Below are 72,089 nucleotides of genomic sequence, written 5' to 3' on the forward strand. Positions count from 1 at the left end.
GGAATGTGTTAGAACAAAAGAGGGTATCTATTAGGCACATACAAGTATTGAAAGATATGTATGAAGGAGCAACTACTATTGTGCGCACAGTGGGAGGGGACATAAGAGATTTTCCGATCTCAATTGGATTACACCAAGGATCAGCCATAAGCCCTTACCTTTTTACATTAGTTTTAGATAAACTGACGAAACATGTACAAGAGAGTATTTCTTGGTGCATGATATTTGCGGATGATATTGTTCTGATAGATGAGACACGAGAAGGAGTCAATAGAAAACTAGAACTTTGAAGAAGTACTCTAGAGTCAAAGGGTTTTAAGTTAAATAGAACGAATACAGAATACATGCATTGCAAGTTCAATGAAGGCCAAACTGGTGATGGGGAAGGAGTTAGTTTGAATGGAGTGATACTGCCCCAAAGTAATCACTTTAAATATCTAGGCTCAGTCCTTCAAGTAGATGGAGGATGTGAGGAGGATGTTAGTCATACGATTAAAGCCGGATGGTTGAAGTGGAGACGTGCCGCGGGAGTTTTATGTGATCGTAAGATTCCCAATAAATTGAAAGGAAAATTTTACCGCATGACCATACGGCTATGTTATATGGTAGTGAGTGTTGGGCACTGAAAGAGTCGTATGCATATAAGATAAGAGTTGCAGAGATGAGAATGTTAAGGTAGATGAGTGGCCATATTAGACTAGATAAAGTCCGTAATGAGAGTATTAGAGAAAAGGTAGGAGTGGTGCCAATTGAAGATAAGTTGAGAGAAGGGAGATTGAGGTAATTTGGTCATGTGAAGCGTAGACATACGGAGGCTCCAGTTAGACAAGTAGAGCACATTAGGTTAGAGTATAGAAAGAAAAAAAGGGGTAGACCTAAATTGACTTGGAGGAGAGTAGTACAACATGACCTAGAAGCATTACACATTTTTTAGGATTTAACCCAAAATTGTTTAGAGTGGAGAAAGCGAATCCATATAGCCGACCCTAAATTTTTGGGATAAAGGCTTAGTTGAGTTAAGTTGAGTATTTTATTTGATAATTATTAATTCTTATTTAAATTCGAATTATGTGTCATACTCGTGGATAAAATTTTTCTTACAAGATAAAGTGCTACAGGTTCACAGCATTTCCCTTATAATAGATTTTCTCTAAAAGCATGGTCATCAGGACATAAAAAGGTAAAAGCATGTACTTTCAGCTGAAATGCTTCCAAAAGATCCAAAGAAATTATCATCAAAATCTGCCTCCATCACTACATTTTTAACATAAATATTATCAGACCCAAAGTCAAAAGGCAGATAGCGGCAGTCCACAATACAAAACCATCGAAAGCAATTGATAGTCTGTGTCCTAGTTTATAACTAAGCATCTATTAGTACTGTAGACTATGGCAACATCACGCAGCAACGCCTGTTTATTCTCCATCCTCTGCTATTGGATGTTGCATCCATCATAGCTTTTTTCCTGTTTATGTGAAGTTTCAGACAACTGTCCTACCAAAATTGCTTTCGTATCAATGGATATACTAAGATTCTGTAGGTGGAATTGCATCCGATATACTAAGATTCTGTAGGTGGAATTGCATCCTTCAAGTTACAATCCACATCACTGGCTGCACCCGAAGAGCTGCAGAACAGAGGTTCAGTTATTCTTGGAAGAACAGGTCCATCAATAACCAGTTCAGGCTCAGATGGAATAGCCTCTCTCTCAAACAGAGTTACTGGTAAGCTGGTCACTGGTGTAGAATCAGAGTCTGCCTTCATGATGCTGGTGACACCAGAAGGATTACATAGCTGGGCTTCAATCAACCTTTGAGGAGATCCTTCAGTGGCAAGCTTGTATGCAGATGGAATACCTTCTCTCTCAAACAGGGTTACTGGAAGGCCACCCATTGGTGCGGACTGTGAGCCTGTCTCTGTAATGTTAACAGCATGACATACAGGCCTCCCATTTAGGTGGGGTGCATCATTCATAGCAAGCTCTGGTACTGCAGCTTTATTAGGAGAAGCTGGTTTTTCAATCTGAATTTTTATTCCAATTGATTCAGCAGACATGATTCCAGGTCCAGTGGTAACAGGACCTTGGTTGTGCTCAAGGTTTGGGCTTCTAACACCATCACGACTCGATTGATTTGAATTAAACTCATCACTTACAGCCTGATGTTGAATTTGAAGCTCAAGATTAACAGTTCCACTGCCAGGAAAATTATCAACAGAAGATGCCGACTGTGGTAATGATTTTGATTGCTTAGTTGCCCCCACATTTCCACAAGGAACTTTTGTTATGGAACCTTCTAATTCTTTCAGTACCTCATATTGTTCAGCAACTTTATCATGCCCCATCTCTTGCATAACACAGGTAGATTGGCTTCCAAGTCCTGATTCCAGAATTTGTTGTGGTGCAACTCTGTCTCCCAAGGAAGATCCTGTGTTACTCATTGGCAGGTTATCAGTCAAAGGAAGGATATCAGAGACAGGCTGGTTTTGCTGTGGAATTGGAACACTGGAACTGGATTGAAGTTCAGATGGTAGCCTTTGAACTTGTACTAGTGGTGCAAGGTTCTGAACATTGACAGGTTGCTTATCACTTTGCTCTGATGAAGGAACAGGGCCAGGGACCAGAGCTTGAGGATTTGCAACTGATATGGGTATCTCTGTCCTATTATACTTTTTTGCTTGTGGAGCCACATCATTTGAGGCTGTGATGGGAGTGAAACTGCCTGGTAAAAACACAACACCCCTCAGATGAGTTTCAGTATCACCTACCTTTACTTTAAGAAGATACCCAGCATCAAATGAGCCCTCAATGACACCAGAAACCACTTGACCCACCATTTCGTCATCAACAGCACCGGTTGTATGTGCAAACAGTTTTGTTTTCTTCATACTATCAGCTGCAGTCATCGCAGGAATGTTCTCCCCTTGTGCCAGGCTCTCATCCTTGCGAGGACGGCCTCGTTTGCGCTTCAAAGGGGGGTCTGCTAGAGAAGAGCCAGTCCCTTGGCTCTGTGGGTGCATCTTGAAAGTTGATGGAAGATGGCTGATTTTATACAAAACACAATTTTCTGTTTCAAAAAAAAAAAAATTCACTTTACTTTTTGTTATTGAAATCGAGCAAGCAGTTGAAGAGCATAAAAGGAAAAAAAGGTATGATCATTGCAAACAATAGCTGATATATAATGAATCAACAGTAATATCATACACATCAAACTGCCTCTATTTGCCTTTTTCAAGTAGGCTTCAGCTCATGGTTCCCAAACTCTCATCTTTCATGTAATCAAAGAGATCCCTTCTTTTCTTTTTCCAAAGTATTTAATCAAAAACCATGTTGAAAGGACACAGCCTCATGTTTGCAACTAAGACAAGGACATATGCAGCAAACTCAAATATGCATTTGAGTAGCAATAAAAATCTGGTAGTTATATTTTTTCAGTATATGTGATAAACTTCAAAAATGTGATGTAAGATGGGTTTCCATATAGTGTAATGTGGCCATTTCCGAAGACAATCACTGGTGCTCTTGCTGAAGAACATCATAAAAAACAGCACCAAACAGCTAAATATATTACTCCCTTCAAAACTTCGGGTGTAAGAAACTAGATCCTATCTTTCTTTAATGCCATAGTGCATTGGATAAGCACAATTTTCAATGTCTACCTTGCAGCCATGGTGTGCCATATCTGAACAAAGAGGCAATTCATAAAAAATTTAAGTATTATTTAACCTGGCTACTGAAGTTCATTGAACTTCCTTGTGGATTCAAAATACACATCAACAAGAAAAACAATTCATCCAGATGAATGTATAGGACTATAAGTAATTTCAAATCAACCTTATCAAATTTTAATCCCAAATCTGAATTTGGATTACAGGTCATGTTCTGCCCCATACAGGAAGGAGCATTGAAGAGCAAACAAATTAAGCAAGAAACCAAAAGAAAAAAAAAATCAGGTACATGTGGTGAGATGTAATATTGTAACACCCCCGTTGCATAGCCTGGTATATTTCACTGTTCCGGTGACCGGTGTCGGTCCGGACAATTAATGGGATTAGGGCCACACTTAAGACAATTTGAGAAGCCATAAACACAAATAATTAGTAATGTTTAATTAGTTAACTATAAATAAGAAAAACAGAACATAAGAGGTTAAACGAGCCGAGAGTCACAGCGATGAGTGACCTCCTCGGGAACGACTGCGAAGTCGTTTTAAACTCAAATTTCGAACCGTAAAAAGTGACGCTGCGGTCCTTAGGACCCTTATGAACACAGTGGAAAAGAGAAAATCATGAAAAAGAACTGTTAAGTCAGTCAAATAATTAGGTCAGGGAGCCGGAAGAAATATTGGATTATTTGCAAACCGGGATGAACCGGCGAGGGGCGATTTGGTCAATTGACCCCGAGAGCTGACTCCTGACCTAACTGTCAAATAAAATTTGAGAAAAGAAAGTTTCGGAATCGAGAATTGAACTAAAGAACTAATAGAAAAATAAAAGAAAAAGAAAAAGAAATAAAACATGACTTATAACATCATCTAAATGACATCATACATGATGTCAAAAATATAATTTACTTTATTAAAGTTGACTAAGTCAAAATTTAAGATAATTAGAGTTAAAAACAAATAAAAAAGGAATTGTAAGGTTGTCTTCCTTACTTGGCCGAAATCCCCTCTCTCTTTCCTCTCACTTATTTCATCTTCCACCATGGATAAGTCTCACCAAGCTTTTGAAAACCCTAAATTAAACATGCTTTCCCTAAAATTCTCCATATAAACTTCATTCTTACATCTTGAAGAGTATAGAGGAAGCATAAGAAAGCAAGAAGAAGAAGAAAGAAGAAGAACAAAAAGTGAAAATCAAAGGTTTCACCTAAGGTTGGTATTCTAACATTCAAATTCTATTTTAAGTGCATGTTTGTGACTTAAATGAGCTTAGAATCCATTAAATGAAATGAAAATATGGGGGAAGAACCTATACTAAAATTTAGGCCAGCCATGGATGTAGGGAAGTTTGATGTATTTTGAATAAATTAAAGGTGTTAGTAAGTTTGTAGGAGTATGGTAGTAGGATAGGGATGCATAAATGTAGTTAAATACAATAATTTAGTAAATTAGGGTTGAATGTTAGGGTTGAATGTTAGGGTTTGTGAACCAAATTTTGGAGAAATGCATAATTGATATCTTTGACCTATTGTGAAGTGAAATAATGGTCAATTATGACCAAATAAGTTGTGTGGGAATGATAGGAAATTAAGTCAAATTCGGAGGTAAATGGTCATGCTGCTAGCAGCATGACCAAACCCACTTTGAAGGACCAAAACTCAAATTTTACAAGTCCAATTGATATGCTACAAATTGGGGATGAAAATAGACATAAAAGAGCACAATTTTCATTAAGGAACCATGCCCAAAAACTGACCAAAACTGGGTGAAACAATTGACCAAAGTGAAATGAGAGCAGGCTGCCACTGCACCAAACTGACCAAATGAACAGTTCATAACTCGAGTTAGACAGGTCAAATTGACCTGAAATTTGGCCAGGGGTTAGAGGAGATATAGATCTAAAACTTTCATGAAGAACATCACCCCAAATTATGCCATTAACCCATTCAAATTATTGAGCAAAGTTGAGTTACCAAACCTGCAACTCTGCAGATTTTCATTTGAGCAGTAATGTTTGGATGGCTATAACTCTCTCTAGGAAACTCGGATTTAGGCGATTCTTGAACCGATGGAAACCTAAGACATAGTAGAACATTTCATATGAAGAAAGTTAGACCAAATTATGAACTTAACTTGATCAAATTACTGACCAAAGTTGGATCAAAATCTGCCAGAACCCAAGATACCAGTATGAACAGTGCACGTGAACAGTAAACTTATTTTGGCCATAACTTGAGCTACAAAACTCCGATTGAGGTGATCCAAAAATGAGAATACACTTAAGACAATAAGGAACATTTTCTATGAAGGAAGTTTTGTCAAATTCCAACAGTAGATCGACCAATGGAACAGTGCAACTTCGGAGCACCAAAACCGAAAATTGGCAATTTTGCCAAAATGACCTACGCTTTGAAAAAATGACCAAAACCAACAAGTTTGGTGACCAAAATGTGGTATGTGGGTGAAGTTGGAGTTCCCATACCTATTAATCCTTAAAAAGTCAACAATTTGACTTGAATAGTGTAGTGAATAGTAACCCGAAACACAAAAACTTTGAGAACGTCGAATTTAACGCAATAGAGCTAGTTAAAGTGAAGTTAAATTTATTTTTGGACTTATGTTAAGTTATGGTACTGAAACACTATGAAATTGTGTGTTTCAGCTGAAAAAGACTTGGAAGCTCGGAGAGACTGAGTCAAGGCCTAGAGGCGACTCCAGTCAGGTTTGTGCACAATAAACCCTATTTAAGCATTTTATCCTTGAAAAATTGATTTAGTACGTATTATGAATTTATGAACTTTTGTGTTGCCACCTTGTGATCAAATTGTAACTTTGAAAATTGATTTGATTTTTGTATGCAATATTTGAATGAAATGTTTGAAATGGATTTTTGATTCACACTTAGCATGACAGTATCACATTTCCTCCTCCATATATGGGGTTGAGATCGTTTATTTTCCTCCCTCTCTGGCTTGCCAGTTGAGGTTGTAGATCGGATGAGTACTTATTAGCTAGCTAGCCACCTCCCTCATTGATTTCGATTAATGGGGTTGTAGATTGTTTTGTCGTGGTGTACAACACGGCATTGATCGGAAATTTTGTGTCATGGCTTAAGCTGTGTATGATTTTGGCAATACTGTGTTTATGAAATTGTTTGACTAAACTGTGTTTAATATATTATTTGACAAAATGAGTTGTTATGAGCTTTGATATTTGTGAAATGTGATTGTGAAGTATTCAAATTATGTTTCATCAATAAATGATTTATGTATCGCATTTTAAATTTTTATTGTGTACCACTGAGTATTTTTATACTCAGCGATAGCTTATTTTGCTGTCGCAGATAAGAGTAAGGAAAAAGCAGCAGAGTGAGCTGCTACTGAGTTGAAGATCACATCAAGCTTTTGTACGGGTATTATTTTATACCTTTATAGATAATTTTGATGTAAATATGGAAATGTTGTATGTATCATTGTAGTTGAGCAGTTGAAAATAAATTGTAATAATATTATTTTGGATTTTCTACGGTAATTTAATATTTGTACATATGAATTTCCTACTTTATGTTTTGTTAATGAAGATATTAAATATTTTGAGATGAGAAATCTTGATTTGTATTGTGAAATTATTTGAAGTGCCTTGAATTGAGTTGATTTGAGAATTATTGAAGGTTGGGAGTTGTGAAATATTTTTGGAAGTGCTTTTTACAGGTCTTTGAAGAACTGGTTTCTCAAAATACAGAGGGAACTCTGTCAAAATTTTTATAAAATTTGCGGCAAAATTTAAAATGGACAAAATTTTTACTAGTATTTAAGCTTTGGATAAATGGTTTTTAATTCTCACTAAAATGCTCACCACTTCCAAAATGTAAGAAAATTGTTTTAAAATCCCTTGTAGGGTACTTAATGAGTTATCGGTAGGTGAAGTTCGGTAGTTCATTAAGTATTCTACGGGATCATGTTATGCCTTACGGAAGGGTAAGGTGTGACATGTTTTAGTGGTATTAGAGCATGATTTTGCAATAAATTTTGACTATGTATGTGAATATTTCTTTGATAAGTACAACTGCTCAAGTGTCTTTAATTGATACATATGACATATTTACATCATGAATATGCACTAACGGAGGTCAACCTCCTTGTGTTTGATCTCAGTAAGTAGAAAATTTGGGAAAACGGAATGGAAGGAGGAGATCATTCCGAAGAACAATCTGTTGAGGCTGAGGTTCAAGAGGAAGCCCCAGCACTCCAGAATGTGAGTGGGTCAGCCACTCCAGCTCCTGCTCCAGCGCCGCAATTTCCTGCTCAATTTATGCAGCAGATGGCTGCATTCTTTCAGCAAATGGCGGGTAATGTGCCACCCCAAGCTCAGATGCCAATACCTGTAGCACAACCACAGCCCTCAGCTCGGCAGTATGAAAAATTGATGAAATTTGGGGCCACTGAGTTTAAAGGCACTGTGGATCCACTAGAGGCAGAACAGTGGTTGAAAAGAATGGAACGAGTTTTCAGAAAGCTGCAATGTACGGAAGAGCTGAAGTTTGAGTATTCTGTTTCCTTGTTGCAAGGGGATGCATTTGAATGGTGGAAGACCATCCCCCACAGCCTGGTTGAGCCACCTGTGCTGACATGGACAGACTTTTTGAGGGAGTTCCGACAGAAATGGGTTCCCGATGCATATGTGGACATGAAGTTGCAAGAATTCTTGAGTTTGAAACAAGGGAACCGAATCAGAGGTAATATGAGAGAGATTTTTCGAGGCTAAGCCACTATGCTGGAAGCTTAGTCTCCACCCCCAGAGACAGATGCAAGAGGTTTGAGTTTGGGCTAAGGCAGAGTTTGAGAATGCAAGTTATGGGTTTCAGACATCAGAATTTTGCTGAATTGATCTCACAAGCCTTGGAATTAGAAAGGATAGAATCCAAAGGGGCAGTGAAGAAGGGTTCACAAGAGAAAGAGAAACCTGAAAAGACTACTGAACAAGCATCTGGAAGTGGTTCTGGGAAGAGGAAACAGTTTGGGGGATCTAGCTTCCGTAGAGGCAGAGGCAGATTTTCTGGCCAAAGACCACCTCGGTCTGGTCAGCCGACCCAACAAGCTTCTCGAGGATCTCTATCGGTCCGGCAGTGTGAAACGTGTGGTAGAACTCATGGTGGGGTTTGTTTCAAGGCTACTGGTGCATGCTTTAATTGTGGAGGAAGCGAACATTTCGCTAAGGATTGCACTAGTACGCGCCGGTCTGGATCTTTTGCTACATCAGAAGGATCAGCCCAAGTTTCTGCACCTAGAGGTTCACCGTCAGTTGCTAGAGGTAGAGGCAGAGGTAGGGGTCCTGGTAACACCCCTGGAAGTCAGAGCACTGTTAACCAGCCAGCATCCAATGGCGTACCAGTTAGAGTGTATAGCATGCGTCAGAGGGAAGAGGCTGAAACATCAGATGTTGTAGTTGGTATTTTCTCCATCCTTGACCAAGATGTGTATGTGTTATTTGATCCTGGCTCCACACATTCGTATGTTAGTGCTAGTGTGATGTGTCCTACTGCTATTCAGTGTGTACCAATGGACTATGATGTGCTAGTAACTAGTCCATTAGGCCAGGAGGTCCGAGTAAATAAGCTATATAGAGATTGTCCTTTGGTGATCCAAGGACACACTTTTCTGTCTGATTTAATTGAAATGCCCTTCAGAGATTATGACATTATCTTGGGCATGGATTGGTTAGCCAGGCATCACGCCATGATTGATCAGAGATCAAGACAGTCACTTTTGGTCTCCCTCAGTATGATGATGTAGTAATACATGGGGAGAGGCAGTTATTGCCTTCAAACATCATTTCAGCTGCACTGGCCAGAAAAATGATTAGAAAAGAGTGTGAGGCGTACTTGGCACATGTGATAGACACCCAAATGGGGAGTCCAACATTGGAGGACATTCCTACTGTATGTGACTTTCCGGATGTATTTCCTGAAGAATTGCCAGGATTACCTCCAGAAAGAGAAGTACAGTTTGAAATTGATGTTATGCCTGGTGTGGACCCAATCTCCATAACACCATACAGAATGGCACCTGCAGAATTGAAAGAGTTGAAAGTGCAGTTGCAAGAACTGCTTGACAAGGGCTTTATCCGCCCTAGTGTGTCACCTTGGGGAGCGCCAGTGTTGTTTGTAAAGAAGAAAGATGGCACTCTCCGTTTGTGTATTGACTATCGGCAGTTGAATAAGGTGACAATAAAGAACAGATATCCATTACCCCGCATTGATGACTTGTTTGATCAGTTAAGGGGTGCAGCTGTATTCTCCAAAATTGACCTGAGATCAGGTTATTATCAGCTGAAAGTACAAGAGCAGAGTATTTCTAAAACTGCCTTCAGAACCCGCTATGGCCATTATGAGTTTTTGGTTATGCCATTCGGGTTAACTAATGCTCCGGCTGCTTTTATGGATCTGATGAACATTATCTTCAGATCATACCTCGACCAGTTTGTTGTGGTATTCATAGATGATATATTGGTCTATTCGAGGAATGCAGAAGAGCATGATAGACATCTGCGGATTGTACTGAAGATTTTGAGAGAGAAACAACTATATGCCAAATTGTCGAAGTGTGAATTTTGGCTGAAGGAGATATCCTTTTTGGGGCATGTAGTATCAGAAGAGGGTATTAAGATAGATCCTAGCAAAATTGAAGCTGTCCTTAATTGGAAGCCACCCAGAAATATCACAGAGATTCGCAGTTTTCTGGGTTTAGCTGGATACTACCGTCGATTTGTGAAGGGATTCTCCATGTTGGCATCTCCATTGACCAAGCTACTTAGAAAGGATGTGAAATTTCAGTGGACGAACAAATACCAGCAAAGTTTTGATGAATTGAAGAGATGTTTGACAGAAGCTCCAGTCCTGACTTTACCTATACCGGGTAAAGAATATACAGTTTACAGCGATGCTTCTCACAATGGGTTAGGTTGTGTGTTGATGCAAGATCGAAATGTCATTGCTTATGCATCACGCCAGCTAAAACCGCATGAAAGGAATTATCCGACACATGACTTGGAGCTTACAGCCATTGTGTTTGCTCTTAAGATCTGGAGGCATTATTTGTACGGGGAGAAGTGTTACATTTACATAGATCATAAGAGTTTGAAGTATTTGGGCACCCAAAAAGAGTTGAATTTGAGACAGAGGAGATGGTTAGAGTTGATAAAAGACTATGATTGTCTGATAGACTATCAGCCAGGGAAAGCTAATGTTGTGGCTGACGCCCTAAGTCGCAAGACTATGGCAAGTCTACGGGTTACTCCTTTGTCTTTGTTGCATGAGTTAAGGTCACTGCATGCCAACTTAGAGATTAATGATGATGGGCAGACAGCAGTTGCATGGCATGTACAACCAGTGTTAATTGATCGATCGTAATGGTCGCTCGAATGATGAAAAGTATCGTGTCGATGGAAGAAGTCCAGCAGGGCAAGAAACTAGAGTTCTCAATCAGAGATGATGGTCTATTGCTACACCAGGGTAGAATATGTGTTCCTAATAATGTTGATTTGAGGCAGATCATTTTGAAGGAAGCACACGAGTCTCCTTTTGCTATGCACCCTGGTGGTACAAAAATGTATAGAGGGATAAAGGAGCATTACTGGTGGATAGGTTTAAAAAGAGATGTGGCAGAGTTTGTATCCAAATGCCTAACTTGTCAGCAAGTAAAGGCAGAGCATCAAGTACCAACTGGGTTATTACATCCACTGTCAGTGCCAGAATGGAAATGGGAAAGAATAACTATGGACTTTGTAATGGGACTTCCGAGGACATAGAAGAGTCATGATGCAGTATGGGTCATTGTCGATAGACTAACTAAGTCTGCTCATTTTCTGCCAGTCCGAATGGACTACAGTTTGGACAGATTGGCCAGGTTGTACATTGATGAGATTGTGAGACTGCATGGAGTGCCAGTATCCATTGTATCAGACAGAGATCCTAGGTTCACTTCTAGATTCTGGGGTAGTCTTCAGAGAGCCCTAGGAACTAGATTGAACTTTAGTACTGCATTCCACCCACAGACAGATGGCCAGTCTGAGAGGGTAATTCAGATCTTGGAGGACATGCTACGGGCTTATGTGATTGAGTTTGAGGGTAGTTGGGATACACACTTGCCTTTGATTGAGTTTGCTTACAACAACAGCTACCAATCAAGCATTGGGATGCCTCCATATGAAGCTTTGTATGGCAGAAAATGTAGAACCCCGTTGTGTTGGGATGACGTGGGTGAAAGAAAAATAATTGGACCCGAAATAGTTCAACAGACTGAAGAGAAAATCAGGGTGATCAGAGGTCGACTTAAAGCTGAATCAGACCGTCAGAAGTCATATATTGATTTGAAAAGAAGGGATATTGAGTATGCAGTGGGTGAGAAAGTTTTCCTCAAGGTTTCTCCTTGGAAGAGGATTATGAGATTCGGCAGAAAGGGGAAACTAAGTCCTCGTTTTATCGGGCCATATGAAGTTCTGGAAAGAGTGGGTCCTTTGGCATATCGGTTGGCACTACCTCTAGAGTTGGAGAAGATACATAATGCCTTCCATGTGTCTATGTTGAGGAGGTACCGATCAGACCCATCTCATATACTACCAGTAGAAGAAATAGAAGTGAATCCAGACCTCACATATGAAGAAGAACCCATAAAGATTCTGGCTTATGAGGTGAAGCAGCTACGGAATAAGTAGATACCGTTGGTAAAATTGCTGTGGAACCATCATTCGGGCTAAGAGGCTACTTGGGAACGAGAAGAGGACATGAGGGGACAACACCCACAGCTGTTCAGAGATTGATACCAGGTAAAAATTTCGAGACGAAATTTATTTAAGGGGGGGAGAATTGTAACACCCCCGTTGCATAGCCTGGTATATTTCACTGTTCCGGTGACCGGTGTCGGTCCGGACAATTAATGGGACTAGGGCCACACTTAAGACAATTTGAGAAGCCATAAACACAAATAATTAGTAATGTTTAATTAGTTAACTATAAATAAGAAAAACAGAACATAAGAGGTTAAACGAGCCGAGAGTCACAGCGATGAGTGACCTCCTCGAAACGCATCGCAAGTCGCTTTTAAACTCAAATTTCGAACCGTAAAAAGTGACGCTGCGGTCCTTAGGACCCTTATGAACACAGTGGAAAAGAGAAAATCACGAAAAAGAACTGTTAAGTCAGTCAAATAATTAGGTCAGGGAGCCGGAAGAAATATTGGATTATTTGCAAACCGGGATGAACCGGCGAGGGGCGATTTGGTCAATTGACCCCGAGAGCTGACTCCTGACCTAACTGTCAAATAAAATTTGAGAAAAGAAAGTTTCGGAATCGAGAATTGAACTAAAGAACTAATAGAAAAATAAAAGAAAAAGAAAAAGAAATAAAACATGACTTATAACATCATCTAAATGACATCATACATGATGTCAAAAATATAATTTACTTTATTAAAGTTGACTAAGTCAAAATTTAAGATAATTAGAGTTAAAAACAAATAAAAAAGGAATTGTAAGGTTGTCTTCCTTACTTGGCCGAAATCCCCTCTCTCTTTCCTCTCACTTATTTCATCTTCCACCATGGATAAGTCTCACCAAGCTTTTGAAAACCCTAAATTAAACATGCTTTCCCTAAAATTCTCCATATAAACTTCATTCTTGCATCTTGAAGAGTATAGAGGAAGCATAAGAAAGCAAGAAGAAGAAGAAAGAAGAAGAACAAAAAGTGAAAATCAAAGGTTTCACCTAAGGTTGGTATTCTAACCTTCAAATTCTATTTTAAGTGCATGCTTGTGACTTAAATGAGCTTAGAATCCATTAAATGAAATGAAAATATGGGGGAAGAACCTATACTAAAATTTCGGCCAGCCATGGATGTAGGGAAGTTTGATGTATTTTGAATAAATTAAAGGTGTTAGTAAGTTTGTAGGAGTATGGTAGTAGGATAGGGATGCATAAATGTAGTTAAATACAATAATTTAGTAAATTAGGGTTGAATGTTAGGGTTTGTGAACCAAATTTTGGAGAAATGCATAATTGATATCTTTGACCTATTGTGAAGTGAAATAATGGTCAATTATGACCAAAATAAGTTGTGTGGGAATGATAGGAAATTAAGTTAAATTCGGAGGTAAATGGTCATGCTGCTGGCAGCATGACCAAACCCACTTTGAAGGACCAAAACTCAAATTTTACAAGTCCAATTGATATGCCACAAATTGGGGATGAAAATAGACATAAAAGAGCACAATTTTCATTAAGGAACCATGCCCAAAAACTGACCAAAACTGGGTGAAACAATTGACCAAAGTGAAATGAGAGCAGGCTGCCACTGCACCAAACTGACCAAATGAACAGTAACTGTTCATTTGGTCATAACTCGAGTTAGACAGGTCAAATTGACCTGAAATTTGGCCAGGGGTTAGAGGAGATATAGATCTAAAACTTTCATGAAGAACATCACCCCAAATTATGCCATTAACCCATTCAAATTATTGAGCAAAGTTAAGTTACCAAACCTGCAACTCTGCAGATTTTCATTTGAGCAGTAATGTTTGGATGGCTATAACTCTCTCTAGGAAACTCGGATTTAGGCGATTCTTGAACCGATGGAAACCTAAGACATAGTAGAACATTTCATATGAAGAAAGTTAGACCAAATTATGAACTTAACTTGATCAAATTACTGACCAAAGTTGGATCAAAATCTGCCAGAACCCAAGATACCAGTATGAACAGTGCACGTGAACAGTAAACTTATTTTGGCCATAACTTGAGCTACAAAACTCCGATTGAGGTGATCCAAAAATGAGAATACACTTAAGACAATAAGGAACATTTTCTATGAAGGAAGTTTTGTCAAATTCCAACAGTAGATCGACCAATGGAACAGTGCAACTTCGGAGCACCAAAACCGAAAATTGGCAATTTTGCCAAAATGACCTACGCTTTGAAAAAATGACCAAAACCAACAAGTTTGGTGACCAAAATGTGGTATGTGGGTGAAGTTGGAGTTCCCATACCTATTAATCCTTAAAAAGTCAACAATTTGACTTGAATAGTGTAGTGAATAGTAACCCGAAACACAAAAACTTTGAGAACGTCGAATTTAACGCAATAGAGCTAGTTAAAGTGAAGTTAAATTTATTTTTGAACTTATGTTAAGTTATGGTACTGAAACACTATGAAATTGTGTGTTTCAGCTGAAAAAGACTTGGAAGCTCGGAGAGACTGAGTCAAGGCCTAGAGGCGACTCTAGTCAGGTTTGTGCACAATAAACCCTATTTAAGCATTTTATCCTTGAAAAATTGATTTAGTACGTATTATGAATTTATGAACTTTTGTGTTGCCACCTTGTGATCAAATTGTAACTTTGAAAATTGATTTGATTTTTGTATGCAATATTTGAATGAAATGTTTGAAATGGATTTTTGATTCACACTTAGCATGACAGTATCACATTTCCTCCTCCATTTATGGGGTTGAGATCGTTTATTTTCCTCCCTCTCTGGCTTGCCAGTTGAGGTTGTAGATCGGATGAGTACTTATTAGCTAGCTAGCCACCTCCCTCATTGATTTCGATTAATGGGGTTGTAGATTGCTTTGTCATGGTGTACAACACGGCATTGATCGGAAATTTTGTGTCATGGCTTAAGCTGTGTATGATTTTGGCAACACTGTGTTTATGAAATTGTTTGACTAAACTGTGTTTAATATATTATTTGACAAAATGAGTTGTTATGAGCTTTGATATTTGTGAAATGTGATTGTGAAGTATTCAAATTATGTTTCATCAATAAATGATTTATGTATCGCATTTTAAATTTTTATTGTGTACCACTGAGTATTTTTATACTCAGCGATAGCTTATTTTGCTGTCGCAGATAAGAGCAAGGAAAAAGCAGCAGAGTGAGCTGCTACTGAGTTGAAGATCACATCAAACTTTTGTACGGGTATTATTTTATACCTTTATAGATAATTTTGATGTAAATATGGAAATGTTGTATGTATCAATGTAGTTGAGCAGTTGAAAATAAATTGTAATAATATTATTTTGGATTTTCTACGGTAATTTAATATTTGTACATATGAATTTCCTACTTTATGTTTTGTTAATGAAGATATTAAATATTTTGAGATGAGAAATCTTGATTTGTATTGTGAAATTATTTGAAGTGCCTTGAATTGAGTTGATTTGAGAATTATTGAAGGTTGGGAGTTGTGAAATATTTTTGGAAGTGCTTTTTACAGGTCTTTGAAGAACTGATTTCTTGAAGTGCCTTGAATTGAGTTGATTTGAGAATTATTGAAGGTTGGGAGTTGTGAAATATTTTTGGAAGTGCTTTTTACAGGTCTTTGAAGAACTGATTTCTCAAAATACAGAAGGAACTCTGTCAAAATTTTTATAAAATTTGCGGCAAAATTTAAAATGGACAAAATTTTTACTAGTATTTAAGCTTTGAATAAATGGTTTTTAATTCTCACTAAAATGCTCACCACTTCCAAAATGTAAGAAAATTGTTTTAAAATCCCTTGTAGGGTACTTAATGAGTTATCGATAGGTGAAGTTCGGTAGTTCATTAAGTATTCTACAGAATCATGTTATGCCTTACGGAAGGGTAAGGTGTGACAAATATTATGAGTAGGGCTTGAAATAATGAAGTAGTTTGATATTTGAAAGACAAGTACCCGCAACCACAACTCCATCTATAAGCAAGACAGAGAAACATATGGTCCACGCAATAATCACAAAGGATAGCATCAGCCATTAAATTTTCAATTTAGATATACTCATTCTTTACTGTTAATCGAATGTCAACACAAGATCCTAGTTGCAACACCAAGTTCAGGATCAACCAACTGAATTATCATCAAAATTCACAACCCTAAGCCAGTAAGCCCAAGTTTCCCTCATTAAATTATATGGAAACAAATTGAAGTTGAATGACCCTGATTTTATCCTGCTATCTAATTCAAGAAGATTATTAAACTGTCCAATTTAAAACAGACGACAAGTCTACGCAAACATAGATTGATAAACCAATAAAAAAACAAAAGAAAGATCTAGTTAGGAAAGAAAAGAAGCCAAACACACTATCACACAATAAAACCATCCAAATGGGTCAGAAATTCTGGTTTTTTAAAACAAAATCACATTAACATATTAACTCCTCAACATAATTGGGTGGAACAAGATGATAAAATAAGAAAATGATCAATACAACTTGGGAACGTGTATACACAAACATTGATATTTATACTTGGCATATAAACTTCTTTTTCTTTTTTGGAATATTCATAGAACGTACAGTTGCATTTCAAATAATTACATTATTTCAAGTGTTTAGAATAATGCAGGAATGAAATTATGTCAGGTTTTCAAATCCATTAGCTTAGTTCCATTAACATGTGAATAGAAAAAGAATTCTGAAGTAGCTTGGAATCTTACTTGCGGATTGAGCTACATCAAAAATCACTTGCAGATGTAATATATTAGGACAACGATGACCTGCCTCAATGATATGAGCAACGCACGAATTGGGTGTTTGGAAGATTTGAATTTGTATATAATGAATTCATAACAGAAATATTCACACATCAAATGCAATAAAAATCGAGATTCAGGAAGACCTATCTAAGAAAGGAGATGATAAGATAAGATTGATTCACAACTTATCAAAATCTTCATCAACAGTTTGTGAAGAGAGACGATCAGAGGTATTCATCTCAATACATTGTGAGAAGAAAAGAATACAATTCTCAACAAGAATTCAGATCCTGATCAAAGACTTGATTCAAACCATACATATTGCAATCAATTTTATTCTCATAAATCACACATACCTGCCACTGTAACATGCCCTTCGAGAGGATTTCCTGCTTCATGCCATTACCACTTTGGAGGAAGAGGAAAGCAAGAAGAGTCTAACACTCTCAATAAGTTTGGAAAAATATAGAGAGGAAAGAAAATGGGAGGATTAAAAATGAGAGGAAAGAATTTTCATGTTTGGATGGAGCGAAATTGCAAGAAAAATTTTGTTTTCCTTGGTTTGGGAAAGGCAGAAAATGGGAGGCAGTAAAGTTATAATATTGTTCCCCAACATTTTATATACCATATTAAGATTTACCATTCTTAATAAAATTAGAAAAAATTATTATTTAATTTTTATATATTAATTAATTAATTTTTATATTTTAAAAAATATATTATTTAATTTTTATAAAAATTTATATTAAATTATTTAATTAATTTATTAATTATTTTATTATTATTTATTTATTTTATTTTTATAAAATTAATTAATTATTTTTATATTTTAAAAAATATATTAATTAGTCTTATATTGATCTTATTAATTATTTAATTTTATAATTATTTTTATAATTTAGATTATTTTAATTCTTTTTCTCTTTTTTTTTGTACTTTTTTTTCTTTGCAACAACACTTTTCTCTTTTTATTTATTTTAATTTGTCAATAAAAATAATTTATACTGTCTATAAAAAAGTTAATTAATTTTTTTAAATTTTTAAATAATTAAAAAAATTAATTTTAAATAGAGAGAATATAAAAATGTGTAAATAATTAAAAATTAAAAAATATAAATTAAAATTTAATTTTTACATATGATAAAATTTTTATTTTTATTTAAAAATATATTATTAATATATATAAATTAATTAATTAATTTTATTAAAATAAAAAAATTAAGTAATATTATTTTTTAAAATAAAAAAATAATTAATTAATTTTTTTAAAATTGAGTGTTTCTATAATAATAAAAATTTAATAAAAAAATTGAATAATAATAAAAAATTTAGTATAAAAAATTAAATAATATATTTTTAAAAATATAAGAGTCAAATAATTAATTTTATTAAAATTAAGGATTAAATTATAATTTTTCATAAAATTAGAGAGAAAAGGGCGGAGAGGGGAGAGCCATTCGGTGCCGTTCAAATTTGGCGTCTGAATAGTTTAATAGCTAAAACCGATTTATAGTTCGTGTGGAATACACGAGATTGGTTCACTTTTGTTTCTTGCCCTGTTCTTCCATCTGAACCACAGCCATGGCTTCTCTGCTGGCTAACGGTATGTCAAGCTTTTCTCCCCAACCCTTCTCCGATTCAGCTAAACTATCCAAACCATTTTCCTTTCCTTTAAAACCCGCCTTCCCCAAAACTCCCAGACCGGCAAATCTATTCAAGATACGAGCTGATGTCGGCTTCGAATCCACGACCATCAATACGAATTCAGGTAATAGCGCTTCCACTTCAACTACTAGTTCTGATGAAAAAATTCGGGAAATTCTCCGTAATCGTGATTACGACAAGAAATTTGGCTTTAATGTCGATATTGACTCCTTTTCGATCCCTAAAGGCCTTTCTAAGGAAACAATCAGGTTAATTTCTTCGCTTAAAGAAGAACCCGATTGGATGCTTGAGTTTAGAGTAAATGCTTTCGAGAAATTCTTGAAAATGAAAGAGCCTAAATGGTCTGATAATATGTATCCACCAATTGATTTTCAAGATATTTGTTATTATTCAGCTCCTAAAAAGAAACCCACTTTGAATAGTCTCGATGAGGCTGACCCGGAACTCCTTATGTACTTTGATCGACTTGGTGTGCCTTTGAATGAAAGGAATAGATTGGCTAATGTTGCGGTTGATGCAGTTCTTGACAGTGTTTCAATTGCTACTACACATAGGCAGACTCTCGAAAAGGCTGGTGTTATTTTTTGTTCAATATCTGAGGCTATAAAGAAGTATCCGGATTTGGTTAGGAAGTATTTGGGGAGAGTTGTGCCTAGTGAGGATAACTACTATGCAGCTTTGAATTCTGCTGTGTTTAGTGATGGGTCATTTTGTTATATACCAAAGGATACTAAGTGCCCAATGCAGATTTCTACATATTTTAGGATTAATGCCATGGAAACAGGGCAGTTTGAGAGGACTTTGATAGTTGCTGATGATAGGAGTTTTGTGGAGTACTTGGAAGGATGCACTGCTCCATCTTATGACACAAACCAGCTTCATGCAGCTGTAGTTGAGCTGTATTGTGCTGAGGGTGCAGAAATTAAGTACTCCACAGTGCAGAACTGGTATGCTGGTGATGAGGAAGGAAAGGGTGGGATTTATAATTTTGTTACGAAGAGGGGACTTTGTGCTGGGGATAGGTCTAAAATATCTTGGACTCAGGTGGAGACAGGATCTGCAATTACTTGGAAGTACCCTAGTGTTGTTTTGGAGGGGGATGATACTGTGGGAGAGTTCTATTCTGTTGCTTTGACAAATAACTATCAGCAAGCGGATACAGGGACCAAAATGATACATAAGGGAAAGAATACTAGAAGCCGAATTATTTCAAAAGGTATTTCAGCTGGGAATTCCAGAAACTGTTATAGGGGACTTGTTCAGATTCAGTCAAAGGCAGACAATGCTCGAAACTCTTCGCAGTGTGACTCAATGCTTATTGGTGACACTGCAGCTGCCAATACCTATCCTTATATTCAGGTAATTTTGTTCAATCTGTTATTGTTCTTCTACAAAGTTAAACATTTTTATTGTCGAACATACTAGTTTTCTCCAACTTTCATGAAAAGAAAAGATTATTATCTCTGTGAATTTTATTGAGTTGTTTAGTCATTAGGAGAGTAGTCAGTGAAGGGGTCATCATAGTTCTCTGCACACACTCCCCTCCAAGGGACCCCACCCTAGTGAAGTTTATTCGGATATGCAATTACCATTTCTCAAATCTAGTTCGCTTCACTACAATATTGTCCATGTTCTAATGTCGTTGGGTTTTTGTAATTCAAAACTATAACCCATGCTTTTAGGGAAATGCATAGCTTCTTTTTCTTTTCTTTCCTTTCATAATTACCATTCCCATGTATTGTAATTTTCTTGGCATCCATTATGATAATGCTAATGATACTCTCTCTCCCATATGAGATTCTTTGTAGACAATTCCTGATGCATATGTAGGCACTAAAAGTTGTATACATTTGATGTGTGAATGAATATGAACAACTGAAACAGTTGGTCAGGTGTCCGTGATGCTGAAGAGATTGGTTTTTAGGGCATAAATTTAAAAATGATATTTAATGGGAAATATATAAATAATCAAATATGGATTTCTAATCGTTGCCTATCATCATGGGATATGATATTTTCTCTAATTAACATGAATTCAGCCTATATGGTATATCGTAGCCTCCCCTTGGTTTGGCATAGTTACTTGTATCCAGAACCAACACAGGTGAACTAGTAGGGTATTAGGGTGCTTGAGATAACCATGCTGAAGTAACTCGGCAAATGACCCCTGTAACATCAGGAGAAGGGATATTCTTGTGTCTTTTGCTTAGGACAGTGGCACAGCTGCTTGACTAATATTAGCATAATTGTTTTCTTTCTGAATATGCATTCATGACTGTTACAGCTTGTTTCTCTTTCATTTGTATATTGTATCATCTATTTAGCTTTTGTGTTATAGGGCTTTTGGCCCAATGCACTTTATCCTGCTGGCAGGCCCTTTGTGTCTTTGAGCAAAGTGGGACATGGGCTGCCCCCATGGGCAATAGACTAGGGGCGATTTTTCCAGTGCTGTCCCCCTGGCTTCTGCTCACATCTGCATGGTGGTTTAGCCAGCATAAAAACTTTCCTTGTTATCAGATAAGAGGCATGCTGGGTTTTTCCCGTTATAATGTGGTTGCTTCTTGTATATGATGCAAGGTGATGGGATGGAGAAGCTTCCTGTTATTGTATGGAACTTCATGGCTTCCTGTTATTGTATGGAACTTCATATGTCGAAGTAGGCATGAAATTATAAATAGCTCATTTGAGAAGTGACATGAATCACATGACACAGTGGAGTTACTGCAGAAAATGACTTCTAAGGTCTATTTGCCATACTTTCGATTCTTAATTACCAAGAGAATCAGAACTCACAATCAGTGTGCCATGTTACTTTGTCCTCAACACTCAAGACAATTAGAATGTAAATCATTGAGATTGGTGTCTCTGGTGGATTTGTCGCATTTTCACTTTAGTTGCTTGTCTCAATAGCTAGACCTAGAAACTTGGAAATTTGCTTGGCATTCTGCATTGTTGCATAATGCTATAATCTCATTGTTCAACAGGTAAAGAACCCCACAGCTCGTGTTGAACATGAAGCCAGCACCTCTAAAATTGGTGAAGATCAGCTATTTTACTTTCAGCAGAGAGGAATCGACTATGAAAAGGCCATGGCTGCTATGATTTCTGGGTTCTGTCAGGATGTCTTCAATGAACTTCCTGATGAATTTGGTGCTGAGGTGAACCAACTGATGAGCTTGAAGCTCGAAGGATCAGTGGGTTAAGTTGCAGCTGAGATCCATATATTTTTGTTGTTACTTATTCAAGAATGTTTGTAAGCTTCGATTTGTAAATGCACCAATAACAAGAGATGTATACTACAGAGTGAATCATGAATCATCTGTAACCCTTTTTTCTGCCTAAAAGTAGAAAAAATAAAAATAGGGAATCATATGTAACATTGTAGTGACACCACCTATAACTTGAGACATCCAATGCTGAGATGTAACATACTTAAGACTGAAATGGAGGCTGGGTTGATGAATGATTGCTTCCTCGGTGTTGGGTACGATTCTTAGTTCCATTATTGATAAATAATGTGAGTTCTTTTTCAATTTAGAATCTTTTGATTTCCATTCGAGAGAATTATGAATCGCATACACTCCAATGGAATATGAATTGATGTGAATTAGTATAAAATTTGATATCATGTAGCTAAAGATGCCACTAGATGATGAACTATTGTAAAATTAAAAATGTCAATGCGACTGAGGATGTCATGTTAGGATACCATGAAATAATATAATATTTTCCAATTTGGAAATGGATTTGGACTTAATAATTAAGATGATGCATAACAAATGTTTTTTCTCTCATTGGTTCAATTATACTTCTTCTCCATGTCTTTTTAGATGGAGGGCTACACAATTCTACAATAATCCTCTACCAAATTGAATATTTAGCCAAAGAAAAGGAGATTGATGATGTCAAAAGACATGCTTAGTTTGGTGTTAATGGCGGAAAATTCCAATTAATTTGTATTAATATATTGTCATACTGTATGAATGTTCTTATTTTATTTAAAGAGATAATCTAATGGGAAAATATAACTGGGGAAAGAAACATCTTAATTCTATTTTTCCAGGAAAAGAAAATACATAATTAAATTTAAACTAGAACTAAACTATTGAAATTGAGAAAAATCCTACCATCCAATTTCAGTTCTCCTGAAATTTGAACCAAAATCTTAGACCAAACGGATGGCCACCCTACCGACGGCTAAGAAATAAAGTAAGCCAACATTGTAGGGTCTGGCTTTGTCTCCTTACTACTCTTGGTTCGACTCTAAATTTGTTTGTAGTTTGTGTCAAATTATTTTTTTCAAAGATGCTTCACGCCGGTGGATAATTTTGTCTATTTTATACCAGCCATGCTTCTCCATACATTTGACTTTAGAGCTCAAAAACAAATGAAGTCTGGTTTTCAAGTATATGTTCATACTCAAGGAGGTGTGCTTATAGGCCGAATTTAGCTGGGCCATTAATCTCTTTATATTGTTAATAATCAATATTAGTCTGCCTCAATTTATTATCAAAATAAAAATGATCATGATTAGGGGTTAATATATGATTAACATTATTAATGCAGCTTTCAAGACCTTGATATAATGCCAACTCAGACTTGATTTTTCCATTATTTTCCTAACCAAACAGTAGTGCACATGCACTGCTGCATCACCCTATGCCTTCTCTTTCGATGCCCTATAAATACTCTGTTCATTATCACGTCCACCTTGTATATTGTTCTTGTTCTAATCTCTTCTTCTCTTCCTCGCACTAGTAGAGAAAATGAGTCTAGTGATGAGGAGATCATCATCTTATGGTTACTCAAAGTTGGATAAGGAAGACCCAGAAGGGATAATTCATCGACGAGCTCAATTCCTGATCTACAAAGCTCTGCAACAAGCGGATTCCATAGGAAAGCCATCATTTCTGAGGATCAGATTATGTAGGTTAAAGGTGAAGATTGGGAAGAAATTAAAGAAGTTAAGGAAGAGCATTTCTGCTGCCAGAGTTAGGATGTATAAGCAAATTGCCAATCAATGGAAGCGCTTGTTTTGCCATGGAGAGGCCATTGCCACTCTTCCCTCTGTGCTGGCTTGAAGCCCTGCGAGTTTTTATTTCTTAATTTTGCAATGTTGTTTTTATGGAAGTGGTGTTTTTAACAGAAAGAATTAAAAAAAAAAAAAGATTCTCTATTGTGGAAATTTCTTTGGTGCATAGCTAAGCTAGTTCCCTAAAGAAATGGAAGATTGAAGTTTACTCTTGATTAATTAATTGGCCAAGTTGTGTTGAGATTTAATACAGAAGTTAAACAGTAGGTGAGGCTTGAGAGCAGGTGTGCTAGTTTACTTCTTTCTGTACTAACCCAGCAGTGTTTGAAGTATTGGGATGCATTTCAAGAAGCTCGTGTGTTGGGATATGTTTGAAAGATGTAGTGGTTTCTGATTTATGACCAATCTCATAACTCATCTGGCCATACTCGTACAGTCCTCCTCCCTGTCCCCTCTCTTCTATCAACTGATCAGTTGATTGGCTGGGCTGCTAGTGGGCAGCCAACCCATGTAACACAGCTGGCGTAGTCAATAATACTTTATTGGTTTGAAAAACCTCTGTCAAAAATCCCAAATAGAGCAACAGAGCACAATACATGTATGCCAGGGCCATGCCATTCCAACTATTCATGCATAGCACTTCCATTAACAGGTAGGGTCACGTTAGGCCCTCAGATCCATCAGCTTTAAGTCTAACCCACCCACGTTGTATTTATTATATTGTTAGAATATTTTTTCAAATTGAGTAGAAATGATTAGAATGAGTAATATATTTGTGTGATGATCAGGGAACTGGCCAGCGACAACCCACGCAACAATAATAAACAGTTAAACTCATTACATTATGGATGATTTTTGAATTATTCAGCAAATTTATTTCAGGCTTGTGCGCCATTGAACTTTCTTCATTTGATCATTTCAGCTCTTTTCAGGTTCCTTGTCCTCCCAATAATCCAAACGCTTCCTAGCCTTCTCTACCTGAAATACCAAAGTATTGTTGATAGCTTCTTCTTTGTGAACACAAACATCAATTTATTTGCATATTTATGGTAATTACCTCTTCATTCCAATTAGTGCGACTTGTCACACATAATAAAATGATTGTTCCAGACCATATTCCCTACATTAGGAAACTGAACAATGTAATTATTCAAGCATAATGAGAGAAATTCTTGTTTATATAACATGTAAAATAGGTGAAATCTATATATTTCTATCTTGAGTTGATAGAGGCAAACGAAGTTCTTACCTTAGCCAAGATCGAACTTCAACCCAAGAAGAAATCCCAGTGGAATTCCAACCACAGAATAGCATCCCACATTTACATATGCCACAAAGGCTTGCCGTCCACACCCAACAGCAACCCCTTCATAATTGCAACAATGAAATATAAAATACACAAAATTAGCTAATGTTATTAATGTTTAACACATTTTAAATCATGATAAGTTTGATTTTGATTCATAAGAGTAACTTAATAAAAATCATGATAAATTAAGTAGGGAGGAGCAATTAATTACCAGATAAGACTGGTTGAATTCCATTGAGTATGAGGGTTGTGGCTAGTAATGGAGAGAGTTCTGAGACAGCATTAGCCACAGTTTCACCATTAGTGAAGGCATAGCTAAGTACATGGCGTATAGCAAGCACAACTGAAGCTTCTATCACTGCGATTAGGAAGGAAACCAAATTCACCGTAAAAACTGAGAATGCTGCTGACTTTGGATTCCCAGCTCCTAATTCATTGCTAACCCTAACACTGTTCAATTAGGACATTTAAACAAGTAATTAATTAATACATATGACATTATTACAATAATTGAGTAATCTAATCTCAATTCATATGAACTAACATACTAATTTCATTAATGAGTTTCACTTGAATGTGAAAATATTATTTTATCGGGCACATCTAATATTAATTTCTTTGTCTATAATATACTAGGTGAAAAATTCTTGCGTAGATTCGATTTACTATAGACTTAAAATATAAATATGTAATATATATATATAATATATATATATATATATATATATATATATATATATATATATATATATATATATATATATATATAAATTCTACCATAAGTCTTATATCTTGGGTCCACGGGGAAAGAAAAATTCTATACCAAGTTACTAACCTTGCAGCTGCATTGAAACCGACAGAGACCATGAACATCAACCCATTTATAGACAAGCTGCCAAAAGGTTACGAGGCGATACCATTAATCCACGATATTTGCCAACCAATATGTCTATATTAATTATAGACATTAGTTACCCATTAATAAAAGCCACCTTCTTACCATTAGAAAGGAAGTCCAAGGCAATCTCAGGGTTATTGAGTAGCCCAGCAATCAAACTTAATATCTGAGAGTACCAGGTCTCCAAGCACAGCATCACCGCTGATCCCGCAGATAATTTAACAAACGGCCAAAGCCCATATAATGCTTGCAATGAAAACCCAGTCCACGTCTGCTTGCAACGATCACTCTTCACTATATAAACAAACTGGGCAATCACTATGATCCACCATGAAAAGCTCAATGACAGTGATGCACCTATCAACCCATTCCTAGCTTGTACAATGCCACTCAACTCACTAACAAGTGCACCACAAGAGTAGTTGCTGATATAATGGCGCTTGGGTACACTATACTTTGTGCTTGGAGGAATTTTTGTATTGGAAAATTCATAGCATAAGCGAAATTTGGGGAATTAGACCGTAAACAAACACTGCAGCTGCTGATGCCACCCTGTTTTGTTCTCCCAGTAAGAGCAACATTGGCTTCGATAATAGGCAGATCACAGTCATTGGTATCCCAGTTAGAGTTAGCACTACCGTTGCTCTTTGGAGGTATATGCCTAGCATTTCATTCCTGTGGGCACCATAGGCTTGGCCACACAGAGTTCCTACTGCACTTCCCATTCCTAATCCTAGTTACCACGAACGTGATACTCCCGAGTCGTGGTACGGGTGCGTGGTGCACGGTACCTCACTAAACGAAATATAGGATTCATAAGAGGTAGTCTTAATCGGTATGCTAATTCGATTAGTAATTCGTTTAGTTGATACATCAATTCGATTTAAGATATACTAATTATATTTATTTAATAAATAACTTATTTTTTAATTTTATTTAACATATTATATTTATAAATTAAAATATTAATTTAATATGATAATTTTTTAATATAATATACATTTTTATAAAATTCAAAGTTATTTATTTATTTTTTTAAGAAAAGTTATTTATATTATTATATTAAAATAATATGATTTTAAATAATTAATATAACAAATAGTTAATAATGATTATTTATCTAAATAATTTTAATTTTTTTCAATAAAATATTCATTTGCACTCCAAAAATCAAGAATATACTACCACCTAATATACCCAACCCACTAACAAGTCTTCCACCTACAAAATTTAGTCTTTTAAAATGTATCTCCTTTTTCCTTCTTCTTCTTCTTCTTCATTTCTGTGACTTATCTTCTTCTTCTTCTTTATTTCTGCGACTTATCTTCTTCTTCTTCTTCTTGTGCCTATTGCTTACACATGTGCATGCCTTTTGATTTTTCTTCTTTCTTTCTCTCTTCCTTCCTTTTTTCTTTTTATTCTCGCTGGAACCTCCATTTTGGAGGACTAGATCGCGACCCCTAGCGTTTTGGAACGCAGATGACTCGCGATTTGAAACTCACGAACTAGATCGCGGTTTCCAGGGGGTTTGAGTGAATCTGGTAACTAAGAATAATTCTTAGTTACCAGATTCGCTCAAACCCCTGGGAACCGCGATCTGGTTCGTGAGTAATTTGCTTTTGCTCTCACGAAGTCCAGCAATCAAACGGTTAACAATAATCAGCCACATTCGACATAGGGTGATAATTGAAAAAATAATTTGGTTAATTAATGTTTGTTCAAAACATTTATTTATGAATGTGAGAAATCCTGTGATGGTTGATGCTGCTTTGTTTTATCATCCCATTTGTCCAAACGCATTTTAGCCTTCTCTACCTGAAACAAAGACACATCTTTCTTAGATTAATTTAAAATATGTTGAAAATATGGTCTGATAATTTACGTGTGTTAATTCAGATTCGTTAAATTTAAAATTCAAAAATCATATACATTGCCAAAAGGTAACGAAATCTAAAAGTTATGTACATTGGTTAAAAAATGTAACAGCTGCTTGAAGAGATACAACTCTTGTTAATATTTACATGTATGAAGAGATGCATCTTTTGGCCAAAAAAGTTGGCACACTTAGAGTAATATATATATAAGAATCTTATAAATTATTTGTACGAGTAATAAAAGGACAAATGAGTATCCAAGTTTGGCTAATTCTTAATTTTTGGAAGCTCTTATTTTAAGCAAGCTGTGTTACAATTTATTTACATAAATAATATACACGTCTAGACTATGAATTAATTTATATAGTTTATTATAAATATATGATTATATAGTAGGTAGTGAAATAAATATAATGGAAACTTAAAATTGTATGGATATAGGTCAGAATCCATATATTTAACTCTATGTATTAGATTCTTATGTTTTTCTTTAAAATCAAATTTGAATTGATTAAAATTAAATTTAAATAATAGTATTATAGTCTATTCATGGATGAAGAACTCAGTTTAAGGAAAGGATAAAAATTAAATAGATAATATATAAGATGATCATCTATATATATAATTTTTAATAATTTTATTTGTTTCTTCCTATTCATAATTTTATTTATATATTATAATAAATATTTAAATTAATGTTTTTAATAACAATTTAAATAATAATATTACTAAATAAAATATAAAATTTGCAAGACATTATGTAATTAATAATTTTCAAGAAAAGAAAATTAGTTGGGGTGACAATTTGTAACACCCCAAATTTTAAATGTATTATTTTGTGAGTAATATTAATATTTTTATTTTATTTAAATTTTAGGAAATTATTTGAAATTTTTCGAATTTTCGAAATCGGGTTTGATTTCCCGAAAATATAAAACTTTGATGATTTTAAAAAATTAATTTAAAGACCACGTGGCAAAACTAAAAATATATTTAGAGTCTACGAATTTTTCTGAGTTTTCTAGAATTTTTTCGGTATTTTTGGGCCTCGTTTTCGGTCCCAAGGCAGAGTAAAAATTCAAAATTTTGTATCTTGAATCGGACCGGACAGAATCAGACCGATCGAATCAGACTGGCCCTTTTCTTTTTCTTCTTCCTTCTCCCTCGCGCGCCCGACCTCTCCTCCTTCTCTTCCCATTTTCTCTCTCCTCCCTCACCCCCAAGCCGCGCCGCCGCCGCCACCCAACCTTCTCCACCTCGCCAGCGCACCGCCCACTACCTCCCCACGGCCGGCCGACGCTCCAGGCGGCCAAAAAACGTGCGCGAAGACCACCAGACGCGCGCGCGCCGTTTTGACTTCCCGGCTGAAATCTGGACGATCCGGCCACCGATTGAGCCAGGTCTTGTGTCAAACACCATCTACACCTCGAGAGCTTTCCATAGATACAAAGAACACCAAAATCCATAGAGCGGTTTGTCCAATTTTTGTCCGAAAAATTTTAGCTCATTTTGATTTTTGGGCTAGATTTCTCGCAAACCGTGAACCCCATGAGAAAACCGAGAGTACCAGAGCGCTCCACTCGTCGAGACCTTCGCGGCAATATAAATTTCAAAATTTTCCGACACCATTTTTCGGTGGGTCTCACGGAATTTCGTAGTGTTTTTCTGAGTATTAAGTGAGCTTAGAAAATTCTGTAAAAATTATATACTAACCCTTGTATTGTGAGCTTCGTATAGGTACCTTCAATTCACGGAAATTCAATAGTTGTCCGGGTCTGTGAATTTCCGGCCGGCCAGACAGACTGACTACCGAAAAAGTCTCTGAATTGGATTGAGATTTTGGCTACCCCATCATTGTCAGACGTCTCGAGCGCGTCCCCAGAGTCGGAATCGGTATAGGTAAACCCAAACCTTGCTTTTTCGTAATTTTTTAGTGCTTAAATGGGATTAAAAATTCATAAAATATTCGTGGTAGCTCAGAAAATTATGATTCTTTTTGCAATAGCCTAGTAATATTGCTAAGAACCGCAGGGCAAAGTTTTAGAATTTTTAGAGTTTATTTGGGTAGTTTTTGCAAAAAGGGTCAATTATAAGGACTAAACTATAATTTTACATATTGTGATTAATGACTGTTTGGATGGGCCCAGGAGAGGCTGTGTGATATGATTGAGTTGTGGGTGTATGGTTGATGGATGTAGAAGTATGTTTTAAACCCATTTGCAGGTTGGGTAGGTCCTAGGTATAGGGGAGATTCTGCCGGATTTTCGGCACGACTTAGGACGTATTTGGTCTTTCTTGGTTTGTATTGAGTCAATTGCATTAAATAATTGTAATAAAATTGTCGTGAGCCGACACTTTTCTTCCTCCGCTACGTTACAAGATCAAGCTCGTGAGTAAAATATTAATTTTAATTATAATTTCGATATTATTATATGTTTAAGCATGCCCATGCATCACTTATATGTATATGTCTAAGTAGTTAAACTCTAGGCACGATTTATGTTGCATTCACAATTGTTAAAGTGCCATGGATGTGTTTGTGGTAATTTGGAGCAGTGTGCGTGCGTTGGCGTGCGTGTGGTATAGTGTTGGATATGGACAGGACGGGTAGACACGGCTTGAGATCTTCGCTGGGACCCGATCCTTCGGGGTAGACATGGCTTGAGTTCTTCGCTGGGACCCCGATTTGGTTTATTAAGCGAAAGTCCGGCTTGAGTTCTTATGCACAAAGTTGGATTAAAGAGAGCTGTATAGGGGATCAGCTCCTATATATTTATGATTTGACATTACTGGGTGTGTGAGTGCTTCAAATTACCTTTTTGCTGTTATGATGTGAAAATATTACCGATGATGCATTTCACTCTACAGGGTGCATTAGCTTTAGATAGTTATAGAGATTATGATTAAAACTGATATTTTACTCTCTGAGTCGAACGCTCACTCCTGTTCAATATTTTTCCAGGCTACAGGAGAATATTTGTTGTGGTTAACCTGCTTTTCTCCCTCGCAGGTCATCTATTCATGTTTGTGTAATTCTATTAACTTCTAGAATTTTCGTATGTGTTAGAAATATTTATTTATTTTGGGACTGTAATATAATTGTCATGTTAGGCCTGTAAACTTATTATTATATGCATGTTTATTGGACTGGATGAGGGAGCTGAGCTCCCATTTATTTTTTTATTGTTATGAGTATGTGGAGGGTGAGTTGAGCTCCCAAATTGATTATATATCACGTTTACAGGTCGAGTGAGTAAAAAACTCCCCGTTGAAAGGTCCACTTTATGGCCGGACTCTGTCTGGTTGAATTCTTGAAATTGGGCCCAAATGGGCCTTAGAGTTGGGTTAAGGAATAGTTAGGTTTACTAGGAGTCTCGGGGGCTTTAGGCTGGCCCAGATCTTAGTGCCAGTCCGACCCATAGATTGGGTCATGACACAATTAATATCAGGCATTGTTGTCACACTGACTGTGGACCTTCAAGGTACATGTTCATTTATAATAGAAAAAAAAAAGTCAAAATTATAATGCATTGTACATTTTCTCTATATAAATGCTTTACTCTTGAGGGTACCTATCAGTTGTTAATTAACTTGAAATAATTCATAAATAATTAACAAGAAATCTGAAATAATTCATAAATAATTAACAAGAAATCTGGCAGTATAATATTCATGCATAGTAATTAAACTCATTCAAAGTCCTTTTAGCATTTACCTCTTTGTTCCAATCTGTGCACAAAGTCACCCATAATAAAATGAAAGTCTGCATCACAGTTCCTCCTACCATCCCACCCCATATTCCCTGTTAAATTCACAAATATTCAAAGAAAATTGCGAATATTTTGTAGAAGAAGCTAGGATTAGAACAAAGTATGCTGATTAGAAAAAGGAAACATACATGCATGAAATATTAACGATGTTCAGAATAAATTTTAAAATATATCCATTGTATATATAATAATTTTTTATCATAATAGATGGTTATGCATTATATATACAATAATTATATAAGAGGTTTTGATTTTACCTTTGCACCAAGATCGAACTTAAACCCAAGAAGACAACCCACAGGAATTCCAACCACATAATAGCATCCCACATTTACATATGCCACAAATGCTTGCCATCCACACCCAACAGCAACCCCTTCACAATTATGAAGTTGTCAATTAGCCGACCAACATATATTGACGATACAAGCCAGCAGTCACATTGCCCATCATATTAGTTGACTCTTTTTATCATATCAGTTAAGCACTTATGGAAACTTGAAGTTCTCGTGCTGAGTTACAGGACCTGAGTAGAAGAATTCTTACCGGAGAGGACTGGTTGAACCCCATTAAGTACTAGGGTGACTGCCAAAAAAGGACAAAGTTCTGAGACAGCAATGGCTACAGTTTCTCCACTAGTGAAAGCATAGCTAATTACATCGCGTAGAGCAAGCACAATCACAGCTTCTATAACTGCTATTATGAAGGAAACCAGAGTCACCATCACAACTGAGAATGCTGCTGACTTGGGATTCCCTGCTCCTAATTCATTGCTAACTCTGACACTGTAATTCAATCATTGAAATAATTAACTGTGCTCACTTAATTTCTCATGAAACTAGTATTTTGATTTCATAAATCAATCAATTTGAGAGTTATTTTATTGGGTAAAAATCCAATAATCCTACTCGTAATACCCGATCGAGTTAACTAAAATTATTACCTTGCAGCTGCATTGAATCCGACTGAGACCATGAATAGCAACGCACTTACAGCCGTACTGCAAAAAGAGTATTAATCATCTAGAACATTAAGACACTAATTCCTACGTGTTTATCAATGCATCCTATCGTATTATATTATATGATAATTTTTATTATTAATATATTTAAAAAATATATGATATAAAATAATTTAATAATATTTTCTTATTTAATTATATAATAAAGTATAGTAAAATAATTATAAAAATACCATTTACTATTTTAAATATATAAATGATTCAAAGATAATTATTTAAATAAAATATTAATTTATAAATAATGTTATAATATTTAAAGATATATTTCATTTATTTTAATTAATGAAAGATATTTTATAATAAAATAATAGAATATAATTTGAAATTTTATAAATTATGTAAAAATAAAATAGAAATATATAAACTTTAAATTATTCAACCCATAAAATTGGTGGTTTGAAAAAAAAACTATTGTAAAATGATGACCAAAAATCACCATTTTTTCATGACTAATATTCTCAAATAAAGACAGAAATCTTATTTATCATTATGAAACAATGGTAAATCATGATTCAAACAAGGCGAAAAAATTTTAATAGGTAAATTTTTTTTAATAAATATCATTATAATATTAAGAAAAAAATTATTTAATTATTTTAAAATTTTATAATTAAAATATGTTAAATTTAATTTTAAATTAATTTAATATTTTTATTGACATATTTAGAAAGAGATTTCTAAGCATCTTTAGTTCTTTGACAAGTTGTTGGAGAAAGCTAGTGTCAGATTTACAACATAGAGGTGTATATGCCTTTCCTTAAAATATCATTTTAAATTTTATAAAAAATATTTATTATTTTAATATTTTAAAATTAAAATATGTTAAATTTATTTTTAAATTTATTATCTCATTTTAGTTTGAGATAAGATATTTAAATTTAAAAAAAAACCTACTTACTTGATTAGCTTTTTTAGTGAAATTAGACTTGATTTATTTTTTTAATATAGTATCAAAACCTATCTTATTTTAATATTAGATCACTTACAAATATATTTATTTATAAATTTTACGTTTCAAATATTTATTTTTGTACATAAAAAGTGTATTATTTCATATTAGCTTTAAGAGCTAGGGATTGTTCTCTTCTATGTAAATTGGCAACTTAAAAGGGAGAGAAGGGAAAAAAGTGAATGGGAACATAACAAATTATATATATGTAAAAGAAAAGTATTTTGTTCATATTCTAATCTTCTCGTTGAATCAACTAAATCACAATTACTTCACATAGTTAGAACTGCACAATCTCAATCTTTGTGTGAATATAAAATACAAATATGTGGCCTATATTCAATAAAGCTAGAAAAAGAATTGTTAATTAATTAGAGAAATAAAAATAAATAAAAATTTCAAATTATGGAAAATTCATGATTTGCTAGCTTTATGGTTGTCTTGCCCCTTTTATTTTGAATTGAAGTTTGATGATAAATTTTTATATTATTTATTTATTTTTTTTTTCAGTGATTTGAAAAGTGTTGGTTGCTCTTAGTAAATCCATGTTAAATTTTTCTTGAATTTTATTATAAATAAAATTATATATCTTATAAAAATGAGGAATTCATGTTTGGAGTTCTATCTGCAGACTAAAATTTCACTAATTTAATTAAAAAAAAATTACATTCTTACCATACAGCAAGGGAATCCAAGGCAATCTCAGGGTTCTTGAGCAGACCAGCAATCAACACTAATATCTGAAAGTACCAAGTCTCCAAGCACAGCATTATTGCCGATGCTAGTGATAGTTTCACAAACTCCCAAAGTCCAGAAAAGGCCTGCAAGGTAAAACCATTCCATGTCCGCTTACACCTACTACTTTTCACTATATAAATAAACTGGGCACCAACTATGATCCACCATGACAAGCTTAACACCAATGAAGTGCCTATTAATCCCAAACCCATCTGATACACTGCAAGCCAGGTGAGAAATAAGTGCAGCACAAGAGTAGTTGCTGATATAACAGCAGGTGGGTTCACTATGCTCTGAGCTTGAAGGAATTTTTGTATCGGAAAATTCACAGCATAGGCAAAAACTTGAGGTATTAGACCATAAACAAACACTGCGGCTGCTGCTGCCACCTTGCTTGGCTCTCTTAGTAAGAGCAAGATAGGCTCTGAGAAAAGGTAAATCATAGTAATTGGTATCCCAGTTATAGTTAGCACAACCGTTGCTCTTTGGAGGTATGTGCCAAGCATTTCATATCTGTGAGCTCCATAAGCTTGACCACATAGAGTTTCCACTGCACTTCCCATCCCCAACTACAAGAACAAACATTAAAGATTAAACCAAATGAGAAAAAACACTGAACTGATCCATCCGACACAGACATTTATTTGTGTTGATATCCATATTACCATGAGGCCATAGGCAAAGAGTTGGACGCCGCTATTGCCAAGAGAGGCAGCAGCAAGCTCAAGATTACCGAGATGGCCGGCGAATACTCTGGTGGATAAGGACATCAAATTGTTGATCATGTAAACAAAAACTGTCGGTGCAGCCAGGCGGAAGAGGAGCTTAAGTTCAATCCATGAAGCCAAACGGAGGCGCTTGAAGTAAGGCAATTGGTGATCGTTCAGCACCTTTTCGAGCCTGGAGTTCCCTTCAGAATGGGCAGGTGGATCAGGCAGTGACTGTAAAATGGGTTCCTGGAGTTCATCCTGAGACTCCATGAATGGGCTATTGGATGGTGATGGGTAGAAATTAATGGCATTAGGTTAAATATAAAAGATTGAGAAGGATCAGATATATTTAATCTTTGATTTGACTGAAGAGCAAAACAGGCATAATAATGTATACAGAGTTATGTTGTTTTCTTTCTTTTTTCTTTCAATCTCCAACCAATTGTCTCAATCAACGTAGTTGCATATCCAAATCAATACGGGGACTCACATTATTTTTTTATTCTTTTCAATTATATATAATATGGCGTATCTTTCTTATTTAAATTTAATTTATTATAAATTTATATATAATAAAATTTATTTATTAAATATATAAATTTTATATATTTATATTTTAAATTTAGATAAAAATTGTTCGTATTTATATCTTCATATAACTAAGAGTGAATAGAAATTCTCACAGCCACTATTGAATCTTGACTTGAAAGATAACATCTTTATTATAAGGAGAAAAAATATAAAATTAAAAAATAATATAAACCTTTCATGTGATTAATATAAAATCAAATAAAATAAAAAATATTAAAATGAAAATAATCACATGAATTCAAAGTTTCGGTTGAATCAAATTAATTTAATAATGAATTGAATCAAATTAAATTAATTTTGATTATATATTATTTTTAATTTTTTTTAAAAGAGAGAAATTGGATTGAAACAACATATTGGTAATTAAAAAAAATCAAATATAAAATTTTAAACAAAAAAAAACCATAAACTCATCTTTTATTTCTTAAAGAAAGTCATGGAAAACGAGAAAATATCGAATTCAAAGAAGAAATCAACAAATAACAGCAAAGATTTTAGGAAAAAAAAAATAAAAATGAATTTGATTGAACAATTCATCATCTGCCATCCCCACCTCTGAATTTTGCAGGATTGAGACAAATGAAAGAAAATTTATTGACGGTTTTCTAATTTCATCATCTTCCATATTAGAAAATTTAATTGTTATTTAAAAAGGAAAAGGAAAGGCTACAGTAATTCCCAAAGCTAGCTTCCTAAGCTTGTAGATCACTTGATGCTTGTTCGAATGCTTCTTGAAATGTTATCACTGTGCATGTTCCATCTGTTTCCTCGATTCTTTATTTGCTTTCTTAATCTGAAAAATAATCGATAATTTAACATGCTTTTTTGTCTTATCATGCAGTAATTACTCAAATTTGTGATTAGATTATCCATTAATAAGGCAAACAATGTGATTCACGAGTTGCTTTATCCAAACTATTTGGGCCTGTTCAATCAATGTCACTTAAAGCAGCACTCGTGCATTTTTTTCATTCTTTAGATTCTTGCCAAGTAGGTCACTCATCAAGAATACCACGAGTGTGATGACTTAGTGGTAGGCTCTGAAAGTTGAAGGCATCCAACTATGGTTCGATTTCTTTTATTGGCATTGATGACTTAATATTGTCTCCACTTATAGTGAATGGGTGAATCAACTACAGGTAGTCCGCTCTTGCGACTTTTGGTGACTCATTGTGACTCGGTAATATATCCTGTAATAGGGGGTTAATAAAAAACTAAAGGAAACCATTTAATTACAGACCCTAACTTAGAGGACAATAACCATCACACTCGAAAAGCTTCTTTCTTTTTACAATTAAAAATAAAAAAAGTCACTTGTCAAGAATAACTTTTAATATTAAAGATGTTACTACTCATCATAAAATTTTATCATAAGAAGCAGAGATAAACACGTATCTATTTTAATAAACACATATCTATTTTAACTTATGCTAACATGTTCAATCAAAATAAATGAAAACTATTAGATATGTTTAAATTTGTAAGTGAAAGATATTATGCGATTGGCTGTTAAGTTTTAGCTAGACATATATTATTTTTAAGCAAAATAATTTTTATTAAAATTAAAAGATGGCCACAAAAAGGACCACTACCACCCAAAGCAAGCTAGACATATCCTTGCATAAAAGATTAGGATTTTAAATTATTTTTTCTTGCTTTTATTTGGTTATTTAAATGCAAAATTATATATAACTATATGCAATCATTTAGTAAATTTATCTTTTTTTTCTAATTTTTTAAAGATTTTTTTTATTTAAATTTAAATTTTTATGAAATTAAGATACAACATATACGGTGAGATATACCTATTAAATATATAAATTTTACATATTTATATTTAATATTTATAATAGATTAAATTTATATAAAAATTTGGCTTTGTTGAAGCTGTAATTATACTAAAATGGAAGTTTGCAAAATGGTACCTCCTAGCATTCCACACCATGCATATTAATTCCCTGTTTATTTCACAATATAAAAATGATTAGTTGGGATGTATGAATATATAAGAGAAGATGATAGATTTTCTTTTGGGTGTTTGAATAATTTATTAGGCCTAGAATGTCTACCTTTACACGGAAGCCAAAAGTGAAGCCAAGAACGCAACCCAAAGGAATACCAACAAGGCAATGGCATCCCACGTTAATATATGCAATAAATGCTAGCCATCCACATCAAACTGCTACGCCTTCAAAATGATATAATTTTTTTTTTCTCTGAAAGGATCACTATTATTCATGAAGAGGAAAAGCAATACATCTTATCCTTAACAAGAAAATCATCTAACTGGAGAGGATGAACAGAAGTCCATCCAGGGAATAGACAATCCAAACGAACAGTTCTAATTACCCAATCTGCACAAGAGTTTGCACTTCTAGGAACAAAGCAAACAGATAGCAATGGATAGATAAGATGATAACAGAGATCGAATATCATGAATAATAGCCTCTAATTCCCAAGTGATGGGCACTAGAGGAAGCATAATAAACTGAGAAAGCTTTAAGTAATCAGTTTCAATAGAGGCATCAAGAAAACCTTTGCTGGATGCAAAACGCAATGCCTCCCTAAGTGCAAAACCTTAAGCTAAAAGTGCAAAACGCAATGCCTCCCTAAGATATTTAGACAAATTGCCAGAATTTTGCATTTAGAGGAATCTACAAATATCATTCTGAGTCTCCATTGCAGCATTTAAGCTAAAAGTGATGTCCGATTTACTGAAGTTCATACGCTGGCCTGAGGAAGTACTATAAGCATCCAAAAGACCCTTAAGTTGAACCGCCTCATCCAAAGTTGCTCGACCGAATAAATTAGTATCATCCGAGAACAATAAATGTGATAAGATAGGACAATGGCGATTAATTTTGAAACCCATAATTGAATAAGAGGACACGGCCCTTTCCAATATTCGCAATAATACATCAGAGACTAAAAGGAACAAGTATGGAGACATTGGGTCTCCTTGGCGAATACCCTTAGTGGGAGAGAGCAGCAGTTTGAGTTCCATTCACCAAAATAGAATATCTCACAGTATACACACTGGTGAAAATCCAAGAAATCCCAATGCACACTATCATAAGCTTTGTGGACATCAATCTTAATTGCCATAGATCCATACTTACCCCTTCTTCTATTCTTTAAACAATGGAAAGCTTCATGTGCTATCACCACATTGTCTTGAATACATCTATTCGGCACAAAAGTAGATTGGACAGGAGACACAATTCTGTCTAAGCAAGGCCTCAAATGATTTGCCAGGAGCTTCGAAATCACTTTATAATTGAAATTGCACAAGCTAATAGGCCGATATTCTGCAAAATACTGAGGGCAGTTATTTTTTGGAATTAAGGCAATAAGAATGTCATTTGCTGGAGGAAGAACACCATCGCTCAAAAAAACCTCCACCATGTTCACAACATCTTCCTTAATAACCTCCCAATATTTCGGATAAAAAACTCCTTGAAAACCATCTGGTCCAGGGGCCTTATAAGCCCCCAAACTAAACACCACGGATTTTACCTCTTCCTCTGAAACAGGGCGGCATAACTCCAAATCCATCTCTGCAGATACTACTTTAGGAATTAGTTGGAGAATATCATCAGAAGGAGAAATCGGGTTAGCTTCATACAAAGACTGAAAAAAAGAATAAGCTTCCTGTATAATAGAATCACCATTTTGAATCCATTCCCCCTGCCTAGTCTTGATTTTACAAATTTGATTTCTTTTCCGCCTAGAGATGGTTGAAGAGTGAAAAAAATGAGTATTCTTGTCCCCATATAACAACCAGTTGAGTCTAGATTTTTGAAACCAGTACAGTTCCTCCATTTGCCACAAGGATTTGATCCGGTTTTTTAACTTAGAGATCTCCTCCGAGTTAGCAGTAGACATAGGGGAAGATAACAAGTGGTCCAGTTGTCTAGAGAGATCCCCTATTCTTTTCTTCGAGTTACCAAAATGGTGCTTACTCCAATTCAATAGAACAGTCTTGCAGGAATTAAGCTTCTCACTGATATTATCTTGAGTGTGAGTTCTCCAAACTTCTTTGATAATATTCTCACATTCACTAGATGTTGGCCATCGAAGATCAAATTGAAAAGAACACTGGGTCTTCCTAATCGATCAATTAAGAACCAGAAGAATTGGTCTGTGATCAGAAGCTCCCAGTTTCTCATGGAACAACATACTCTGAGGAAAAAGTGCCTTCCATTCTGGAGTAATCATCACTTTGTCAATGCGCTCCTCCATGACCCCTATACCTCCCTTACTGATTATTAGACCAAGTAAAACGGTAGGCCTTAAAACAAATTTCTTCTAACTTCGCATCAAATAAAAAGGAATTGTACGCTGCAGCAATATGATCGTTATACCCTTTCTTCCCCATTTATCAACAGGCGAGTTACAAATATTGAAATCCCCTGTCAAGATCCACGGCTCATGAGAATGTAATTGCAAATTTCTCAAATTATCAAGAAAAGAAATACGTTGCGAAGCCTGAGGTTCACCATAGATAAACGTTACATGCCAAGTCGGATTTTGTTCCACCATCACATCTATCCATCTAGGAGACGAATCCAATATCTGGATAGGTAGAGAATCCTTCCACCTACGAGCTAAACCACCGAGTGGGATGACTTAGTGTGATGACTTAGTGGTAGGCTCTAAAAGTTGAAGGCATCCAACTATGGTTTGATTTTTTTCATTGGCATTGATAGTTTAATATTATCTCCGCTTATAGTGAATGGGTGAATCAATCACATGTAGTCCACCCTTGTGACTTTTTGGTGACTCATTGTGACTCGTAATATATCCTCAAACGAGGGGTTAACCAGAGATTAAAAGAAACCATTTAATCATAGACCCTAACTTAGAGGGTAATAACCATCACACTCGAAAAACTTTTTTTACAGTTAAAAATAAAAAAAGCCACTTGTCAAGAATAACTTTTAATATTAGAGATGTTACTATTCATCGTAAAATTTTATCATAAGAAGCAGAAATAAACCCGTATTTATTTTAATAAACACATATCTATTTTAACTTATGCTAACATGTTCAATCAAAATAAATGAAAACTATTAGATATGTTTAAATTTTGATTAACGAAATCTTTTATTTTAGGCTAGCCACTGTAGCCTCAGAATTAGACAGGTTAACCTCTGCAAATTTCTCAACAACGGAAACTTTCTGCTGCTTATCAGCATCCTCCCCTTTTTCATCAACCAAATCCCTTCCAACTTTGGTTTGCAACTTCTCACCATCATCCCCACATGAGTTCTCGCCATCAGCTTGAGAGAGAGAGCTTCTTGATAATTTCTTCAATTTGGGTCATCTAGATGGTTTAGGTTTTGGGTTTGTTTGAGCTGGACGAAGTGTAAGTAAATTCTGATTTTTAAGAGATAGGTTATCAGAGAAAGATATTGGGCTAGAGCATGGTTGTATACTATTTAAAGTGAGGGTGGGACATCTTGAGGGAATATGTATGGGCTTACCTTCGATTTTAGCTCAGGAAAGTTCAGAGAGGGTGAGTGTGGCCAGGGCTTAGAATCTATGTGGGCTGAAATTTCCATTTCTTTAGATTTCTTTAAAGCATCATGGGGTGTCGGATATAACAATCTCTTGAGTGAAGTTTGGGCTTGTTCAAAAGACATCTCATCTGACTCCTTCAACAGTTTAGGGGAAGGAATTATGAGTCTTAAGGTTTTAGACTGAACCACTAGTAATTGACTGCAGATTGCAGTTTGTTCCACTGTGGGGCAGAAGGTTGCATAGGTAGGGATGCAAGAAAAGTTGGGGACATAATTAGGGATCTAAGATTAGGAAGAGGATTTTGTCTTCGAAAGTGAAAAGTGGCGATTGTGGGAGAATTCGCTAAAGCCTGACATACTGGAAGAATTGACATTTGTTGTACTATGATCCCTTCATTTGAAACACCACTGGATGAACCCTCATTTTGGAAAGAGTGAGGCAGACGCACCACCAAAGAGGCATTCCGATTAATAGTAGCTTTATCAGAAAATCCAGACGGAGTGTTCTTCCTTTCAGTCTTCGGCTTAGAGACCCATATCTCAGCCCTCATCTAAGGCCCGTACTCTTGTCTCCTCCCTTTATTCTGCAAGGCAGTCATAACTGCTATGTTGGGACATGTTTGGATTTGATGACCAATTATCCCACACATGTAGCAAACGTCCGGCAAATGTTCATACCGAAATTGGACTCTTTCTACCTTCCCATCTTGTTTTATATTCGTAAAACTCTCAATTTAGGGTTTGCAGACATCTAATTCAACTCTAATATAGGGACCCACTGATACATCCACGTCTGCTGCACAATTGATATCAATCAACCTATGGAAGATTCGCCTAATATGGTGAGCATTTTCCTTCGTCATCTGATTCAAAGGGAGACCCTGAACTTGAACCCAGAAAGGACATATCGAGAAATCTATATCCTCCACCTTCAATGTAGGATCCTAATCTTTCAAGATAAGCAACTGATTGCTAATAGCCCAAGGGATACCCTCCACTACCCTTTTCTTATCTCTCTCATGAAGAAAAGAAAAAGAGGAAGGTATTAGATTGTAATGGAAGAACTTTGATTTCAAAGGAAAATGCTAGGTTCCAAACTTGCTTCAAAACATTTCTAAGGTGTGCTACTGGGAAAAACCTCTTAGAGATAATACGACCCACTAGAATGAGATTTGAAAACGAGGCAGCGGCATGAGTGTCCTCATTTAATTCCAAAGTAAACTCCTCCCATGAGAGGTTATTCGTCTTCTCACAAAGGGCATTGATGGAGGTCTCCAAAGAAACCCTCTTAGTCTGTTCCATCTTAGAAGAAAAGATGAGAGGGAGGAAAGGAAACTCAGGATACTAGAAGGATCACGCTCGAGAGAGAAGGAAAGACTAAAAGTCACTCAAAGGGAACTTACAGTTCAACTCGTGAACACTTCAAAATGATATAATTAAAGTCACAATTAATTAAAACACAAATAAATTATTAATAATTTAATGATTGAATATATATTTTCCTTTTAATAGGCAGAGAAAATTTTATTGAAGGGAAAAACAAAGGAGAGAAACAACAGAAAGGGGCCAAACAAACACAAAACAACTACGAACACCCAGAGCACCATCAAGACTGCAAAACGAACTTAGACATTTTTAGTATTTTGCTTATAGAATCTTTGTGTGCTTTCATGTATTAATTATATTATTTTAATTTTAAGACGACTTTCTTTCTCTCAATAGCCTCTCTGGGCCTGCACAATTTGGCATAAAAATTTCATAAATCATGCAAATGGTGTCAATGAATCTGCCACAAATAGTGAGGGTTTTATCCAAGCATAGGCTCATTATCAAATCACTCAATTTGATCAAATACCACCATAGCCAAGGCCAACGCAAAAGATTATTGCAAAATTTAACACAAAAGATCAAATAAAGAAACGTTAATTAAAAATAAAGCAGCCCCTTCATAGACGGGCTAGAAAGAAGGTTGCAGACAAACATGAGTATACAGAGCAATAGGGAAAGGAACGAAAAACAAGTACCAAGGCAACCACAAACACCCCACAGGGCTATTTCTTGCTTTATTGGACAAATGGGTTGTCCCATGAAATGACCTTGTGCTTGAAACAAGCTAGCTAAGCTATCCATCGTCTGTTCCTTTCTTAATTTTTCTTGGTCTTTTGGCTTTTCTTGTTTTTACCTATGATTTTACCTTTAGTATATCATTTGAATTCCCATCTTCCATTGTCATGAATCATCAATCATCCTTACCTGCCTCACATGCTATGCTTTGTTGGAATTTTTCATAATTATTCTCTCTTTCTGCACTTTGAGGTTTTCTTGGATTTTTTTTCTCACTCGTCTTTCTTGGTCTTGCAGCTTCAATGTTGAGGCTTAAAGTTGCTGCGCGGTATACGCAACCAATCTTTCTAGCATCAAATGTCTCAGACAAAGATTCTGAGCCTCATCGTAGGTTTGCTTGGTAGAAGTCTAAACTCTTATCTGTATTATCACTTGAACGAACGCATGTGTGCACACCATTTTCCCATTTGCATCATGAATAATGGATTTCGACAAAAATCAAGAATAATGAATAAACGACTTGAGAGAGAGAGAGAGGTTAGTCATATAGCGTCGTTGGGAGCTGGATCATTCCGACGACGCGAACAGATTAATCCTAATTCATTGATTAAAAATAGCTGTAGAACATTCAAAAAGAAAAAAAAAATTAAGTTGGTATAAAATTTTTGTAAATCTTTTAATTTTAACTTTTTTTATTAAAATTAAAACAATAAATTAAAACGTAAAAACACACGAAAATTTGACTTTTTATATGATTTAGCCAAAGTGGAGGGTAGAAAGAAAATAATTACTCTGTTTAAGATGTTAAACGAAATAATAAATAATGATAATAATAATAATTTACAGTAATGCAATTAGGATGTATATAAATGTAACATAATGAACGTTGAAAATTTAATTTTAAAAGTAAAAAATTAGTTAATTAAACTTATTTATATATATTAATGGTGGTAACATTTAATTAATTTTTTTTGGTGAGTAGTTGATTGAAACAGTAATCTATAACAAGTTTCTCAGCCTGAGTTAATCTTCAAAGTGATTTAATATAACTATGTGTATAACTGGAGTAATTGTATAAAAACCTTGATATTCCATATAGGATTAATATATGAAATGGCAAGCTAATTAGAAAATGACACTTAAACATAATAGGTATTTATTATTTAAAAGAAAAAAATTATTTTTAATACATAAAAAAAATTAAACATTATGGGACTCGCTTATACCTATTTGTATGATTTTTATTACCGTATCATTCTATATAAATCATCTTATATGGAATTACCGCTATATCATATAATTTCTTGTATAATTCAGTGATTGAGTGACTATCTCATAATAAGACATTAATTAGTGTCCAAAATTTGACAACCTCATTCCTTTAATTTTCAGAATAGCAAAAACAAAATTATCTTAATGAAAATCGTATTACACCAGTAACTTATTATATAGGTTAGCCTGGAAATAAATGTTTATTAATTATGTATATAACAAAGTATTTATTCTATATAAAATAGCCTATATGTACAAATATGAATTTCATAAAATTAAAACTATTTACACATTCTTTTTTTAAATTTCAATAATTATAATAATCTACATACTAATTATTTATAAACTTACCATTCTATAAAATGTTTCTATTTCATTATAAAATTTCACTCTGATATATAATTGTAAGGTGGTCAATATATTATATGGTGATCTAGGCTTTGTTCAATTACGAATCAAGCCCTAGTTCGGCCGAAACTTTTAGCCTCTGCTTGTTCTGACTTTTTGGATGTGTCATTGCCCCACCTCAACCTAATATATTATAATTCAGAGATTATAGTAAAGTTAAGACTCAAACTACCAATCTAATAAGAACACTAATTCAAACAAGTGAAGCTTTGCTTACTAGACGGGGAGAGAATCTAAGGCAATCTCAGAATTATTGAGCAATCCCACAATCAAAACTAATATCTGGAAGTACCAAATCTCAAGGCACAGCATTACAGCCGATCCAGAGGACAACTTGAAGAAGTCCCACAGTCCAGAGAAGGTCTGTAAAGTAAATCCAGTCCATATCCTTTTGCAGTTTTGGCTAGTCACAATGTACACAAACTGAGCTACCACTGTTGTCCACCATGACAAGCTCAAAACCAGTGATGCTCCCAAGAAGCCCCAGTGCAGTAATTAAATTCCAACCCAATAGGAGGTGCACCACCAGCGTAGCAAATGATATGTATGCACTTGGGAAAATTATGCTCTGAGCTTGTAAGAATTTTGGATTGGAAAATTGGCAGCGTATGCAAAAATTTGTGGAATAAGGCGGTAGACAATAACTGCAGCCGCATGAGCAATTTCTTATGATTCGCCTAGTAAATGCAAGATATACTTGGACCAAACGTATATTGTCATCAGTGCTACCGCAGTTGCCGTGAGAAGGATTGTTGATCTTTGGAGATATGCGCCTAGAGTTTCATACTTGTGTGCTCCATAAGCTTGGCCACAGAGTGTCTCCACTGCACTACCCATCCCTAACTACATGCAGAAAGTGATCATCAGTTATCAGCCACTATATTTTAAGTTCCCCGCTCCTCATCATTAATTTATATCCAGAAGAACACACACACACAGAGACAGATAAAGATTTAATCATAAGGGTAATAATCGTATTAAGCAATGGTTTTTGTGGTTTAACAGGAGGCCATAAGCGAAAATTTGGATTCCATTGTTGCCAAGAGAGGCGGCAGCGAGTTGAAGAGATATAATCCATCCCAGATCCGATCCAATCTGTATTGGGCCGGACTCTGAAGAAATAGTTAATGATATAATTTATTGCAGTTCACTGTTAGTTTAGCCTAGTTACTAAATGGCGCCAAATTTATTAGTAAGCAGTTAGTCAATTCAGCAGGTAGCTAGAATGTTTTAGTCTCTTCTCACATATATATAAACATGTATAACTATTTCTTCTTCCCTCCCTCAAGGTGGAGACCCGTGAATTTCAACCAGTCCCAACTTGGACAATATCTTGGACAATATGAAATTGAAGCCTGTTGCTGAATTTCAACATGATACGTACGGGACAATGTTACATTCAAATTCATTTCACCAGTTCACACTCCATCCCAACTACAACTTGCAGATATTTTCACTAAGACCATATCAACAATAGGCTTCAGTTTCATATTGTCCAAGTTGGGACCGGTCGAAATTCACCAGTCTCCACTTTGAGGCAGGATGAAGAAATATTTAATGATATAATTTATTGTAGTTCCCTGTTAGTTTAGCCTTGTTACTAAATGGTGCTAAATTTGTAAGTAGTTAGTGAGTTCAACAGGCAGCTAGAATCTTATAGTCTCTTCTCACATGTATATAAACATGTATAAACGGTTATTTCAATCAGATTTCTGTTCAATCTTCTTGTTTTCTTCCTCTATACTTTGTTCATCTCTGTTTTGTTGTTCTTCATTCAAACTCACCTAGTCCGACTGGACCTAATAGAGATTGGATCTGGTGATAAGACATACCATATGCAGGCGATTTGATATCAACCTAGTATTGTCATCTTTGAGCACAAAGAAATTGGTCAAACCATTCTACCGAAAAGCCATTGGAAACGATAAGAGCAATCACTGCCGAGAATCACAATAATAGGATACGATTCCGTAACGTGGAAACAGCTCAACATTAACAATGGAATCTCAGGATTAGTACAAAGGTGTCCTCTATCACCATATAAATAAGCTTCCAGCACCTATTTAGGTACCTTTTCTACGCTCTCGTCATTTTCGCTGTTACATTGCTCTTAAAAGCATTCTCAAACATTATCTAACTTGAGTGTCGGATGGCTGCCATTAGGCCACTGACCTCATAGCTGTGTGTGTTTTAGGCAACCCGTAATCTAATTATTTGCATCCGATGACCCAGAAAACTACAACAACATCAATTGCCAAGATGGCCGCAAAAGATTTGGGCAGACATGGAGACATATTATTGAGCAAGGAAACCATAACTACTGGTGCTGCTAAGCGAAAGAGTGATTTTAACTTGAGCCAAGTAGCTCTTCGAAGTTGCTGAAAGTATGCAATATCCTTGTTAGATAATATTTCTTCAAGTTGAGAGTTTATTATTGCTGGTTGCAATGATGATTGTTGCCATAGTGGTGATATGGATTCCAAGCCCTCATTTTCAAAGTTGTTTGAATATTCTCTCTTGGCCATGATCCAGACCTCACTCTTTCAATTTTAGTAGAATATATAGTTTACTAGAGCATTTCTATGCGTCCAATTTGCGAGATGTTCGGATTTTGCTGTCTGCATATCCTTAGCTGTGGCCTTACAGTTTAATCTAAAAATTGGAAGTGTCCTGAACTGTGGGATTTGTGCATGTTGTTATGTCTTGATGTACTGTGAAATAGCTTCCATAAGTGCACAGGTCAATGTAGTAGACTTAAAAATATCGTTCCCATAGAAAATTGTGCTCAAATTGGAATTAAAGGAATAAGCTAATTAGAATGTCAAAATTTAAAGGTATTAAAAAAATAAAATTGAAAATAAAACTAATATTTGAGGAATTTAAAATAAATCAAATAATTAATTAAACTAATTGAACTAGATGACTAAAACTTAAGATGAAATTACTAATTACAAATTTGGGATGATTTAAATCTACCTTTAATAAGAATTAAAGTGATTCTAAAGATAGGGCTTTTCAATATTGTTTGTATGTAGTTTATCCCTAATTTAGCCAAACACATGAGATTTGTAATTTTTGAAGGAAATCAATTCTTAGTTCTTTGAAACCTTTTTCAAGCATTTCAAAGTTAGTTTTTATCAAATCAAACCCTGTTTTCATAGTATTTCAAACCTAATAAAAACTCATTTAAAACTCTAATTGATTTTTAAACTTCTCTTAATCTTCTTAGCTTATTTCTAACACCAAGAAAACTAAGTTCATTGCAAGATTATCTATCCCAAATATTCACTTTTTAGTTCATCTCAGAAGGATTAAATCTTAACTTAATGAGTTACCTTTCATCAAGCACAGCAATAAGCTCATAAGCAATAAAAATAAACTGTAGCGAATCTCATTAAAATAGCTAATCAGTTCAAAGACCACATTACAAGGTAATATTTACGTACCCATTCTAGAATCTCAAAGTTCTACTAACAAATCATGGTTTTAAGACAAACTTAATTAGAGAAATGAAAATCTAAGCTAAGGGAAAGAAAAACTCAGTGGAAAATGGTGAAGAATCATCACTGGAATGTTGCAGAAGACGCCCTCTTGGTTGTCGCAACAACGATCCAAGGATGCTCCTCTCTCCTTCTCTTTCGAGCCAAAAATCCTTTGTTTTCTCCTTAGGTAAGAAAGAGAAAAAGATGATTTTATATCCTCATGGGTCTACCCTAAAAATGGGTTAAAAGATGATGATTCTAGAGAAAAGAAGATGTATTAGGTAAGATGAGAGAAAGTGCCACGTCATTTTCATTAAAACGATACAAACCGAATTGGATTGTGTTGCGCTTGTGTTACAAGTTATGCAACTTTCTAGACAATTTCTAAAATTCATCAGTGCATTAACACAAAGCTAAATGAGATTGTGTCCAAGCTTGTATAGCTTTTAGCCGGAGATTGCTAACTGCGACATAACCTGTGACATAAGTTATACAAACTGTATCATAGGTTGTGTAACTTTCTGTTTCTTTAAAACTCAATTTCAAATTTTTCTCTTTAAAACTTTGCAATTCACTGATTTCTTCCAAATAGCTACTCTGATTAAAATATCACTAAAATTTTCCATATTTTAACCTATAAAATAAATAAATTTCATAAATTAGACTAAGAAATGTAAAAAGGTAAAATTAGCTAAATCAAGGCTGATATCTACTATAAAAGCTATAAACAAGGGCAAAGTAGTTACAAAATTATACCTAAATAATGATTAAAATGCATGCATCATGTCTCCTCCTTATTTGGTTCCTAGGATTCATTCTTTACAAGTGATTGTTTTAATCTATTAGGGGCCTACTCATAATTGTTTAACCAATGTTATTTTAGGTCGATACTGAACCATTCTCTTCTTCTCCACAATATTCACTTATTGCAAGGTTGGTATTTATTTAGTGTCCTTAGGCAGAATCAATTAATTTTTTTCCCTTGGAGAAATCGGTTTCGCGAGCTCTTGCTTTGCCAATCATTTTGTAAGAATCAATTATGAGATAAGGGAAATGCAATTGCCTTGAACTAAACTCGGTCTAAAACAAAATTGAATGATGAAAGAGGATCCATATATAGTTTATCCCAACTAATTTGGGATTAAACCTTACTTCTCATTGTTTTGTAAGCCTAAACTAAATCAAGCCTAATAAAAACAAATTGTGATCGTTCTCTATAATTGTTATGAGGTGATTTGTAGTTGGATATAATTTTATTGACTCAAATAATGATTCGACTTGAAGACCCATAATGTGACTTAAATTGATTATTTTGTGAGATTTGTGGTGTTAGTAAAAGGGATGAGTAGATAGGCTCGAACCAAAACTCACCACCTAATTTTTGTCAGGGTTACTTGTAATATGAATTAGTATAAATATTATTAGTTTTGCCTGTTATGGCAAATTGTGAGATTTGGAAAATCTATTAGATTGGGGTTTGGAGAGTTCAAAAAGATTGTAACTTGTTTTCTTCATCATAATAGAACTTTTCACTTGTGTATTGCCTATGGATATAAACTTTAAAAAAAAATAAATTATGGAGGAAAATAGCCTTTTTTATATAAAGAAAAGGACTCTCCAATCTTTTTCTAAAATTTAGAAAAGAACATGAATATCCTTTGCAAATTTAGAAACGAATTAAAAGTGTATTTCTAATTTGTAAAGGGAAAAATCTTGCCATTTTTTTAGATAAAAACGGAGTGATAGGTCTATTTTCCTCCACATTTCACTCTATTCCATTTTTCTTCTCTCATTTCACTATTTCTTCCTTTCCTTTCATTTTCTTCCTCATTCTTTTCATTTTATCTTTCATATAATTTTTATCTTAATATTTTCTTTTTTATTCTTTTTTTTACCATTTCATTTTTCTCACATTTCTTTCTTTCTTCCAAATTTTTTCAGTTTTTTCTCATTTTCTTCCTTTTATCTTTCTGTGGGAGTTGGGGGGTGTAAAGCGTAATATCATCCACTAAAATTATATAAAATGCACCAAGTAATGCCTAGAAAAGATGGTGGAGTCACAATGGTCTTATTTAAGTACCACCTCTTTAGACAGTATTTCCTAGACATGCACTTCATACAAACGTAATAAAATTAAACCACCGTAAGTACCGGCCCTCCTATAAAACTACTACGGTACTAAGGATTTATGCCACGAATGTAACACCCTCACATTAGACAGTTTCATATATTCTACTGTTCCGGTGACTAGTGTCTGTCCGGACAGTCAGGATGTTTAGAACCATATTTAAGCCATCTAGAAGAGTTATAAATGAAAATTAATAGCAATTATACGAAGGTAAAATGGAAATAAGAAAAACAAAGCATAATCGTTAAATGAGCCGAGGTCACAATGATGGGTGATCGAACCAGAAGTGATCATGAGGTCGGCCAGTAACACCCTCACCCGCCTACAGCAGCCAAGCAAGGTGTGCTACATTCGGTGCCGGAGCACCCTATCCTGTCTTATCGTTTACAATATTAATTTAATGTCCATTTAATTTTATTTTCTCACTTGTAGAATTTTTTTTTATCCCATTTCATTTTTATGGAGATCCAGACAGAGTCCCCTCTATTCTATTTGTGCATGGTGGGTTTCATGTTACCTGTTAAAACAATTCATATCCCTTAAATCTATTCATTCATCATATTATTTCTCATGCTCATATAAATTTTCAAGAAAATAAAATACTGTATTTCATTCATATAAAGTCAAGTACAATATTTACAATTCATATACAATCCAAAATTATTTACATCATTTAATTACATACAATACCAAAATGCAAAATCTAGTATGTACATGAGCCCTACCAAAAATATCTAATGAGGTGACAACCCATACTATAGCAGATCTGGTCCAAGTCCGGTTTAGGCACTACTGCTACTGCTGCTCTCCAGTACCTACGCGTGGTACGAACCAACGCGCTAAGCATATTGCTTAATGGTGCATAAATTGAAATAAAAATATCGAAATAATTGAAATAATTATCTTACGTATAACATTGTAAAGAAATATACAATTATATGAATTTACAGTCTTTTACATATTTATAAAACTTTGGAAACAATTAAGTTAATCGGGATCTTTTTATTCATGTAATTCATATTCGGTCTTATATACTTCATATTAATGGTTTTCTCATGTACTTATTTGAGTTTAAACTTTTATTTCTCATAACTGTGCCCAAGTAACCTATGACAGACTATAAGGTTTAGATACACGGGAGTATACTAGTCAGACATCCGTATGTCTACCCAGTATACAACGGTCATATCAGGCACAAAGCCAGCGGGCATGCATAAGCCAGTAATAATGAATATTGGCATTATAGCCATCGGCAGGCATAAAGCCAGTAGAACAATCATCTTAGACATATGTTGTCTGTCAGTGATTATCCCTGTGGGCAGTACTGCAATTTGTAGTCCCTAATTGGTATACTAATCGATCCAAGCTATATAAATGGGTCTAGATGTACTTTAGGCAAAATAATGTTATTTCATACCTATAGTTTCATTTATTCATGTCATTTTTATGCTTAACAAAGTATTCTATTTTATTTCATATCATATGCTACGTTATTTTATGAACCTTTCTTAAGGTCCAGAATTTGGCAGTTTCTAGAGTCTGTCTTTGTCTAATTAATTGGTCATGTTATAGTCATTTTTAGGCCTAAGGTTCTTCATAGAAGTTGTTACACTATGTCTTATAATCACTCAAAAATTTTTATTATAATTTTTCAAGTTTTGTAGAATTAATTATGGCCAAATCATCGCCTAGAGTCATGTACCTGCTCTACTGTGATTCATGTTTAGGTCAGAAAATTTGACTCCCATTTTAGGGTTCTTATATTCATACTTTGAGGACCAAGTCTAAAACAAAGTTGAATCTCTGTTTCTTAGGGTTTTAGATCAGTATAGCTTATCCTAATTAGAGCTTCCTAGTGGGAGATATGGCTAAATGAGTGCTCTGGGGTCAAATGATCACTTAGGTAATTTCCAGAATTCATATACTAAATTAACCTAATAAATTGGCCTAGTTCCCTTAGTTTTTGAATTTTGGTCAAAAGGCCAGTTTTGTAAATCTATGTCTTATAGAAATTTTTTCACTGGTTTCATTGAATTTGAGTTTTTTTAGACCAAGTTATGGCCATCTTTCCAAAACTGGTCGGGTGAGCTTTAGTCCAGGAAATTCTGGGCAGAATGGTGCAAATCAATTTGGTATCCTAACTTGAGTCAACAATTTTATTTGGTTATACGCATTTCTGAGCTTGATATTCTGAATGAAAGTTGTAGTCCTATGTCTAATCTTTCCAATGGTATAAAATTCAGGTCATTTGGACCTGTCTAGAGGGAGTTATGGCCTGTTCATTTGGTCATTTTTCTGGGTTCAGAGTTTGAATATTCGGATTAGGACAGTAAATTGACCAAGATTTTGACAGAATTTGGGCACGGTTTGTTCATGAAAAATGGGATATTTTGAGTCTAGTTTCACTTCTAATTGGCCTCATACCAATTGGAGTCACACAATTACAGTTACGACTCAAATAGTACACTGGACTCATAGGTCTGAATTCCTGCATAAGAGAAGCACTTCCAATATTTATTCCTCCTTACTCCCAAACTATAATTTATCATTCATAATACTTCAAATGATCAACAAACAGTCTCAATAAGATCAATCTCAAGCCATAATACCAAGGTACCAAGATCAATTCAAACCCTAACTCAAAATTTCTCAACTCATGAAATTTCTAGCTAATTTGATGTCTATCATCACCAACCACTTCAATAACACTTACAAACCAATTTAATTCATAAAAAATCAGCAAAACCAAACTCAATTTAGGGCTGTCAAAATTTTTATTTCAAGTAGGTTCAAATTTTATTTTGATTTCATGTCAATTTAACCTAAGTTAGTATGTTTATCTTGCTTAGAAAGGAAAAAAGTATAGTTTAGTGCACTAACCTTGTTCAATAGATATCCAAGCTTGTAAAACTTCCAATTCTCTACTTCTTATTGCTACTAGTAGACTCTCCAAGGTGTGAGGATGAATTATCATGAAGGTAAATTAGGGTTTTGGAGCAAGGAAAGCATGGAAATCAAGCTTTTAAAAAAAAAATGGTGGGAGATGTTTAAGAGGGAGGTTCGGCCATGGTCTCTTAAAGAAGAAGATGAGAATTCTTTTTAATTAATTAAGTCCATTTTGTCTCATTTTATCCTCTTCTTATCCCTTACCATTTGTTTGTCAATTTCCCATTGTTACTTTCTCCTTTAATGATGTCATTATAAATAATTATATTTTTAATTCTTTCTTTTGCCTTTTCTTTTCTTTTCATTTCTTATTTTCCTTTTACAAAATTCATAATTTTAATTATTTTATATATTTTATTCTCTCTCATTTTAATTGACATTTAGGTCAAAATTCAACTCTGGAGTTGAAATGACCAAAATGCCCTTTATTGTACTTATCGAGTTATAATTATCTATACTAATTAATTAAATTTTCTTGTATTTTTTTCTTGGCATTTTTACTGCCTTTTAAACCTCTTAAAGCCTTTAATTTAGTCCCATGGTTTGTCTTACAGGGTTTACCCACGGGTCTGGGATTGACAACTATCTCTGCAGTGGCTTTCCCGTACGGTCACCCATCGCTGTGACCCCGGCTTGTTTAACTCATTTGCAATTCACTTCTTTTATTTTTCCTTAATTTTTTTTAGTCTTTATTCCATCATTTAATGTCTCCTCACCCTAGTTTAACTGTAGTTCCAGATATCCTAGTTGTCCAAACAAACATTAATCGCTTGAAAAGAGAATGTAACTGACTACCTAAAGTGAGGGCGTTACTCGTTGTCCTATTTTCGAATGGGACCTTATGGCACCCTAGGCCTAAGAATTATTGCGAAGCTAATGATAATGTAAAAACCATAGAAAAGAATAGAGAACCAGTTCAAAAAAATTGAACCAGAGTATCGGAAGCAATTAAATGTTACTGAAAAAACGGATCAGACTAGTAAGGGGTAATTTGGTCAATTCTATATCCGGGCATCTTAAGCTCATAATTTGAACTAAGTCCCTAAGACAATGTTTTAGGCTTTTGTATTAGGTTTCCAAATCATTTTGAATCACTTCAGTTGGAGTTTTGTAGAGAAAGTTATGGCCTGATAACCATTCAAAGGTCATAGGGCAAATTGACTACATTGTAGGAATTCTAGATTTGGCATTCCTGACTTACCTCAATATTTCTCCTACTTTGCTCTAAGAACTGGATTCAGGTCAAAAGATGAAAGTTGTAGTTCTATGTCTTATGAGTATTTTGGCTTTGGAATCACCTAATTTGCATTTATATAGCTCCAGTTATGGCCATTTTACCAAAACTGGTCGGATGTCTAATTCCTCACATTTTCTAGGTTCAGTCTAGAATCAGGTAGATTTGCTCGATTAATTTTGTCTAGTAATTTGATGCATACATTTTGCATAGTTATTTAGGTCTAATTTCATAGCTATTTTATTCTATTATTAGTTATCTTTAGCTAATTTCATTAGTTAATTAGTTAGTTTTCCATAATTGTCGATTTTGGATTAATTTGTATCTTTTACTTTGTTTTGTAGGAAAAATGGTGTTTTTGAAGGACTGAAGAGAATTTTGCCATTGAGGAGTGTCTTCTACAGCCAAAGATGTCAAAAACAAGTTTTCAAGCTGAAATATGCATTGATCAAATTGTGCATAACTTGCCGCATAAGCTATGCAGATCTGCATAAGGAGAAAAATCACTGCTCCGTAACCCACCAAATGTGCATAAGGAGATCAGATAGCTTATGCACATTCTCGCCTCCCTTATGCACCTTCACGGAATTGTGCATAGCCTATGCACCAAGTCATGCGCTTCGCATAAGTGAACTGAATCAGAAAATCGCATAAGGGATCGTGATAACTTATGCAGTCCACTTATGCAGTCCCATAAAGAGTTCATTAATGAGCTGGCAGAAGATTCCCTTAGATAATTCCTCCTAGAACACACCATTTTAGGGCACCATGTCAGAAAAATGCTATAAATAGTCTCATTTTCCCATTTTAAAAGGGGGAAGAAAGAAAGGAAGGAAAGGAGCAGGAGCAAGGGCAGCTGAAGAGTCACATTTAGTTTTCCACACCATTTCCAACCAGATTTGGGATTTCTTTCTCTTCTTACCTTTTCCTACATTTCTAGTGTTGAGTTTTTTATTTCTTAGCTTAGATTAGAGCTTTATTTCCATTTAAATTCAGAATATCTTGTAGACATTATGGGTAGTGAGTAGTTTCATTTTGATTCTGGAGTAAGGGATGTAATATTTAGTTATTTTTGTGGATTTGAACTGGGTTAGTCCCAATTTAATGAATTTATGAGTTTTAATCAATTTCTTGTGCTTATTCACATGCTTAATGAAGGGCCCCATTAAGTTATGTTCTTAATCCTTGGTTGAAGCACCGAAAGGAGAAAACCAAGTGATAGTTAATCAAGAAATTGGACTTAATTAACTTAGATCTAGAAATAGACTAAGGGTTAAGAGGGTTTTAATAGATTGATTAAAGAACCTAATGGGTCTTGGTTAATTTTAACTCTACGAAAGTAGGATTAAGTTAATTAAGGCACTCTTTGTCTCACTAAAAGAGTTTTCAAAGGATTTTAGAATTAATCTCCTTTAAACCCATAAATTTCATGGATTGGGCTAGCTAGGAAAATCCCAAAATGACTTAAATATGAACCCTTAACTCCAGAATCGTCTTTCATCAATTATTGCTTGGAATTTTACTTTTGAGTGTTTAGCTTAATCTCATTTTATTAATTTTCATTATTATCAATTTCTTTATTTTGCGAATTATTAAATTAGTCATTGTTTGAATTTAGTTTTGCATTTTCATATCTTCTGCTTCAAATTCCTAAATTTCTTTTATTAATTTGATTAAAATACAATTTTAACATATTTTATTTTACATCAAAAATTCAATCATTAACACAACTCCTCGTGGGAACGATATCTTTTTCTATACTACTTGAATGACCCGTGCACTTGCGGTTGGGACACATCAAGTTTTTGGCGCCGTTGCCGGGGAGTTGTTTGTTTAAGATTGAATTCTTGATTATTTTAGTTGTTTATAGTTTTATTTTTGTTATCTTTTCATTTTTGTGTTTGTTTGTTCTTTTTCAGGTGCTTTTAATCTTTTATGAGAAGAGCTAGAAGCACAAGTGACACATCCTTATTATTTAATCCTGAAATTGAGAAGTTTTGTAGAGACAACAAGAAAGAAACTAGAAGAAGAAAAGAAGCATTGAGAGCAGCTGAAATTGAAACAGAAATGGCTGAAGAAAGAGTTGGAATCAGTGGTGATAATGGTGAAAATGATCGAAACAATGAAAATGCAGCTCATGGTGAAGAAGTTGTAAATGCTAATGTGCCTAAGGGAAGTATGATGGATCACGCATTTCCTCATTTTGATGATTTAAGAGAGAGTATAGCAAGACCAAGAATTGATGCAAATAGTTATAAGATGGATTTTGGAGTACTACAAATGATTCAGAATTCTCAATTCGGAGGTCATCCTTCAGAAAATCCTCATACTCATCTTAAGAAGTTTGTTATGATCTGTGACATGCAAAAGCAACCAGGAGTATCTGATGATGCAGCAAGGCTAAAATTGTTTCCATTCTCTTTGAAAGATAGAGCATTGGATTGGCTTGATTCTTTACCTCACAACTCAATTACAAATTGGGAGCAGCTCACTGATGCATTTCTTGCCCAATACTTTCCACCTTGAAAAACTCAAGAGTTGAGGAATCAAATGATTGCTTTTAGACCAAGAGAAGATGAGACTCTTTATGAGTCATGGATGAGATGGAAGGAGTTGGAGAGACAATGTCCACATCATGCCATTCCTAAATGGATGATAAACCGAATTTTTACACAAATGTCACTCCGCTATCGAGGAATCATTGATGCTCAAACGGAGGGGAATTCATCATTAAGCATGAAGATGAAGCTTATGAGTTATCGGAGAAAATAGCAAAGAAGTCATCTTTGGAGTAGTCCAAGAGGGTCAACTCCAACTCAAAAAGGCAAGTTGTCGGAATGTATGAGCTTGATCCATTTAACATGATCAATGCCAAATTTGATGCACTCACTAATGTCCTTGCTAAGAAAATGGAGGATTTAAGCATGCTAGTTAGTTCATCATCATGCTCGAAGTTCTCAACAAGTTACTTATGCGTATGAACAATGAGTCGTGGAGTAGATTATCCTTCATATGCTTGGAGGAATCATCCCAATTTTTCATGGGAGAATCAAGAAAATCAAGCTTCAACTCGTAACTTTCCATCACAACAACAAGAGCATCAATACCAACAACCTAGGCAACCACCACCTAGTTTTCAAAGAAAAGAATGCGAATCTGCACCTTTACCAAGACAGCAAGAACAAAGTTCCACCACAGAGGCTTTATTACAACAAATTCTTGCTAATCAAATTAAGCGTGATGAAGAGTTGAGAGAGATGAAAGCAAGGCTGGAACAAATGCAAACACACAATAGGATGCTGGAAAATCAGATTGCACAACAAGCATGCTCATCAAGTACCAATTCTATGGGGAAACTTCCTAGTCAAACAGAAAATCCAAGGGAGCAATGTCATGCCATCACACTGAGGAGTGGTAAAATAGTGCATAATGAGAAGAGTGAAAAAGTTGAAAAGAGAGAAAATGAGGAAGATTTTGAGGGAGATGAAAAACAAAAGAGTGAAAAAGGGAGTGCAAGAAAAGGTAAAGAGGAGGTTGGAGAGAAAGAAGAGAAATATATACCTCCAGAGCCTTACAAGCCACAGCTTCCCTTTCCACAGAGATTTCAAAAAGCCAAGCTTGATAAGCAATTTGGGAAGTTCTTAGAGGTTTTGAAGAAGCTATATATAAATGTGCCTTTTATCGATGCTCTTTCCCAAATGCCTTCTTATGCTAAGTTTTTGAAAGAAATTCTCTCAAACAAAAGAAGACTTGAAGATTATGAGACTATAACCTTAACTGAGGAATGCAGTGCTATCCTCCAAAGTAAACTTCCTCCAAAGCTCAAGGATCCAGGGAGTTTTTCAATTCCATGCCACATTGGGGAATCATGTTCTGTAAAAGCTTTATGTGATTTAGGGGCTAGTGTTAGCCTTATGCCCCTCTCCATTTATGAGAAGCTCAATATGGGAGATCTTAAGCCAACCTACATTTCTCTTCAGTTAGCTGACAGATCAATTAAGTATCCTGAAGGGATCTTGGAAAATATACCACTGAAGGTTGGAAAATTTTACATCCCAGTTGACTTTGTCATTTTGGACATGGAAGAGGATTCTAATATCCCAATCATTTTGGGGAGGCCTTTCCTAGCTACAGCTGGTGCTTTGATTGACGTGAAAGGTGAAAAGCTTACTCTCAGAGTCGGAGAGGATCATTTAGTCTTCAACATTGGCAATGATAAGAAGAAGCAGCATGAAGATGTAGACTCTTATTTGAGAATTGATATAGTTGATGAGTTAGTAAAAGAGCACTTTAGAAAGAGCTATCCGAAGGCTTCTCTTGAAAGTTGTCTTATCCATGAAGGGAGTATCAATGATGAAAATCCAAAAGAGGCTGCATTTGCACAAGATTTGAATAGTAATCCACCTTGTCCTATGGCACCAATCTTTCAAGTTGAGCAAGTGGAGAAAAGTGAAGTAAAGCAACCATCTCTCAAAGAAAAAGATGCACCAAAGGTTGTCAAGAAAGAAATGGTCGGATTTTTAGACAAAGCAACAAGGATCTTCTCATGTGATGGAAAGAAAATGAAGTATAGATTCATTGAAGCACCTATTGGAAACAGAGGCAATAAATTCCAATTTCAGCCACCATGAAACATGAAAAGAGTCTAGCTAAGGACTATAAATTAGCGCTCTTGGGAGGCACCCCAAGTTCTTTTATTTTGCTTTTGTTGATTTACTTTTATTTGCATTACCTTTGTTTTTATCTTAAATCTCCCCAAATTCAATTTTTGACATTGTTGAATCTTATCCCTTGTAGATGTATTTCAATGGAGGAAGGTTGGTGAACTGCTGGGGAGTGACCCTTAACTTGAAAATTTTGTCCTTCAAACTCTCCCACAAACTGATTAGTTCTTACTGCATAACCTGTGCAGCTGTTATCTGGTTTATGCAGAGGAAAAATGGAATCTGCAGCAAAAAGGGTATCTGCAGTAGATGGCTTGTGTTTTTGGTGAGCTTGGGTGTGTAACTTTTAAGTATATGTGCTTTTAATGTTAATATGGTGGTAAGTTGCTCATCTTTGTAGTTTTGAGATTATTTGGGTTGTGGAATTCAAGGTGGACAATATTGCATTCTCTTGGCATAACTTGGAGAGTTCATTTCATCATTTGTAGATAAATGCAACTTTATGCAGATTTTATTGAGTTTTAATGTGCTAAATGTTGATTTGCAGAATTTGAGTCAAAATGGCATGGGTCACAAATGCTTTTTATGCAGGATCCATCTTCTACAAGCTTGTGTGATGCATTTTTGATGAACTTTGTATATATTGATGTGTTTTTGGTGAAAATTTCTCATGGTTTATGCTTCATAGAATTATATTTCTTCATTTTAGGGTATTTTTCACACTTGCAAATCATGTTCCATTGCAATCTTAATTTTGTTGAATTGTGCATAAGCAACTGCATAGCTTATGCAATTCTGCATAACCACAATTCTTGCCATTTTCATCCCTGTTGCAAACTGCATAAGAAGAGTGCATAGCTTATGCAACTCTGCATAGCCTAATTTTGTCAAATTTCATATCTTTCGAAACCTGCATAAGCAGAGTGCATGACTTATGCACATTTGCATAACTTCAAATTCTTCATTTTCTCTCTCTGCCGAAGTCTGCATAAGGAGGGTGCATAAGTTATGCACTTCCGCATGACCAAAAACTCTGAATCTCCAAACCTGCCGAGGGGTGCATAAGCAGAGTGCATGACTTATGCACTTCTGCATAACCAGAAACCCAAAAATTCCAAACCTGCCGAGGGGTGCATAAGGAGAGTGCATAGCTTATGCACTTCCGCATAACCACCAACTCTGAATTCCAAGACCTGCCGAGACTTGCATAAGGAGAGTGCATAACTTATGCACTTCCGCATGACCACCAACCCAAAATCCCAAAACCTGCCGAGGGGTGCATAAGAAGAGTGCATAGCTTATGCACTTCCGCATAACCACCAACTCTGAATTCCAAGACCTGCCGAGACTTGCATAAGGAGAGTGCATAACTTATGCACTTCCGCATGACCAAAAAAAAAAAAAATTTATGCAAATATTTTACATAGCCTATGCAACCCTTATTGCCACTCATGCAGAACCGCACGGCTTATGCACCCTACTTATGCACATGTTCTGGAAAAGTTAAAACCTGCTAAGACTTGCATAAGGAGAGTGCATAACTTATGCACTTCCGCATGACCAAAAAAAAAAAAAAATTATGCAAATATTTTACATAGCCTATGCAACCTTTATTGCCACTCATGCAGAATCGCACGGCTTATGCACCCTACTTATGCACATGTTTTGGACAAAGACTTTACTCGCATAACCTGCATGACCTCTTATGCATCACCATTATTCCTTGAATTTTCATCTGCTCTATACCAGGTAACTCTTTCCTTTTGCTCTTAAATTTCACAATTCCTGGTAATTTCTCTTTACTTTGAATTTTGATAATGCACTACTTGAGACATTGAGGACAATGTCTAATTTTGAGTTTGGGGGTGCACATTCATTTTGATTTTTGCTTCATTTTTTTTTACATTTTGAGTATAGGAACATCTCATCCCATTTCATTTACATATATTGTAAATATTTTACATATACATCCATACATACATATTCATTACACATTTACACACACATTATACACCACTTAGAATTATACACATTGCACACAAATAGACACATAGATTTCCTCCATTTAGTTAATGCATTACTCATTTTTAGGAATCATGCATCATGCATTAAAATTTTTTGCCAAATCCCTTGAGTATTAAAAAGCTGCCTATGAGAGTGATTTGACTCACCCTTTAGTTGGGTTTGTGGATTGAAAGTTTCCTAAGAGGTGCAAGGTTTTGAAGTGTCTATCCCTTGCCTATATCTTCTTAGCCAAAAAGCCACCCAACTAGTCATTTGGAGATGGAAGTATTTAGAGGGAGTTATTGGATATAAGGTAGTCAAATGATGTCTCACCAATCCTAGAACAAATTTTCTAAACCTTTCAAGGCGAAATACCAGCTTGTACTTGAAAAGAGAGATGATTAGGCATTCTTTGATTTAAACCTCCTCATTTTAAACCTTTGGCCATTTTCCTAATTAAAATTGACCCTTGCAAACCCCTTTGAGCCTTTTTGTCCCTAATTTTTCTTGAAACCCTTATTACTACCTAGCCAATGAACCAAACACTCCAACCCTTTCATGAGAATAATTATTCATAATATTAGGTACATAAAAAAATAAAAAAAAAAGAAAAGAAAAAAATACAATAAAAGGGAGAAGAAATGCTTGTCACCTTGTAAAAGTGCTAGTATATGTGCTTTTCACCATTGTCATTCAAAATGAAAGAAATCCACCCAAAGTATTAAAAGAAATGAGTTTGGGGGTGGCAATTTTAGGGACAATCATCAAAAGAAAATGCAAAATACAAGTTAAAGTATCAAAATGTCCCTCCATTTTTATGTGTTTTGTAAACTATGCTAGCACTTGACAATCCTCATTGTGTATTTCTCTCTCCCATATAAAAAAAAAGAGAAAAAGAAAAAATATATAATAAAGTGTACCTTATGTTTCAAAATTGAAAATATTCTCATGCTTTGAATCCTTTTTACCCATCTTTCTTCTTAGCCTCATTTTGAACCCCATGGCCCCATTACATCCCTAAAAAGACCTTTGATCTCTTGATAGTACTAGCTACATTAGTGGAGATAGGAGTAGGGAATTTGCCTATGGGATTGGAAAATTATCCATTCATTCATTTAATTCCATCACTCTATATAGAGGCACTTTGGTTATTGATTGTCCTAGAATTCCTTTTGAGCATGACTCTCTCTTTTGATTGGTTGGTTTGGGGATTTTGAACGATAATTGACTTGATGGCTAAGCGGTGAAAGCTTGGATAAGCATTAGATTCTTTGCATTTTAAAGGATGGGTATATGGATTGCTGGTATGGCTGAAGGTGTGCTAAGTTACTTTAATAGGTGATTTTCATAGCTCTTTGGATAAGGCACCCCTAAAAATTTTGCATCATATTTTAAAGTTTGCTTGAGGACAAGCAAAAGCTTGAGTTTGGGGGTATTTGATGCATACATTTTGCATAGTTATTTAGGTCTAATTTCATAGCTATTTTATTCTATTATTAGTTATCTTTAGCTAATTTCATTAGTTAATTAGTTAGTTTTCCATAATTGTCGATTTTGAATTAATTTGTATCTTTTACTTTGTTTTGTAGGAAAAATGGTGTTTTTGAAGGACTGAAGAGAATTTTGCCATTGAGGAGTGTCTTCTACAGCCAAAGATGTCAAAAACAAGTTTTCAAGCTGAAATATGCATTGATCAAATTGTGCATAACTTGCCGCATAAGCTATGCAGATCTGCATAAGGAGAAAAATCACTGTTCCAGAACCCACCGAAATGTGCATAAGGAGACTGCATAGCTTATGCACATTCTCGCCTCCCTTATGCACCTTCACGGAATTGTGCATAGCCTATGCACCAAGTCATGCAGTTTCGCATAAGTGAACCAGAATCAGCCGAAAACTGCATAAGGGATCGTGATAACTTATGCACCCACTTATGCAGTCTCATAAAGAGTTCATTAATGAGCTGGCAGAAGATTCCCTCAGATAATTCCTCCTAGAACACACCATTTTAGGGCACCATGTCAGAAAAATGCTATAAATAGTCTCATTTTCCCATTTTAAAAGGGGGAAGAAAGAAAGGAAGGAAAGGAGCAGGAGCAAGGGCAGCTGAAGAGTCACATTTAGTTTTCCACACCATTTCCAACCAGATTTGGGATTTCTTTCTCTTCTTACCTTTTCCTACATTTCTAGTGTTGAGTTTTTTATTTCTTAGCTTAGATTAGAGCTTTATTTCCATTTAAATTCAGAATATCTTGTAGACATTATGGGTAGTGAGTAGTTTCATTTTGATTCTGGAGTAAGGGATGTAATATTTAGTTATTTTTGTGGATTTGAACTGGGTTAGTCCCAATTTAATGAATTTATGAGGTTTAATCCATTTCTTGTGTGCTTATTCACATGCTTAATGAAGGGCCCCATTAAGTTATGTTCTTAATCCTTGGTTGAAGCACCGAAAGGAGAAAACCAAGTGATAGTTAATCAAGAAATTGGACTTAATTAACTTAGATCTAGAAATAGACTAAGGGTTAAGAGGGTTTTAATAGATTGATTAAAGAACCTAATGGGTCTTGGTTAATTTTAACTCCACGAAAGTAGGATTAAGTTAATTAAGGCACTCTTTGTCTCACTCGAAAGAGTTTTCAAAGGATTTTAGAATTAATCTCCTTTAAACCCATAAATTTCATGGATTGGGCTAGCTAGGAAAAATCCCAAAATGACTTAAATATGAACCCTTAACTCCAGAATCGTCTTTCATCAATTATTGCTTGGAATTTTACTTTTGAGTGTTTAGCTTAATCTCATTTTATTAATTTTCATTATTATCAATTTCTTTATTTTGCGAATTATTAAATTAGTCATTGTTTGAATTTAGTTTTGCATTTTCATATCTTCTGCTTCAAATTCCTAAATTTCTTTTATTAATTTGATTAAAATACAATTTTAACATATTTTATTTTACATCAAAAATTCAATCATTAACACAACTCCTCGTGGGAACGATATCTTTTTCTATACTACTTGAATGACCCGTGCACTTGCGGTTGGGACACATCATAATTTGATTAACTTAGGGTCATAATTTATTTTCATAATCTTCATAAGTGACTACTTTGGGACAATACCACTTCATTCAAACTAACTCATTAAGATTAATGCGAATTAATATATTATTATTAACAACGCAATAAATTATAATTAAAAAGGCATATTTTTATGTTAATGAAAATGTTATATTTTTTTTAAAAAGAAAAAAAAATTAATTTTCAATTTAATATTGTTCAATAAAAGAAAATAAAGTTTATGTAATTAAATTGGATGGCATTTAATTAGATTATAAAATTTTCAGATTAAGTTTGTGTATTTTAAAACTATTTTTAAATAATTTTAAAAATATATTTTTTTTATATTGATTTAATATATTTAAAATATAAATTCATTAATGGTTAATGAAATGATTGATAAACAGAGAGAGGCTCAAACAATTGAAGTAATCTTATTAAATAGGTTTTAAGAGTTTATGTTGCTTTGTGTGTATTGAAAATATTCTATAATCTTCTCATGTGCGAGACAATTTAATAAATTATAAAAAATAATACAATGTAACATAATTTTTTTTTAAAAAAAAAGAAAAGACACATTTTAATATTTACGAAATAATTTCTCCTTTATAAGCAAAATATTTTATTAAAGAAGAGAATATACTTAGAGAAGCAAACTATAGAAAATCAACTACAAATCAAGAACAAAGAATATAAAACCAACGAAAAAAACAAGGAAAGCCACAAATTGGCAAACAAAATCAGCGCAACAAGGAATAAAATCGACCCACAAAAAGCAGCAACGCCATCTTGTAAGCGCTTGAATTTGGAACAGATTTATTTACAAACACCTTGGGATTAAGATCATTAGACATCCGCCTCTCTTGTTGAAGAAAACCTCATTGATGGAAGGTAGGGGCTCAATAAGCATAATTATTTCAATTTAATTATTAAAAGAGATGCTTTAGCTTTCGCTCTCACGAAGTCCAGCAATCAAACGGTTAGCAATAATCAGCCACATTCGACAGATGGTGATAATTGAAAAAATAATTTGGTTAATTAATGTTTGTTCAGAACATTTATTTATGAATGTGAGAAATCCTGTGATGGTCGATGCTGCTTTGTTTTGTCATCCCATTTGTCCAAACGCATTTTAGCCTTCTCTACCTGAAACAAAGACACATCTTTCTTAGATTAATTTACAATATGTTGAAAATATGGTCTGATCATTTATGTGGGTTAATTCAGATTCGTTAAATTTAAAATTCAAAAATCATAGACATTGCCAAAAGGTAGCGAAATCTAAAAGTCATGTATATTGATTAAAAAATGTAACAGCTGCTTGAAGAGATACAACTCTTGTTAATATTTACATGTATGAAGAGATGCATCTTTTAGCCAAAAAGTTGGCACGCTTTGAGTAATATATATAAGAATCTTATAAATCATTTGTACGAGTAACAAAAGGATAAATGAGAGTGCAAGTTTGGCTAATTCCTAATTTTTGGAAGCTCTTATTTTAAATAAGTTGTGTAGCAATTTATTTATATAAATAATATACACGTCTAAACTATGAATTAATTTATATAGTTTATTATAAATATATGATTATATAGTAGGTAGTTAAAAAAATATAATGGAAACTTAAAATTGTATGGATATAGGTCAGAATCCATATATTTAACTCCATTTTAACTCCATGTATTGGATTCTTATGTTTTTCTTTAAAATCAATTTTGAATTGATTAAAATTAAATTTAAATAAGAGTATTATAGTCTATTCATGGATGAAGAACTCAGTTTAAGGAAAGGATAAAAATTAAATAGATAATATATAAGATGATCATCTATATATATAATTTTTAATAATTTTATTTGTTTCTTCCTATTCATAATTTTATTTATATATTATAATAAATATTTAAATTAATGTTTTTTAATAACAATTTAAATAATAATATTACTAAATAAAATATAAAATTTGCAAGACATTATGTAATTAATAATTTTCAAGAAAAGAAAATTAGTTGGGGTGACAATTAATATCAGGCATTGTTATCACACTGACTATGGACCTTCAAGGTACATGTTCATTTATAATAGAAAAAAAAAAGTCAAAATTATAATGCATTGTACATTTTCTCTATATAAATGCTTTACTCTTGAGGGTACCTATCAGTTGTTAATTAACTTGAAATAATTCATAAATAATTAACAAGAAATCTGGCAGTATAATATTCATGCATAGTAATTAAACTCATTCAAAGTCCTTTGAGCATTTACCTCTTTGTTCCAATCTGTGCACAAAGTCACCCATAATAAAATGAAAGTCTGCATCACAGTTCCTCCTATCATCCCACCCCATATTCCCTGTTAAATTCACAAATATTCAAAGAAAATTGTGAATATTTTATAGAAGAAGCTAGGATTAGAACAGGGTTTGCTGATTAGAAAAAGGAAACATACATGCATGAAATATTAACGATGTTCAGAAGAAATTTTAAAATATAACCATTGTATATATAATAATTTTTTATCATAATGAATGGTTATTCATCATTCATTATATATACAATAATTATATAAGAGGTTTTGATTTTACCTTTGCACCAAGATCGAACTTAAACCCAAGAAGACAACCCACAGGAATTCCAACCACATAATAGCATCCCACATTTACATATGCCACAAATGCTTGCCATCCACACCCAACAGCAACCCCTTCACAATTATGAAGTTGTCAATTAGCCGACCAACATATATTGACGATACAAGCCAGCAGTCACATTGCCCATCATATTAGTTGATTCTTTTTATCATATCAGTTAAGCACTTGTGGAAACTTGAAGTTCTCGTGCTGAGATACAGGACCTGAGCAGAAGAATTCTTACCGGAGAGGACTGGTTGAACCCCATTAAGTACAAGGGTGACTGCCAAAAAAGGACAAAGTTCTGAGACAGCATTGGCTACAGTTTCTCCACTAGTGAAAGCATAGCTAATTACATCGCGTAGAGCAAGCACAATCACAGCTTCTATAACTGCTTTTATGAAGGAAACCAGAGTCACCATCACAACTGAGAATGCTGCTGACTTGGGATTCCCTGCTCCTAATTCATTGCTAACTCTGACACTGTAATTCAATCATTGAAATAATTAACAATGCTCTCTTAATTTCTCATGAAACTAGCATTTTGATTTCATAAATCAATTAATTTGAGAGTTATTTTATTGGGTAAAATCCAATAATCCTACTCGTAATACCCGATCGAGTTAATTAAAATTATTACCTTGCAGCTGCATTGAATCCGACTGAGACCATGAATAGCAACGCACTTACAGCCGTACTGCAAAAGGGTATTAATCATCAAGAACATTAAGACACTAATTCAATAAAGCTAGAAAAAGAATTGTTAATTAATTAGAGAAATAAAAATAAATAAAAATTTCAAATTATGGAAAATTCGTGATTTGCTTGCTTTATGGTTGTCTTGCCCCTTTTACTTTGAATTGAAGTTTGATGTTAAATTTTTAGATTTTTTATTTATTTTTTCAGTGATTTGAAAAGAGTTGGTTGCCCTAAGTAAATCCATGTTAAATTTTTCTTGAATTTTATTATAAATAAAATTACATATCTTATAAAAATGGGGAATTCATATTTGGAGTTCTATCTACAGACTAAAATTTCACTAATTTAATTAAAAAAAATTACATTCTTACCATACAGCAAGGGAATCCAAGGCAATCTCAGGGTTCTTGAGCAGACCAGCAATCAACACTAATATCTGAAAGTACCAAGTCTCCAAGCACAGCATTATTGCCGATGCTAGTGATAGTTTCACAAACTCCCAAAGTCCAGAAAAGGCCTGCAAGGTAAAACCATTCCATGTCTGCTTACACCGACTACTTTTCACTATATAAATAAACTGGGCACCAACTATGATCCACCATGACAAGCTTAACACCAATGAAGTGCCTATTAATCCCAAACCCATCTGATACACTGCAAGCCAGGTGAGAAATAAGTGCAGCACAAGAGTAGTTGCTGATATAACAGCACTTGGGTTCACTATGCCCTGAGCTTGAAGGAATTTTTGTGTCGGAAAATTCACAGCATAAGCAAAAACTTGAGGTATTAGACCATAAACAAACACTGCGGCTGCTGCTGCCACCTTGCTTGGCTCTCCCAGTAAGAGCAAGATAGGCTCTGAGAAAAGGTAAATCATAGTAATTGGTATCCCAGTTATAGTTAGCACAACCGTTGCTCTTTGGAGGTATGTGCCAAGCATTTCATATCTGTGAGCTCGATAAGCTTGACCACATAGAGTTTCCACTGCACTTCCCATCCCCAACTACAAGAACAAACATTAAAGATTAAACCAAATGAGAAAAAACACTGAACTGATCCATCCGACACAGACATTTATTTGTGTTGATATCCATATTACCATGAGGCCATAGGCAAAGAGTTGGACGCCGCTATTGCCAAGAGAGGCGGCAGCAAGCTCAAGATTACCGAGATGGCCGGCGAAGACTCTGGTGGATAAGGACATCAAATTGTTGATCATGTAAACAAAAACTGTCGGTGCAGCCAGGCGGAAGAGGAGCTTAAGTTCAATCCATGAAGCCAAACGGAGGCGCTTGATGTACGGCAATTGGTGATCGTTCAGCACCTTTTCGAGCCTGGAGTTCCCTTCAGAATGGGCAGGTGAATCAGGCAGTGACTGTAAAATGGGTTCCTGGAGTTCATCCTGAGACTCCATGAATGGGCTATTGGATGGTGATGGGTAGAAATTAATGGTATTAGGTTAAATATAAAAGATTGAAAAGGATCAAATACAAAATAAATAAAAAAAGCCATAAACTCATATTTTATTTCTTAAAGAAAGTCATGGAAAACGAGAAAATATCGAATTCAAAGAAGAAATCAACAAATAACAGCAAAGATTTTAGGAAAAATAAAAAATAAAAATGAATTTGATTGAAGAATTCATCATCTGCCATCCTCACCTCTGAATTTTGAAGGATTGAGACAAATGAAAGAAAATTATTCACGGTTTTCTGATTTCATCATCTTCCATATTATAATATTTAATTGTTATTTAAAAAGGAAAAGGAAAGGCTACAGTAAAATTCCCAAAGCTAGCTTCCTAAGCTTGTAGATCACTTGATGCTTGTTCGAATGCTTCTTGAAATGTTATCACTGTGCATGTTCCATCTGTTTCCTCGATTCTTTATTTGCTTTCTTAATCTGAAAAATAATCGATAATTCAACACGCTTTTTTGTCTTATCATGCAGTAATTACTCAAATTTGTGATTAGATTATGCATTAATAAGGCAAACATTGTGATTCACGAGTTGCTTTATCTAAACTATTTGGGCCTGTTCAATCAATGTCACTTAAAGCAGTACTCGTGCATTTTTTTCATTCTTTAGATTCTTGCCAAGTAGGTCACTCATCAAGAATGCCACTGAGTGTGATGACTTAGTGGTAAGCTCTGAAAGTTGAAGGCATCCAACCACGGTTCGATTTTTTTTATTAGCATTGATAACTTAATATTATCTCCGCTTATAGTAAATGGATAAATCAATCACAGGTAGTCCGTTCTTGTGACTTTTGGTGACTCGGTAATATATCCTCTAATGGGGGGGTTAATCATAGACTAAAGAAAACCATTTAATCACATACCTTAACTTAGGAGGCAATAACCATCACGCTCGAAAAGCTTTTTTTTTTTAAGGCTAAAAATAAAAAAGTCACTTGTCAAGAATAACTTTTAATATTAGAGATGTTACTGCTCATCATAAAATTTTATCATAAGAAGCAAAGATAAACGCGCATCTATTTTAATAAACACATATCTATTTTAACTTATGCTAACATGTTTAATCAAAATAAATGAAAACTATTAGATATGTTTAAATTTGTAAGTGAAACATATTCTGCGATTGGCTGTTAAGTTTTAGCTAGACATATATTATTTTTAAGCAAAATAATTTTTATTAAAATTAAAAGATGGCCACAAAAAGGACCACAACCACCCAAAGCAAGCTAGACATTTCCTCGCATAAAAGACTAGGATTTTAAATTATTTTTTCTTGCTTTTATTTGGTTATTTAAATGTAAAATTATATATAACTATATGCAATCATTTAGTAAATTTGTCTTTTTTTTTTCTAATTTTTTAAGAATTTTTTTGTTTAAATCTAATTTTTTATGAAATTAAGATACAAAATATACTACTTATTAAATATATAAAATTTATATATTTATATTTAAGATTTATAATAGATTAAATTTATATAAAAATTTGGCTTTGTTGAAGCTGTAATTATACTAAAATGGAAGTTTGCAAAATAGTACCTCCTAGCATTCCACACCATGCATATTAATTCCCTGTTTATTTCACAATATAAAAATGATTAGTTGGGATGTATGAATATATAAGAGAAGATGATAGATTTTCTTTTGGGCTTTTGAATAATTTATTAGGCCTAGAATGTCTACCTTTACACGGAAGCCAAAAGTGAAGCCAAGAACGCAACCCAAAGGAATACCAACAAGGCAATGGCATCCCACGTTAATATATGCAATAAATGCTAGCCATCCACATCAAACTGCTACGCCTTCAAAATGATATAATTTTTTTTTCTCTGAAAGGATCACTATTATTCATGAAGAGGAAAAGCAATACATCTTATCCTTAACAAGAAAATCATCTAACTGGAGAGGATGAACAGAAGTCCAACAGGGAATAGACAACCCAAACGAACAGTTCTAATTACCCAATCTGCACAAGAGTTTGCACTTCTAGGAACAAAGCAAACAGATAGCAATGGATAGATAAGATGATAACAGAGATCGAATATCATGAATAATAGCCTCTAATTCCCAAGGGATGGGCAGTAGAGGAAGCATAATAAACTGAGAAAGCTTTAAAGAATCAGTTTCAATAGAGGCATCAAGAAAACCTCTGCTGGATGCAAAACGCAATGCCTCCCTAAGTGCAAAACCTTTGGCAGCAAGAGGAGACCAAGAATAAAAAGAAAAAGGACTCCCATCAATCAAGGTTCCTTCAGAATCACAAACCACAATACCACACCCAGCTAAAGAGGAAGCCGGATCAAAAGAAGCATCGACATTAATTTTAAGCAACCCAGAAACAGGAGCAAGCCACACAGATGAAACATGCTTCCAAGCATGGTTTTGCTGAACTGAAGAAAAGAGCAATTCTTCAAAAGCATTCTGCACCTTGATAATAGATCTCATGGGATTCGGCGGAATATTATAAAAAATTGCTGCATTCCGAGCTTTCCAAATCTGCCAACACAACAGGCTAGCCAAGATAATTAAATTACTCTCATTAGCTTGAGAAAAGAAAACTAACGATTGCCACCGTTGAAGGAAAGACCCAAAACCTTCCTGCCGAGGAATGAAACCAAGCCGCGAACCAAACCACACAGCTATGGTTACAAAAGAAGAAAAAGTGCTCAATAGATTCAAACCTGTAATCAGACAGAGGGCACTTTGAAGACAATACACACTCCCTTGTAAAGAGATTTTCCCTTGTGGCCAAGGCATTAGAGCTAGCTCTCCAGATAAAAGAC

The 72,089-nt window shown here is 34.7% G+C and overlaps 4 protein-coding genes, 1 non-coding gene and 2 pseudogenes across 6 annotated transcripts; 1 reads left to right on the forward strand and 6 right to left on the reverse strand.

The window, feature by feature from the left end:
- Window positions 1–1,175: 1,175 nt before the first annotated feature.
- LOC110651591 (uncharacterized) lies at window positions 1,176–17,757 on the reverse strand. The gene is made up of 2 exons (XM_021806965.2): window positions 17,521–17,757; window positions 1,176–3,066 (listed from the first exon to the last, which is right to left on the reverse strand). The coding sequence occupies exon 2, from the start codon at window positions 3,017–3,019 to the stop codon at window positions 1,562–1,564; it is 1,458 nt and encodes a 485-aa protein (XP_021662657.2). The 5' UTR covers window positions 3,020–3,066; window positions 17,521–17,757; the 3' UTR covers window positions 1,176–1,561.
- Window positions 17,758–18,627: 870 nt separating this feature from the next.
- On the forward strand, window positions 18,628–22,292 carry LOC131170712 (UPF0051 protein ABCI8, chloroplastic-like). The gene is made up of 2 exons (XM_058130441.1): window positions 18,628–20,188; window positions 21,814–22,292. Exons 1-2 carry the CDS (start codon window positions 18,746–18,748, stop codon window positions 22,030–22,032), a joined length of 1,662 nt encoding a protein of 553 aa, XP_057986424.1. The 5' UTR covers window positions 18,628–18,745; the 3' UTR covers window positions 22,033–22,292.
- Window positions 22,293–25,111: 2,819 nt separating this feature from the next.
- Window positions 25,112–26,950, reverse strand: LOC131168996 (protein DETOXIFICATION 40-like; annotated as a pseudogene).
- Window positions 26,951–27,736: 786 nt separating this feature from the next.
- LOC131170713 (protein DETOXIFICATION 40-like) lies at window positions 27,737–35,453 on the reverse strand. Of its 2 annotated transcripts, none has more exons than XR_009141477.1 (7): window positions 35,086–35,452; window positions 34,358–34,989; window positions 32,656–32,712; window positions 32,259–32,497; window positions 31,970–32,088; window positions 31,658–31,722; window positions 27,737–27,883 (listed from the first exon to the last, which is right to left on the reverse strand). XR_009141477.1 is itself a non-coding variant. In XM_058130442.1 (7 exons), exons 1-7 carry the CDS (start codon window positions 35,398–35,400, stop codon window positions 27,800–27,802), a joined length of 1,533 nt encoding a protein of 510 aa, XP_057986425.1. In that variant the 5' UTR covers window positions 35,401–35,453; the 3' UTR covers window positions 27,737–27,799. The 2 variants fall into 2 exon arrangements, 1 of the variants encoding a protein (XP_057986425.1); XM_058130442.1 differs by having other exon boundaries at window positions 31,658–31,744; window positions 35,086–35,453.
- Window positions 35,454–45,203: 9,750 nt separating this feature from the next.
- On the reverse strand, window positions 45,204–47,317 carry LOC131170375 (protein DETOXIFICATION 40-like; annotated as a pseudogene).
- A 9,994-nt stretch (window positions 47,318–57,311) lies between these two features.
- Window positions 57,312–57,419, reverse strand: LOC131170906 (small nucleolar RNA R71). Its single transcript, XR_009141670.1, has one exon. It is a non-coding gene; the product is annotated as a small nucleolar RNA R71 (small nucleolar RNA).
- A 7,683-nt stretch (window positions 57,420–65,102) lies between these two features.
- Window positions 65,103–69,705, reverse strand: LOC110655826 (protein DETOXIFICATION 40). Its single transcript, XM_058130443.1, has 8 exons — window positions 69,491–69,705; window positions 68,929–69,250; window positions 68,201–68,832; window positions 67,771–67,827; window positions 67,375–67,613; window positions 67,086–67,204; window positions 66,767–66,853; window positions 65,103–65,650 (listed from the first exon to the last, which is right to left on the reverse strand). The coding sequence occupies exons 2-8, from the start codon at window positions 69,241–69,243 to the stop codon at window positions 65,567–65,569; spliced, it is 1,533 nt and encodes a 510-aa protein (XP_057986426.1). The 5' UTR covers window positions 69,244–69,250; window positions 69,491–69,705; the 3' UTR covers window positions 65,103–65,566.
- Window positions 69,706–72,089: the final 2,384 nt, after the last annotated feature.

This window comes from Hevea brasiliensis, chromosome 11 (assembly GCF_030052815.1).
Source record: "Hevea brasiliensis isolate MT/VB/25A 57/8 chromosome 11, ASM3005281v1, whole genome shotgun sequence".
Lineage (NCBI taxonomy): Eukaryota > Viridiplantae > Streptophyta > Magnoliopsida > Malpighiales > Euphorbiaceae > Hevea > Hevea brasiliensis.

Coding starts and splice junctions, on each gene's coding strand:
- LOC131170712 (XM_058130441.1), top strand. CDS start 18,746: ATGGCTTCTCTGCTGGCTAACGGTATGTCAAGCTTTTCTCCCCAACCC. Junction 20,189..21,813: donor ATACCTATCCTTATATTCAG/GTAATTTTGTTC, acceptor ATTGTTCAACAG/GTAAAGAACCCCACAGCTCG.
- LOC131170713 (XM_058130442.1), bottom strand. CDS start 35,400: ATGGAGTCTCAGGATGAACTCCAGGAACCCATTTTACAGTCACTGCCT. Junction 32,089..32,258: donor GGTTCAACCAGTCCTCTCCG/GTAAGAATTCTT, acceptor ATAATTGTGAAG/GGGTTGCTGTTGGGTGTGGA. Junction 31,745..31,969: donor AGTTCGATCTTGGTGCAAAG/GTAAAATCAAAA, acceptor TGAATTTAACAG/GGAATATGGGGTGGGATGGT.
- LOC110651591 (XM_021806965.2), bottom strand. CDS start 3,019: ATGCACCCACAGAGCCAAGGGACTGGCTCTTCTCTAGCAGACCCCCCT.
- LOC110655826 (XM_058130443.1), bottom strand. CDS start 69,243: ATGGAGTCTCAGGATGAACTCCAGGAACCCATTTTACAGTCACTGCCT. Junction 68,833..68,928: donor TCTTTGCCTATGGCCTCATG/GTAATATGGATA, acceptor TTGTTCTTGTAG/TTGGGGATGGGAAGTGCAGT. Junction 65,651..66,766: donor GCACAGATTGGAACAAAGAG/GTAAATGCTCAA, acceptor TCTTTGTTTCAG/GTAGAGAAGGCTAAAATGCG.